General features: G+C 32.5%; 1 protein-coding gene across 1 annotated transcript; it reads left to right on the plus strand.

The window, feature by feature from the left end:
• Positions 1–6,629: 6,629 nt before the first annotated feature.
• LOC118188618 (uncharacterized) lies at positions 6,630–53,346 on the plus strand. Its single transcript, XM_085813892.1, has 5 exons — positions 6,630–6,800; positions 33,109–33,286; positions 41,601–41,866; positions 44,204–44,473; positions 52,921–53,346. The coding sequence occupies exons 1-4, from the start codon at positions 6,792–6,794 to the stop codon at positions 44,462–44,464; spliced, it is 714 nt and encodes a 237-aa protein (XP_085670018.1). The 5' UTR covers positions 6,630–6,791; the 3' UTR covers positions 44,465–44,473; positions 52,921–53,346.
• The last annotated feature ends 18,743 nt before the right edge of the window (positions 53,347–72,089 follow it).

A 72,089-nucleotide genomic window follows, 5' to 3' on the forward strand; every position in this document is an offset into this window, starting at 1 on the left:
AACAGACCACCACCGTGCAGTCTTCTGGCCACGGTAAAACGCGATATCGGTCGTCCAGTCGCCTGTGTCGTGTGTCTAGCGATTTCTCCTGCTGTCTGCCGCCTGTTTCTTCTGGCCTGTAAAGCAATATACCGGTCATCTGCGGGTGGGGTTCCTCGTGGACGACCACTACTAAACCCCCGGATAGCTGTTCCTGTAGTTTGAAATTGTCTCCAAAGTCGTGAAACGATGCTGTGAGCAATTTCGAACTCTGCAGCCACACTTGTCCCACTGCGACCTTCCTCAACTTCCCAATGATTCGACTTTGGGTAAAAGCATCCAGATGTCGTCTAACAGATTAATTATTCGCCATTTCTCGCTGAGGCAGCAACTCGGTGTGATTTTAACTGCTATACGGCGTGCAATCTCTTTGTCAGAAATACTGATCTTACACCGACAACATGCTTTATACTACTCAGACACTCCCCCATTACGTCTACCTGCATATCTGCGCATGTGCTACCGTACATCACCTTACTAAATCTCCTGATTGGTCTTTCTGTCCGCTCTGCCTCTTCGTTCAGCTGATATGCTAATTTTTCGACTTCGTCCTTAATTTTTGCACACCAGTGTATTACAACACAAGGAAACCGAAACCGATATCAATCGTTTTATTTTTATATTTATGATATTATGGTTGTTTAATCCACAAAATCTTGAGTTATCCCTGGCATAAGTTATTTTACACTTTATATTTCGTGTTTTATAATTTCAAATTTTGTTTACGCAAAATAAAGTCTAAATTCAGCGTACCTAAGGCAAAAGGAACTGTATACATGGCTTTTTACAATATGAAGCTCCAATAATATTAGCTCTTAATTCACAGGACATGAATCTAAAAACGGACTGCAAGATATTGGGGTTTTACTAAGCGCGTTGAAACTTTTGATACATCACGTAAAACCGAACAGCTGCAATTTTCACATTTAAATAAGAGAGTATCGTACCACAGAGATTATAACATCAGAGAGTATCATTAAATATAGTGTCTTTTAGCAAAAATTAAGACACACACACAAAAAAAAAGGGCGAAACTTGTTTTGTACGCATAGCAGGTCTATGAATATAATGTATATAAAGAATGCATATAAACCATTGTTGACATTGAAGTAAAGTAGAACTTTGCTTTGAATTTTCTACATCATTTTTGCATTTTTATTTATTCGTATTCTACTTTCATATAACTTGCAAAGAAATGGACTTTGCTCCCAACAAAGCGGGAATAGGACTTAAACCCATTTTATTACTCTCGACGCATTTTATAATTCTAATGTTAGCGCATTTATATACTTTGCAAACAATTTTCAAGTAACTCATTACTTTTATATATCAACAAAATGAAATTCTACTGCTTCTCATCGCAAGAATACAATTTCTGATATATAATCTACTTCATTTATGCTTATTATGCTTCAACTTTATTAATCGTAAATCATTCCAATTCTTCATTTTGATACCTTACAAGGAACTTACATTGAACTCTTATATTTACCGAAGACTTTCTTAAGATTAACTCGTTTCCCAATCTCTAAATGGAGCACTGTCATTCTGTCAATTCTGCCGTTAGCGAACGAAACTCACCAGCTCGACTTACAGCTTTCTCGCATTTTTTTCCATTATTTCCCATATAGAAAGTAACATTTTCATGTTTGTTTAACTTAGCTACTAATCTAAGTTGCGCAAAAGCGCTTATTTTTCTATTACCAGCTAAGGCTTCAGAGCATAGCGCCAACTAGACGTCAAAACTCCTAGCGGTTGATGTTTCAAGAACCACCAACGATGTCCGATGAAGTAAAGTCAATAGAGGTATTCTTAATATGCCATAAAGAAAACAATAACCTGATCAATAAATAATCAGTAAAATAATATTAATGCTATGCAAGGAAATACTCGTGAAAACGGGAATTCTGTGATGAATGCCAATATATAAATTATGTAAAACATATAAAATCCAAATTCAAATAATGAGCAGTAACTGAAACTGCAATTCTTCTGTTTATTCTCTTTCCATTACATTTATTCAAAATCAAATACTAAAATCCAAAACAATTGGCTTGGTATCTAAAAACTATTATTTTCATTTACAAATAAAAATCATTAATTCTGAGAGAAATACTATCTCTTTTTAGAAATAATAATAGATAGAAAATAACATTCATTAAAATTTAAAAAAGGAATTTAGGAACAAACTCCTATTAATACATTAAATGTATGTAATTGTTTCGTGGGTAAAATTAAATTTAAATCATTTGCTTTAAAATAAAACATGCTTGCAAATGATAATACAGATAGCTGATTTTAGTTAAACTTTAAAATATTATCTTTCCTTTCCTTTTCATATTATACATTACATAACTCATCTGAAGTTTCTAGCTATGTAAAATTATGAAGCCTCAACAAAGTTTACTGAGGCTTCATATATGAAAGCAGAAAACGATTAAATCAGAATAAATGGATTAGTGACACGGGTTAAAAAATACTTGTATTTTACTGTTATTTATTATTTTAAGTTTCAGATTTCATGGTATTGAATTTATTAAACTCAATTCTTTGGGGGAATATACTGATATTAATAGGGTACTGGAGTACAATCGCATTCATACGAACCAAAATAGCTGGCATCATTTCGAATAACATTAATTTCGAACAAGCCGTCTTCGAGCTCATCTTCACACATACACACACAAATAATAATAAATAACAAAAAAGAAATAAAATGAAAGCTTTCATATTTTATATTACATCCAAATGGGCGTTTACTTCATTTACAGACACATACATATTCGAAAGCATTATGCCTAATGCCATATTGTGCTAAAAATATGTGAAAACAGCATATCTTTAGAATTTCCGATAGACAGTTTCCCGCGCTGGAGATAAAATTTTTTATTCTATAGAGTGTAGCCATTGCTCACACTATGTTATTCAAAATTTGATGACTCTAGATACCATTGTTTTTCGCAGTGCAAAAAAACATGCATACATTCATTTAGATTCTTCATTATTTAGTTTATTTAAATATAATACAGGGCGGTAATATTTGGTGGTAACAATTTGAAAAGGGATTCGGACGTTTAAACAGATTCGACTCAAAATGCCATTTCGAGACTAATGGCCCTTCTGGGTTGATTTGGGCTAAAAAAGCATATGATTCGTTTCGTGTAGACAAATTTCAATAATAATGTTATAGTTTGACTTATATAGGGTGGTTATGATTAAAGTGACCCTATTCAGACCCCTGTAGAACCCGTTCTGCCTATCGGATTTTCATCAAACTTGATATGTACATTATATGGACTATGGAAAAAGAGTTCTGCAATAAAAAATGATTCAAATTTTGACCACCAGATGGCAATTTTCAAAACTTCCTTATGGAAATTAGTCAAACCTATAAAGAGGCTTGCAGTCAATCCTTCTGCGTGCCTTTGACATCTTTAATCATTCCCTTACAGAAGAAAGATCGAGCTTTACTGGTAAAACTGTCCCAGAAAGGCAGCAACAGCTTACTGCATTGCGTGAATATTGCTGTTTAAAGGGATTGCGAAAGGAGCCCATGTCGAAGAATGGTTTGAAGAAGATGATTATGAAACTTGAAGAGACTGGAGACTTGAGTGTGCTGCAGGAAGAGGGCGGAAACTGGTTGCAAATGGTGCAAATGCTGCAACCTCAAGACCACTAAACACGCTGTGAATCTCCTTGCCGATTTTTGCCAGAATGGATGTTGATGACTCGTGGCCTTGGAAAATTCTATGGTCCGATGAGGCGCACTTTTCTTTAGACAGCTGTGAATAATCAGAGTTGCAGCATATGGGGTGCTTCACCTCCTAATGTCCTGCACCAATAACCACTGCATTCTGATTATGTGACTGCATGCTGTGAATTTACTGCTGATTTTATCCTCGGGCCGTTTTTCTTTGAAACTCTCATTCCTCAAGGTCCTAAATTGTGCTCTGTCACGAGTGCACGGTACAGTGAATTCCTTCGACAGCAAGTTATTCTTGCTTTATAGGAACGGCAATGTTTGCAGACCACTGTCTTCGTGCAAGATGGAGCAATTCCCCACATTAGAAGTTAAGTCAAAGAACTGCTAACTTTAGCTAGACCCAGAGCTTAATACCCAGAGCTTTTCCGGATGCCTGGCATCCTCATTTACCCGACTTAAATCCCTGTGATTTCTGCTTGTGGGGATTCCTAAAAGACCTTGTTTATAGTGGAGGAATTAGGACTTTACCTGAGTTGAAAGCCAGCCATGATTACACGCCATCTTGCTGAAATTCCTCGAGAGTTACTTCGCGCTACCATTGAATGCGCTATAATGCTCTCTCAACACGTAATTGATGCCAATGGAGCACACATTGAGCACATTCTGTAATTGAATAAATTTTAATGGTTCTGACAGATTTTTCTTCCTTCTTTTGGGGCCACAATTCCCCCTGGTGGTCAAAATTTGAACTATTTTGTATTGCAAAAATCGTTTCCCAATGGTCCATATAACATATATACCAAATTTCATCAAAGTTCAATACGTAGAACAGGTTCTAGAGGGGTCTGAAAAGAGACACTTTAATTATAACAGCCTGTATTTATAAAGTAAACTTCAAAATTTCAGTTTTTTTATTTTCTTATTTTTGTTTAAATTACATAAAAGAGTAATTTTCATCCATAATTGAAGGAAATTATTTCAAACTATGAAATCAAATAAATTTGTTAAAATGGAGACACATTTTAATTGGAGGAACATTTCAGAAAAGAGAAGCATAAAAATAAAAAAGTTAAAAAAAGAACTAAGAATATCCTATAAATAACAGTTTAGTTCCCCGTATCATGAATTATATTGCGAAATACAGTTGTTATTTGTAAGAAGTTGGCTGAGAAATATCCTTATAAAATGGCTAAAACCTCGCGTAGAAATGCGCAGCAAAACTATTTACGGTTTATAGAAATCTTTTGCGTTTTCAGTTGTATTATTCAGATTTTAAATTACGCCCAAAGAAGCGTTTTTTTAACGTTTTGTGTGTTACATTTATATATTAAATATCATGTTCTTCGTACTTAAACCATAAAATTCAATTCAACAGCAATATCGCAAAATAATTTTAAAATGAGCATATCTTTAGAATTTCCGATACACAGTCTTACGCGATGAAGATAAAAATGTTTTTTCTGTACAGCATTGCCATTGCTCACTTTGAAATCCCTGAGTTTTTTAATCAGAAACTCATAAATGCTTTACAAAATAGGAAATAGATAATAAACCAAATTCCAAATTTCGGCTTCCAGATGACGTACGTTATTCAAAATTTGATGGCTCTAGATACCATTGTTTTACAACAATGTGAGAAACACACATACATTTAAGAAGATTCTTCATTATTTAATTTCTTTAAATATAATACAGGGCTCTAATATTTAGTGACAACAATTTAAAAGTGATTCGCCGTTTATAGAGAATCAACGCAAAATGCAAAAACGAAATTAATAGCACTGCCCTTTTGGGCTAATGATATGGATTTTAGCGAGTAGTTCTTAAAGTCTTACAAAGCTCTTCAAGGACTGTTGAAGCATATACAAGGAAGCTAAAGAAGCTTTTTAAGATTAGTGCACATTTACATCGTTTGAAGAAAGTTCAATGTCATCCAGACTATTTAAAGCAAATAATCCGATTTTTTTTCGTGCCGTACATTTATCTATAATGAATGAAAAGTATAATAACACTGTTTAATCCGTAAGGTTCTCCAAATCCGTAAGGTATTGTTACTTTATTTTCTTCTCAAATTCCCGTTTTTATCAACACACATTTTTCGAAACCTTTGCACTTCTTATAAATTTACGGGTATATTGAGGAACTGACGTAATTGTTTCAAGTAACTTCAATAATAACATGCCTGTTAATTTCGACTTTATTTCTAATATGGAAAACAGAAGAAAAATACGTTCGACTTTATTAAGGAAAGCAAATTGGCCTTAACATCATGTTGAAATTTCTTACGACTACTTCAGAAGTACTTTCGAATACTACAAAGATATTCGTTAATAGACTTAAAAGAATATTCCTTCCACAGTAGAAAAGAATTTTAAAAAGTATTATAAAAATTTAATTAAATCCATAAATACTCATGTGTTTACCTTACGAATACTTCAGAAGTACTTTCGAATACTACAAAGATATTCGTTAATAGACTTAAAAGAATATTCCTTCCACAGTAGAAAAGAATTTGCAAAAGTATTATAAAAATTTAATTAAATCCATAAATACCCATGTGTTTACCTTAAGTAAAAATCGTAATCTTTATGTTTCTTAATTGTTTCTAACAGTTTCAACTATTTTATCGATTACCTTAGAAACTAGGAAATAATAGTATCATTTATTAAGCACTTAGATGAGAAGCTTATAAATAAAAATATACTCAATTTCGAATAAGAAAAAAGTGGCAAAAATGATAGCTTTGATTTTGCATATTAATGGAGTATTAATTTCCTTTGGCGAAAATTTTTCAGCCTATTGCACGTGCCAAACGGCGCCAAATAGAACACCTGTTTGAAAAAGAGTTTCCTCTAACGTGGAAGCCTTTATTGCTAACTCTCTTTCTACCTTGAGTAGAAGGTTGTTTTCTCGGTCAACCACAGCTTGAGCTCTTTCTTCTTTCCCCTCTTCTCTACATATCAGTCTACTCATAGATATAAAAGGCTAGATAATTGTCAGCAATTCAGTATCTTGTGGATAACGTCACTGCGTAATCAGCAACGGCAATATGAAAGAGGTAAGAGTTTTTTTTTATTATTTTTTAGCATTCAAATTATTATTTATAGGAATCTGAAACAAAATAATTATTTCATTTGCCTAATATTACACTAATTTTTTTCGTATTATTAGCATTTAATTATAAACGAATTATTTAGTAATGAGCAATCTTCACATTTTTATCGGAAATTTTGAGTAAAATACCATAACAGATGGGGAAAAAATGGTATTACAGTGATTTGTTATATGATTTCATTTTCAAAAGTTATTAACTAATTTAGAGATAATCATATTCATTCACACTTTATGAACTAAACCTGAAGGATACAGAAAACTTTAAAAATATTGCAGTCATAGGCAAACATTATCTTTAGCTTCAAATTTCCCATTTTACTATTCATTTCAATTTAATGGAAATTTTGATTACCGAAGATCTACTGTAATTCGTGTTATGTATTTAAGAAACCTCTTAAAAGAAATTATTAAAAAGTCAAATTATGAAATTAAGAGATTTGTAATAAGATGATTAAATACTAATTCTAATTTTTATTATTTTAATCTTTCTTTACATTTTTAATGTCCTTAAAGCAATAAAATCATTTTTACCAATATCTGTTAAATCTGAACTGATAGATAAACTTTCCTTCTTGTCTTTTATATTTTGAGCTCTTTTTTAGATTTTTAACTTTAAAGCTAGCTTAACTCGTAGTTTTTTCATTTTATAAATACTTCAAGCATAAGCAAGCAGTAATTATTTTCACTTGAAATTAGAACGGCAGATATTAGTATTCTTTCTATAATATAGCTGAAAGCACCTAATATTTTTTTTCCGAAATAAAGCATAAAAAGTTATTTTAATTTAATTTTATGGATACGTTCATAGGGGTACTAAAACCTAATAACAAATTTACTAAATAGCGTTTATGTAATATTTAAGTGAAAATTTTGTACTTGGTAATATATTGCTTAATGATATTTTGACACTCTGTGTTTATATTAACTTACTTTCACCGTGAAAATGTAATTTTTTCAAAAGAATAATAATAACAGTAATACAGTAATAATAGCAACAACAATAACAACAACTATAATAATAATAATAATAATAATAACAGTAATACAGTAATAATAGCAACAACAACAACTATAATAATAATAATAATACGAAATAAATTATTGCTATAAGTTCTTTTACCGTGTAATAACTTTGCAAGGCTTTGAATTTTATTTCCAGTAGTAATTTTGAATTATTACTCTCTCACTGAAAACAGCCACTGCTAAAACGAATTTCATTACTTTGATGATGAAAAGAGGATTTTTATGACCTAATCTGTTTGTAAGAATGAGCAGCAAGAGAAAATGACAGAGATCTTCAGTTGTTGCTTGTTTCCCAATTAAATCTTAGATTATATCCTAGCGAATCAGTTTTTGAGGAGGAAATTAATGTAAGTAAACGTATTCTAAATGTCTAACACAGGGGCTCCCAATTATGGGGGAAAGGGCAATTCCCAGCTCAAAAAGACCTCGTAGTTTTAGGGGAGAATACGATCATCCTTTATTAAGTATTTAATTTTAAGTAATAGTATTTAATGTTAAGTATTTAATTTTAGTTTATGAATACAAAAGAAAAAACACATGTTTTTATTTAATTTTTGGTATTTAGACAACATTTTCTATACGTTTTGTTGTTTAAGCTATGAAGCACGTTTAAAAATAACCTAAATGTAAATAAATGTATGTGTATTTTTCGTATGTGTATTTTTTAAAGTATGGGGAAGAATGATATTCAAACAATGATAAAAGAAGTATATAGAGTAAAACAAGCTGAGAACCACTGGTCTAACAGAACGAAATCTGATAAAACTGCTAATTTATCAAGAGGGATGGTAAAATCCATGAAAATATGCAGCTGCGCGTTCCTGAAAGTTTGTGATTATTTTACACGATAAAAATATCAGAAATCGGTAACGATATCCAAAGAGGGAAAACGGTATTCTGAATCATATATTAAGAATCATGTTAAAAGGTAGAATCCATAAGAAGAATGTCTGTAAGAAGCTTCAAAATCAGAAATTAGTTTTCCGTATGTTGTATATATTCAGCGAAATAGGTTATATTTGGATAATTTTCATATCTGTACTATTAATGAAAATACAAAATATTGCTTCATCAAATTTTTAAGTATAAAGAATGTTTTCGTACTTCGTGTATGAAGTTTGTATCAGTAAAACGTAAAAACGTTTATCTGTACATACCTGAATAAACCACTTGGGAAGGAAAAAAGGAGAGAAATAAAAGAGTTTTAAATGCGGGGGAAAATTTCCTAATGTTATAGTGATATGTGCAAGTTAAAAAAAAATGCAAAGACACCGATACACACCGAATCCCTTTTTCGTTTTACTGGTTTATTCGAGAACATCATTAGGTACTAACTGATGCATTTAAGGAAAATTACTTCTCAATAAAGGTTTGTTTCATAACTTTTTGATGGTATTTTTAGACTTTACACAGATGTGAAATTAAATTTTAAAACTGTAGTTGCTTAAAATAGTTAATTTAATTTAGTTATACTAAATGTAGAAAAGCATTCGAGAACTATCTGCTTAGCGGGAGGAATGCCTCCGTGAACAGCTTTCTAAGAAAATTAGATCATATTTAGTTTACGCATGAGAAACACCACGAAAGCATACATGCCACATTTCTCGTTCTGTAGCACTCAAACCATGTTCGAACTACAAATGTTCAGTTCCACTCGGCACTGGCTGGCATGACTTTCTAAGAGAAATCGTTTGATATTTTCATTAATACACTGTGAAAGGTTCTGAAATCAGTCTGTTGAAGGGAATTGGATGGGGACTTGACTGATTACAAAACCCGATTAGTGTCGTGGTTAATTCATTATGACAAATGACTCTAGGGTTATCGGCCTTTAATAAAGCATTTCAAGAGGCTTGTATAAGTTACACTAGCTTTCGTATCCGTCCTCTCTCTCTCCGAAGTTTCGAAAGAGGAAGTGCAAAGGAGATAAAACAAAAGAGGAAGTGTAAACGAAAAAAAAAATCTGAAAGGTTTTCAGATTTTAAATTATATCCAAAGGGGCGTTTTCTTAACGTTTTGTGTATTAACTTTATTTATCAAATATCATGTTCCACGTACTTTAACTATGAAATTCAGTTCAACAGCAATATCGCAAATTAATTTTTAAATGAGCATTTCTTTAGAATTTCCAATACAGAGTCTCATGCGCTGGAGATAAATTTTGTTTTCGTACAGTGTTGCCGTTGCTCGCTTTGAAATCGTTTAGTTTTTAATCAAAAATTCATTGAAGTGTTACAAAATATGAAATCGATAATAAAAGGAATTTCAAATTCAAATTAGGGCTTCCACATGCCCATACTCTATGGAAGATTGCGTTATTCAAATTTTGATGGCTCTAGGTACCGTTGCTTAAGCACATTGTGAGAAACCTAGATAAATTTATGCAGATTCTTCTTATTTAATTTCTTTAAATATAAGACAAGGCAATAATATATGGTAGCAATTATTTTAAAAGTTATACAGCCTTTTAAAGTTTTCATTGCAAAATGCCAAAACGAAATTAATAGTCCTTCAGGGCAAATTGGTTTTTGAAAATTAAGATAAAATTAATTTACTCTTATGAAAATGTTTCAATACTTTTCATAACTACTTTCATTTTGTTTATTTTAGTAGTATTCAATGTACAGAGGAGTTATACAATAAGGATTATAAAGGAAGGAATAAGCTGTTAACTTTGTAAATGTATAAAATTGAGAATGAGATTAACAAAAGAATACCCACTTAAGTACCTGTTTGGAAATTCATAACTTGGTGTACTACTTAATAATACCTAAGATGAGATCAAGCTTATTATTGCACAATATAGTAATAAATATGTATAATTCTGATATATTCTGAGAAATTAGTTTTTAGATTATGCTATATTAATCTAGTTGGTTATAAAAATTTCTATTAGCAAATACAATTCGGAAAACAAAATCTGATCACTGGAAATGAATGACGAGATTTCGTGAGATATTTTCTACCCTCTTAGCGAATCTTGGTCAAAGCGAGTTGAATCTCCGCTTTCCTACAGTAGTTTGGCAAAAATGTACAGCAAGAAGCTTTGGTCTTAACCCACTAGCCTTCTTTCTAGGAGGCGTTGCCAAAAATTAGTTACATTGTGAAAGAATTAATAATCTTGACCACTTCTAAAAGAGGATTACTCAAGAAGTTGTAATTGTTATACCAGACTGCCTTCCCAGATCAAACCAAAATCAAATTTTACTTGATCTTTGTTCTGTTATTAATAGCGAATATATTAAAATATTACTTAGTGACAGAATTAAATTAAAGCGTTTACGATCCCTTTCACATGATGAATACTTCATAGAGACTTCAGAAAATCCTTTCATTCATTTTCGGGGTTATGTATATTTATAATACTATGCCATTTTATTGTAAATTGCTATATAATATTGCTGTAAAATAAAAGCACTCCATTTTAGTTTCAGCAGTCAACATATAAGAGCTTGATTCGAATATAAATTTGAAAATTAATCTTTTATATAGATACAAACTTGAAACAAGTACGCTTCATAAATTTAATTTGTATCCAAATATAGTCTTCTCAATATGTTATCAAACGCAAAAAAAAAAATCTAAATTTTATAATTTATGATTTCATTAGTTAGAAGTTTCAGTTTCATACACAAACGAAATTTAGAACGCGACACAAATAAAATTCTATGATGTGTATAATATTTTAAATGTTAATTCCTATCAATGAAATGTAGTTGAATTAAAAGAATAATTTATGGACTTCTGGTATTTTAAAATCATTAAGTATTAATACTTAAATAGAATAATAACTTAGATGTACATGCTTTATCATTTCTTGCTAATATTCTTTATCTGGCGTATTTATAAAGTCCATACAGAATTTATATTTTTCTTCTTAAACATTAACCTAATTTTATTTAAAAGCATATTTATTTTTATTATTACTGGAATACTATTGATTCCGCAAGAAACTGCTTTGATAATTAATTGTTTATTACATGCAGACATTTTAAAGCCTTTTAGATTTGATTTAAATTCTTCGATGTTGAAATCACAAAAAATTGAAATGAAATTCTTTTTTAATTGCATAATAACGTTCTAAAGATTTATGACTGTGCCATGAAATGTTCATTGGAATCATATTATGCGCAAGACAGACTTGGGTATTCCCAAATAAGAACATCACATGGGTCGGTAACTGGGTGTGTGTATTTAATTATGGCAAAGCACACTAGGGCTATCTGCCTAAGAGGAGGAATGCCTTTCGTGGAGGACTTTCTAAGGGAAACTGGCTCGTAAACACGTTACACATGGGGAAAACAACGAAAACACCCATGCAGCCAGCCCGTTCGCGGGATTCGAACCTCGGACCGAACTACCAGTGTTCAGCGACTTTACCGCTCGGCCGTTGGTGGGCGGTCGGTAACTGGAAAAAAGTAAAAACGAAAATTACGTGAAACTGAATTTAATGATTAAATAATTTAATCTTTCGCATTTTACAAATATTTACTCACCATCAGTTAATAATATATGAAATGTATAACATATACCAGTGAAATTTAATATGCTTTAAGTCAAAAATTCGCCATTTTTAATCAAATAACATTTGAAACTAACGCAGCTGTATAGAGGAAAAATATCCTTAACAATCTAGGACATCAATTCTATAAACGTTAATCGATGAATCTTATCTATAATCATAATTCTTACAGAGGATTAAAAGAGATTAAGTAAAGTTTACAACATTACCATCTATGTGGTCAGAATTAATTCAACTTCTTATTGCAGTGAAGGGATTTCATGTAATGCATTATTTCATCATTCACATTTTTTCCCTTTCATTTTCTAACTGTGGCAACTTTGAAACGTGCATGAATAAATTAACTATCTGTGTTCTCTGTATTCACATAATGAGTTAATATAACTCTTTGCTTCAATGTCCTCAACTACTATTTTTGGTGGATGCTTATTTTGAAACCAGTTCTCTTTGCCCTAAATCATAAAGGCGAGTATTTATTTGCATCCCACCCTTCTTTCTTGTTTACAGAAATGATCCACCGAAAATGTCTAAGCTGCATAGCTAAATTGTTGTCAGACACTCGGTGAATAATTATTTCTGCCGTATATAATTAGAAATTGGTCTCATCTATTATTATGAGATAAATGTATGTTTTTCTTTCTTTATTGAGTAAAACTTTGCTTCTTAAAATAAATGAAAAGCTGCCCTCATTCCACTGAAGGCACATTATGAACAAAACATGAATATAAATATAAATATATTTCAAGCACGATTATTGAATATATAAATTATATTGATCAGTATAAGAGGAAAGAAATTTGAATAAATACGATCGCATACCTAGTTATATTATTCAAGTTATTAAATATATTTGATCATGAACCATTTGTTAAAAAAAAAAGATAAACTCTTTCCCTCAGTTTCAATAATTATACAAAATACGATACATGATTTTGATTTCCTTTCGTAAGCGAATTAATATGAAGCACATTTATAACTGATTTCATTACTTTAAAAAATTAAGAATCTTTCCCCCCCTATGTATAGATAGATACCATTTCATATGTATATGTAGTTTCATTACTTAAAAATTTCAGAATCTCTCTCTATATATATATACAGGGTGATTATAATTAAAGTTTAAGTTTCAAAACGCTATAAAAAAAGAACCACTCATGGAAATGACGTCAAATTTGAAAGGAATGTTATTGAAGAAGGCGGAAAGCGTATGGCAGAAGAAAAAATTTAGTTTCAAAAGTTAGCAACAGATGGCACTGCAAGCGGAAGAAGACGTAAATTAAAATTTTAGTTAAATTTCAGTGTTATAAAGCCGCCAGGTACTAGGCTGTTCCTCATTTCGCGTCTCAGACGTTCGCCATGGGTGTTTCACTGCAGGATCGCGTCTGCTGGTAAAGCTGTATTACAAGAATGATGATTGTGCAAGAGTAGCTCTGCAAAAATTCAGGACACTGAAGGGTATAAAAGAAGGCGTTGGTCCAATGAGTGTCGTAGGTCTAAAGAAAATGATGCAAAAATTCGAAACGACAGGTTCGTTTGATGTGCAATCTGGTAGAGGGAGAAAACGAGTGCATTCGACGGTAGTTGAAGAAGTGGCCACAGCATTACAAGAGGGGTCGGCCGGTGGTGTGCAACCGTGCAGTGCACGAGAAATTGCCTGAACATTGGACAGGCCTACGAGCGCGGTGCTGAAGATTGTACGAAACATCCTGCAATGCTATCCGTACAAAATTGGCCATGTGCAGGAGTTGCTTCCGTCTGACTTGACAGCTAGGGAGACTTTTGCGTTAGAATTCCTGGCTCGCATGGAAGTGGATAATGAATGGCCGTGGAAAATTGTGTGGACAGATGAAGCCCATTTCCATCTGATAGGATACGTGAATACCCAGAATTGTCGAATATGGGCAACAGAAAATCCACTGGCAACGCACCCCGTACCACTTCATCCTGAAAAGGTCACGGTATGGTGTGGCTTTACGGCATCATTCATCCTACAACCATATTTTTTCGAGCAGACGGGTGCTTCCGGTCCTGTTATCGCAACCGTCACTGGTCAGAGGTATGCATCGATTTTGCGCAACCACGTGATTCCAGCTCTGCAACAGCGTAGACGTGTGGATGAAATCATTTTATGCAAGATGGCGCTCCTCCGCACATTGCACATCCCGTGAAGCAGCTGCTGAGGCGCCATTTCGGAAATGCTCGAATTATCAGCCGTCATTTCCCTACAGCCTGGCCGTCCCGATCGCCTGATCTTACTCCGTGTGATTTCTGGCTGAGAGGATATCTGAAGGATGTTGTGTTCCGTGCTCCAACTGCAAATTTAGCGGAATTAAAGGCACGCATTTCGCAACACATTCCGAACTGCTTTGATGAATGGTTCTTATGCGGTATGTCGCCGCAAAACTCTTGAAACCGATTTGTCCCTTTCGATGTGATATGTACAGTCATGCAAATAAAATTATTCAACAATTCTAATTTGTCAATGCGTTTTAATGTGTAACTTCCACCTTAACCCGTTGTTTTACGAATCATTTCTCGTTTCTCGTCGTGATTCTCCCGCTTACAGCGCCATCTGTTGCTAACTTTTGAAACTAAATTTTTTCTTCTGCCATACGCTTTCCGCCTTCTTCAATAACATTCCTTTCAAATTTCACATCATTTTCATCAGTGGTTCTTTTTTTATAGCGTTTTGAAACTTAAACTTTAATTATAATCACCCTGTATATATATGTATAGATATATAGATAGATAGACAGATAGATACAGATATATATATAGAGAGAGAGAAAGAAAGAGATTACAAATATGTATAAATACTCAGGATTTTGGGAAAATGCTTAGATTTGGTGCTAATGCTGTTGAACACCAAATCCGATGCTTGGATGTTAAAAATTTAGTATTCTTTTAAAACTTCCTTAACGATAAGATCTTTTCTACGAGATATCTTTATATTTTCTTATGCGTATCTATGTATAGCTGTGCATGTTCACATACTGGGTAATCCAAAAGAGTGTAAACTAATGACATTTCACTAAATTTAAAACGTACAGTTGAACATTCAACAAGGAAATATAATAATTCCATATATATAATTCCATATTCCACATTCCATATAATTTCCGTAATAATTCCATATTCTTCTGTAAACAGTCGTTACCTTCACATTTTGGGGGAAAATGAGTTTTAAGCCGTTATTTTCATTGTGAATTACCATTCACTATCCAGACGTGAAATCCAGTAACCTTTGTTTGCGGGAAACCTAAAGTGACAGGTATACAAAGATCACTCAGAATCGCTGTGTTAAAATACGCTTTTCCAGCGCCATAGTTCAGCGATACCTAATGAAATGCTATTTTAACTGGTATGATTGAACTGACCTCCTTTTATTTATTTTGAATACTAAATACCTGTTTGCTTTCACTGAAAAAAAAAAGAATAAAAAGATTTGTATTACCAAATTAAAGGAAATCCAAGCCAAAGGAACCAAAGGAAGGATTTCATTCATAAAGAAATTACCAAATTAAAGGAACCTAAAGAAATTCGGAAGTTTTATGTTCTCAAAAGGGAGTAACAAAATTATTGATAGTTTAAAACACGTGAGTTTATACTTTAATCAAAGCAAAAATCAAATTTTATTGATAAATAAATAAAAGAATTTATAAAAGTTATAAAGTATGTATCAATACTTTTATAGGGTTTTTTTTCTTTATCTTTTTGAAACACTGTAGAGTTATTAGGTTTATTTTGAAGCAGGAGTTCATGAAAAATGAGCAATGACCTCTCTGGGACTCGAACCTGCGTTGAGTGTATTACCATTTCACGAAGGTGTGCTGAAAGGGGGAAGAATATATCTTATTTACTTCCCCCTTTTAAAGGCAACTAGGGATTAGGGTAACCCAATCGTGGTGACGCATTATCGTCCCCCGCCTTTTAGTTCGGGAGCCACTTGGAATCATTAGGTTTATTTTGAACCACGAATGCATGATAAATGAGCAATGCTCTCGCAGGGACTCGAACCTGGTCTCTCGAACACGCGTCGAGTGTGCTACTGTTACACCACGAAGGCATGCTGGAAGGACGGAGAAAATACCATATAACGTAATTTGGTAATAACGTACCTTATAACGCAAATCAGTCACGATCACATTAGAAGTGATTTAGTTCGTAAATGATTTTTAAATTAATTCCTGCGTCAAAATAATGCTTATAATTAAATGTTAAAGCAGTTTTCAATAAAGTCTTCCATTAAAATTGTTTTAACATAACTAACAATACAAATTTTCAGAGACATTTGGCCGTTAAAATTTTTAGCCAGGCCACCCTGTTTCCATAACCATAATTCAATTTGTTTCTGTAATTTGAACAACCTTTTTGAAGAGATAGAGAACATAATACGATGTTTACTAACTCTGTCATTTTTCGATTTCTTCTTATATCCATACGTAGGAATTCACCTCATGCTGTTCTTGTATTGCTGACATTTTTGAGTTGTTCTAGAAACGTATTCAGTACCCAATTAAAGAGCAGGTAAAACATTATTACTAAATTATAGCAAGACCAATTAGTAAATATGCAGCTGTTGTAGGAAAGAAAATCAATCACCAATGCACTACCAACTTGATTAAGTAATGGCATTTAATTTTTATATATGTACCGCTATATAAAATTTGCTGATTAATGTATATTCATTAAAAGTGGAAAGCAGAATATATGTATTTCCGTAACAAAACTTTGGAAAGGTTGAGGGAATGCGCTACGACATGCCCTCAACCTTTCCCTTACCAATGCGACTTTTTACACAGATAGCATGTCAGTGCTACACGCACTCAGGGATCATCACCACACTTCACCCATCATCATAGATATACAGCAACTTTTACGCAATAATCATCAAGCCCGCTTTAACATGGTATGGGTAAAAGGACACTCCGACAACGAAGGGAATGACGTCGCAGACCGACTGGCTAATGAGGCTGCCAACAACATCCACGCTCAAACTATAAGTGCCCCTACCCCCGTCTCACACCTCAAGAAAACTCTGCGTAACATCTGTAAAGAAAAGTGGCAAGAAGAATGGAATAATGGCGACACAGGGAGAAGGACGTATAACTTCCTACCAAAGGTAGACACGGAACGTCTTATAACAATAGCCCCACTGACACAGTACATAACGGGTCATGGCCCATTTCCATCTTATTTTATGCGTCATGGCATCTCAGCATCTGACAATTGTGTCTGTGGCATGCTAGGTTCTCCCGAGCACTATCTATTTGACTGCAGTCTAACAACAAACCACCACTTACCACATCCAACGAATGATAGAACACTTTACTATCGTTTCATAATCAAACACCCGCCAGCTATAAGGAGCATCTGCGCAGTTGTACAGCAAATCAACGCCCTAGGGCAAGACATTTGCGAGCCACAGTAGCATGGTACTGCAGACAATGTACTCAACTATTAGATATTCGCAGTATGTACACATTCTGTAATACACATTCCACATTCAATTTCGAGCCTCGTGTTAACATCTGCTTTCAATAGCCACCAACTTGCAGATATAATGTTACTGACATGTTTATCAGTGTGAAGCACTGGGCACCCAATGGAATGATGTGTTATCGTAAATCGAAATATATAATATCCGTACAATGCACGAATGTAGTGTATGCAACGAAATATGTAATTCATGCAACAGAAGCCCCTAATGAAAGTATGTACACTGCTCAAAAAAAAAAATGGGACAGTGCTATATCTCCCGTTCTACTGGGCCGATTGACAAAATTCAAACTACGTTTTTCATGTCTCGAAGGCGCGACTTAGGATATATATTAGATTTATATATAGTACTATTCTAACATAGGTATTTTGACACAAAATCGGACTTTTTCTGAAATAACATACCAATTTTTTTACATATTTCGATTCTACGACTCAAATTATGCCACAATACCAAGTTTTGTAAAAATCGTACGAATAGTTTTTAAAATATTAGCTCTCAAAATTTTAGCTCTTCAATGTTAATTGAATTTGGCAAATATTTATTAATATCTCTTTTTTTACTAAACCTTTTTGATTTTTTCTCTCACATTTCAAAATTTTGGTTCATTCCAAATAAAATTTACCCATTTTTTGCGTTTTATTTTTTAAATTTCTATTTTTAAATAATTTTTATAAATTTTTCGAAAAAAATTTTGAATTATAACCTATAAAATTTTTGCCATCATCTTAAAGTAGGTGTATTTTTAAGCATATCTGCAAAAAATTAGACTTTTTTATTCAAAATTTTCTAAGATATACACGAATTTACATAATTTCGCGTTTTGAAATTTGGCACCTTTTTTTTGAGCGATAATAACGCCAAATGTGGTCTATGGATTTTTGTTACACTGAATTGCCACAGCTATTTTTAACCTTAAACTTCAAGTAAAATTTTACGGAGAATTAATTATATGACATTTTTTCCCTCAATGATGCTTAATAAATATTTATTAATACTATATGAAAGGCTATTTTTTTTAAATTATAGATGATATTATTCAAATTTTTAACTATTTTTTTTAAATTTCTCTCGTATCTTTTCTTTTTTTAAAAAATTTAAGAGTAAGTTTTTGAAAGAGTAAATTTTTACCTTCGGGGTTTTATCGTCTGCTACTTTACTTCGTTTAAATCGAATTGTCTAAAACTGAGAATTTTCGTTTGATATTTATTTGAATTTTATGACATTAACTGCATAATTTATTTCTAAACAAACTGTTGCTTTTGAAGTGGCTGAAAGAGCGGCTGATACTATTATCCATATTTTTAAAGCACAATATATTTTTATAGAAACATAATATTTAGAATAATCATTTTTTATAAAAGTCAAATTATGATATAAACATACAACCCTCTAGAGACTGAATTAATGGAAGTTCAATGGTTATGTAGAAATGATCTGCAGCTACTTAATGGCTGGATAAGTCAGCAGATTCTGTGGACAAGTAAGAATAATTATATAAACGACACCAACATTCTGGATTCAATAAACAACGAGGATACGATGTTTACTAAATGAATTTAAGAAGTTTTAAAACCTAAAAAAGCAACTCATTTTTTTTCCGAAAATGTATTTTTGTGCGTAGCGTATTTTCATTATATCCTTAAAATTCTAATTTAGAATGTAATTGTCAAGAACTGAATCCTAATCATCAGTAATATAATAAGTAATTATTGCGGTTATTAATAAATCCTTCTTATAAAGTAATTGCAAATATTTCAAAAAACTTTCTGTCTGAATGCAAACATTTTTCTATGCAAATATTTTTAATTTTATATTAATCAAGATTGCACACCATATTACTTATTTCCACTTCAATTCTTACCGTCAGTTTTAGTAGAATTTACAAATCAATTATATTTAATTAAGGATTGGATTGGATTATTTAATTATGGCAAAGCACACGAGGGCTATCTGCCTAAAGGGAGGGATGCCTTCGTGGAGGACTTTCTAAGAGAAACTGGCCCGTATACACGTTACACATGGGGAAAACCACGAAACCACCCATGCGGCCAGCCCGTTCGTGGGATTCGAAACTCGAACTGAACTACCAGTGTTCAGCGTCTTTACCGCTCGGCCGTTGGTGGGCTATTTAATTAAGGAATGACCATCTAAGTTAAGAAACAGCGTAACGTAACAACATTTCAATTATTGGTTCCGTATCTTTCATGTTACTCCCGATTGGCTAGCTACATGATTTTTAATGAGTATTCGGATTTTACTAGTAACTTCACCTGGAAATCGAGCTTAAACTAGGTTAGTTGGTTAGTTGAACATAGAAAGAACATGGGAGCTATTTGATTAAGATGCTTTCATAGAGAATCTTTGTAAAGAGAACCTAAAAAACTACGAAAACCAACCATGCAGCCTGGGTTAGACTGAGCAGCAAACAATTAGTATTTAACAATCTTTTCTTTTTCAAATGCTAGGCGACGGATGAAGCTCCAATTAAATCTCCAATTTAATATTTTATTTGTAAATATTTAAAATGTTGTTGTATTCTTTGACACAAAAAGCAGAATTTAAGTTTTGTTAACTCGTTAGTAAACTACCAAGCCGTAGTGCAAATGAATATTCAATTTCTTTGGCAATAATTGTATTTACTTAATATTCTTGGAATATGAGCTAAAGAAGGAACATTCTCGGAAGATTAAAGAAGTGTTTAAATCCAGTGATATTAGGTTTGTCTTACAAGCTCAGGATCAAAACGATTCTGCAATTGCCCGAGTAGTTGACTTGTAAATGGATGTGAATTAAGCAGATGACTTTTAATCTTACAATATTCAGCCAGAAAATGTATTCCAGATGTTTTGTATTGCATGACAATGCATCTTTTCATTATTCAATAACCAGTCGGAGAACCGCTTGTGTTCGCAAAATAAGTATGTATATTCAATCGTCCTGCATGTTCTTCAAATTTGTCTTCTTGTGAATTTTTTTTTCTTTCTCAAAAACTAAAGTTGCCTCTCAAAGGAAAGTTTTTTGACATTGAAGAGACAAAATTAATATGACATCTACTTTTAGAGGCATGTCAAAAACAGATCTCTACAAACCCTCTCTTCCATTACATGCTGTGCAGTCAGACAGAAAGTTACATCAGCGTAAATTCTATAATCTATTTTTATTACACTCTGATTACTTTATTAACATACAGTGAATATATACTAAATCTTTTACTTTAGCTTAAGTAATTCGGAATTTTTGACGGAATTGTTGTCGGAACTAGGACTTAGAAGATAAGTCAAATTGAATATTTCGATAACCCAGTAAATTCAAGTTCGAAATTTCAATATTTTATTTTCGGAGGGAGGGGAAATGTTTTCAGTTTTGGTCCATTATACTAAGTATATTTGCTTCGATTTTTTATTTTTCCATAAAAGCGAAAATTTTACGCATGGTATACATATAACGCATAGCTTCAAATTAAAATTTAATAATATACAGAGTGGTTATAATTAAAGTTCCACATTGAAACGGTCATAAAAGGAAAACTACTGGATCAAATGTTATCAAACTTGGAAATCGTGTAAAGGAGGTCATGGGAATTTATTTTCCGCGAAAAAAAGGAAGTTCGAAACCTCACCACCAGGGGGGAAATGGCGCTGTATGCAATATTGTTAAACGAAATATGGGTCGGAATCTAACTTAACCTTTTGTTAAACGGGTTTAATATGTTGTATACCCTTAAGAAACTTTGAAGTAGGCAAATTACCATTTAAAGACGTTAAATTCGATAAATGTCGAGTGCGCCATCCCTGTAAGTGAGAATTTCGTCCGTGAAAACCACGAATTAGCGATTAGAAAATGTGAGATCGCAAATCACTCTCACAAGTGCGTACAATCTGGAAATCGTTTTCTTACAGATCGCCAATTTGTAATTTTTTAAGCCTGAATTCGGTACTAAAACATGAAGATACTGATTCAAAACGCTTTTAATCGATTTGGGCCAAAAACATCTTTCATGTTATCTATCTAGTTCCATTGCATTCTCCTACTGCATTCGATTGCATAACAGTCATTTCACACCGTTTACTGTTGAATGACAGCTAGTTTTATAACTGAACCATTTTTTCTGAAGAGCAGTCGACAGCTGGACCACTGCGATTGCAGCTCACTTAGAGCCAATATTAAAATGTTTCGTGATACATGAACTGCAGTAACGTGGCATTTTAGATACTACGATTTTTATGCAGGGCTGGGCACCACCTGAAGAGCGTCGCATAGTTACTTAGGCAACATTTCACGAATGAACGTCTTATAGGCCAACACTTCCCCTCTTCCCACCAGACATCAACCTCTGTGACTTTTGTCTCAAAAGCACTGTTTATGGTGATAATCTAAACAATTTGGCAGAAATGAAAAATGTGATACACTGTAACATTCCTCCTGATATGCTATGTGTAACGTGTATACGAGCCAGTTTCCCTTAAAAAGTCCTCCACGAAAGCATCCCTTCCTTGAGGCAGATAGCCCTCGAGTGCTTTGCCGTAATCTAATAAACCAAACCAAAACCAAACCTGATATGCTAAGAGCTGCTGTTGAGAATGCAGTAACATGATTTAACTTGCTTTCGGAAAATGCTGGACGCTACATTGAACATGCTTTGTAAGACGTTTCCGAAAATATTAAACACATTTTAAACAGATGTTTTCGTGTCTTATTTCATTTAACAATATTGTATACAGCGCCATTTTTCCCCTGATGGTGAGTTTTTGAACTCTTTTTTTCCGCCGAAAATAAATTCTCATAACCTCCTTTACACGATTCCCAAGTTTGATAACATTTGATCCAGTAGTTTTCCTTTTATGACCATTTCAAAGTGGAACTTTAATAATAACCACCATGTAAAATAAGCTTTAAAAGTCTGACAGTTTGGTTCAAGTCCCAACTTTAAAAAATATATATAAAAATATAAATTTTTATATTAATTCTCTTAGAAAGCATGTTTTAAGAAGCTAATTTTTCTCTCGCGTTATAGATTGTATAAAAAAACATGATCTTTAATATGATTTAGATTGTTTCAGCCGATATAAGAATCGGGTCACTCTGTGGTACAGAATAAACCCTGCTGGACTGTTTTATTTCTTTGTCATTTAGCAAAAATCTTTTAATTAAAACATTTATCCTTTGGACTTCGCTTTAAACTTTATTTATAGCTAAAATGACTAGAAAATGAAAAGCTGTCTTTAGCTGAAACGCAATTCATATAATTGATATTTTAAAAAATTGACAAGAATGCAAAATGTATGGAAGTCTAGCAGTCGAAAAATCTTAATTTTCTTGTGTGAGCACTGAAAATAACTATAGAAGGAAAGAAGAAAATTAGGGAGAAAAGTAAGCAAAAATTTGCAGGGAAATTTGGCTGTCAGACGTACCAAGATGTTCAAAAAGTTGGACGCTTTCGAATATACTTTCAGGATACTTCAAAGAATTTAAGTGTTCAAAGAGAAAACACTTGGACGAGTACACCAGCAAATACCATCAATTGAGCTTGTGTTAACAGAAAAGACAAAACGATAAAACGATATCATTGCAGATTAAAGTGAAGAGCGACTGGTTTTAAACTATATGGTTGTGTAAATTACATTATAGAACATCATATCGTATCATAAATGGTGAATCCCATGATTTACTCAGTCGAATTATTTGAAGATTCAGGAGTTTATCCAGTGATGTATGTGGATGTCACCTAAAGATGTTTTTTTTCCCTTCCTGATGAAACAGCGGCCGAGTGGTAAAGTCGCGGAACACTGGTAGTTCGGTCCGAGGTTCAAATCCCGCGAACAGGCTGGCTGCATGGGCGTTTTCGTGGTTTTCCCCATGTGTAACGTGTATGCGAGCCAGTTTCCCTTAGAAAGTCCTCCAGGAAGGCATCCCTCCCCTTAGGCAGATAGCCGTAGTGTGCTTTTTCATAATAAAATAAACCAAAACCTTTTGATGAAACCAGTCTTTTCTTTCATCTCATACCTTCAAAATGTTTAGCCTCTAAAGACTGATAAAGGCTCTGACGAAATACTTCGTGAAGAACTTTCTAAGGGAAACCAGCTGTCATACGCGTTACACATGAGAAAATCCACGAAAACGCCCATGCAACCAGCCCGTTTACCGGGGTTCGAACCCCGGAGTGAACTACCAGTGTTCAGCAACTTTACCGCTCGGCCGTTTGTGGGCGTTTATGAAATGGAAGGCGATAACTTTATTTAAAATGATTGTCTGAAATACCAAAATGTTTCGAAAAGTTGGATACTTTTCAATATACTTTCAGAATGCTTAAAGAAACAGAGAAGAAAAATAAATATTTTCGTAAAATTTAGTATTCGTATTTTTTTAAATTTAAAACTTTTCAATCTTATGATATTTGATTCTTGCGATTTCAAAAATAAAATATTTGACTAAAATATGAATAACATTTTAAGAAACCAAATGTAGGATAAAATTGTGTAAAGCAATGGGCACAATGATAAAACTGTTTAAAGCAGTGTATGCAAGTCATCCCAAGTTAAAATATCGGTTATACATGTCTCTTATTTATATATATTTTTTCTGAACGGAACATTGAAAGGCGTGTAAAACTGTGCTTTACTGTATTTTCTCTTTTAATATAGTATGCAGTTTTCAAACGCATCGTAGTCTGGGTTACAAAGTATTCTTCCGAAAAAAACGTAGTTCAAATAAATAAAATCAAATTCTGGAAAATTGATATTAATAAATATATTTAAAATGCTCAGTTCGAAGGAATAAATAGAAAATTTTAAAACAATTATCTGAAGAGACAATGCAACACAAACAATTAAAATAAAAGTATAAAAATTTAAAAATGACCTAAAATAATAGCTATGACGAAAATATATATATAAAGAAAACTATTTGAAAAAAAATAAATAAATAAATAAATAAACGCTGCACCTTTATTTACGCAGTTCGAATAGGTAAATAGAAATTTTTAAAACAGTTATTCGAAAAAAAAAAAAGTGCAACTTAAACAATTAATATGAAATTCGAAAAAGAAAAAAATTACTTAAAAAAATAAGTTATAATTAAAAATATAATATAAAGAATATTATTTGGAAAAAAGGAACGATGGTGACTTTTTTTCCTAAGGAAACTGGGTTGCCATATATTAAGAAGTTAGCCAAGTGAAGTATTCTTGGCGCAAACTGACAAAAAAGTGCCAACATAAATTTGTGAATTTCTCCGTAAATTTCGCTCCAAATTTTACAAAATTTCATATTTAGGCGTAATTTGAGTCGTAGAATCGAAATATGTAAAAAAATTGGTATGTTATTTCAGAAAAAGTCCGATTTTGTGTCAAAATACCTATGTTAGAATAGTGCTATATATAAATCTAATATATATCCTAAGTCGCGCTTTCGAGACATGAAGAACGCAATTTGAATTTTTTCAATCGGCCCAGTAGATCGGGAGATATAGGACTGTCCCATTTTTTTTTTTGAGCAGTGTACATTATGTATTATGGGAACTGAGCATATTTCCGCACAGCACTACTGCTTTACGCACACCTTACTATGTCTTATATGTTTCCTCTGAGTGTAATATTTGCATTTATGCGCTCTACGTGTTTCCATATGTATTCTATGTGTCATGATATGTATTTTCGTGTGTGTTTCTATGTCTTTATGTTACGTAATTACGAGTGTGTTTTTATGCTTTTACGTTTAATTTTGTATATCTATGTGTTTCAGCTTATATGAGTGTTTTAGTGTTTTAATGCTATCCTTTATATTCTTTCTAAGTTACTTTGTGTTATTAACAACGTCCTATGTAAAAACTACCCGACATCTAGCCCCTGTATGGCCATGTAAACTCCTGGTGCAGCCTCACGGGGCTCCAGCGAGTTGCTTCTTCGAGATAGTGGAGGACGTGGGACATATGCCTGTTTACCTATGTTATACGTCAGGCGTCCCCGTCCTCCGTCACCTGTCACCTGCCATTAATATAAGGAAAAATTCCATTAATAGCTACGTAAAACAGGAAAATGATTTTAAAAAAAGGGTTGAAAGTTACAAATAGTAGATGTTATGTACTGGCTGCGTGCCTCATACAGAGAGGAAAAATTGACAATAACTTCTGTGGTAAAGCAGTGAAACACTTCAACCTAGCGAATAAATGGATAAAAAATGTTTTCTCAGATTTAAGTAAGTACTAATTTATGTTTAGTAATGTATTGGAGATGTAAAAATCAAGATTTAAATTATTGACTATTAATTCTGTATATATATGTAATCAAAATATTTAATTTTATTTAATTACACTCAAACATGTAAAAGTCATAATTTTATCCCCCCCTCGAAAAAAGTTGTGTTTCATATATTTACGTAAGGAGTACCGCCCAGACGGTATAGTTGTTAGAGAAGCATACTTGGCAATGCGATACTGCGGTACCGAAGGGCCCAGGACTGGATCCTGGAGATCATGGATGCTTGTAAATGTAGAGTGTCCATTCGGCATTATGGCACTCTACGTATGAGACGAGCTTAAAGTCCTCTAGAGAGGTTTGTGGTAGGAGAAGGAGAGGGTTTAAAACCTGTTAATATTATGCATTAATAGTATCGAATTTTTTCAGTTTGAAAATTTAATGCAACTTTTTCAGGAATGTTAGGCTGACTTTTCCGAGATTTTCGCATAACTCAAATTATTAGTTCTATAAATTGTGAACTAATATCTATTGTTCCAAATTACCATGAGTGAAAATAAAAACTTATCAGAAGAGTTACATAATGATATATATAGCCTGAAGTATTGAATTCATACACGTATGCATTGTACATTCTGTCCAATAATTAATAAAAGCTGAGACACGGTTCTAACTACACTGCTGTCCATTAAAATTGCAGCACAATTGCAGCACCAGGAAGAAATGATCTGACGAACGTCAAAAATCTCAAGAAAGGAAGAAGAAGTTGGGATATGCAAATTATTAGTATTTCAGCGCATTTAAGCTATGCAGGAGGGAGAAACGACATCTGAAGCACTGCATAAAAGAAAAGTTTTGTAGTGAACTTCTCATTCGGAAAATGCTTTGTAAGGTTAGAGTTTGCTCAGAATGTTTTATGCCTCAAATAAGAAGAGAAAATTCTTATCAGCAAGTTTCGAAATTAGATAGAGGGAGGATCGTTGCTTATCGAAAGTTTAGGCTATTATTCAGTGATATCGCCCGTCGCACTGGTCCACATCCAACCACTGTCATTCGAATATGAAATCACTGGATTGTTGAGGGTCATATTGAACGACATGCAAGATCTCAACTCCCTCCCATGACTAATACCAGAGAAGACAGATATATTATGAGGTCAGCCCTGCAAAACCGTACGACCACATCACGGACCATTAGTCAGGAAATGGGCATGTTTGCAGTACGCCCAGTATCAGCTCTTAAGGTGCGTCGACGTTTGCAGCAGGGTGGACTATCAGCAGGGTGACCATTACTTCGGCTTCTCTTGACATTAGAGCATAGAGATAGACGGCTACTCTGGTTCTCCAAATTAAAACGTTGGGTACAGGACTGACACAATGTCGCCTTTTCAAACGAGTCCGGGTTCTACGTGCAATATTCTGATGGCCGTATATGTGTCTGGAGTGTCCGAGGAGACCGCACGTCGCCTGCTTGCATTCGATATCGGCATAGGAGCCCTGCACCTGATGTGCTTGTTTGAGCAGCCATTGGGTACACGACACACACATCTGTAGTTCGGACCGATGGTAATTTGAACGCAGATGGGCACATTTCTGACATATTACGTCCTGTGGTTGTACCCTAAACACCACCAAACGTCATGGTACAACAAGATAATGCAAGATCACATGTTGCGCAGCGTGTTCTGACCTTCTTCGATACACAGAGTATTCGATTGCTACCCTGGCCTGCACGGTCTCCAGATCTAAGGCCCATTGAACATATCTGGTCATTGGTTGCTAAGAGACTAGCCCGCAATTTCTCTCTAGCTAATACGGTTGATGAAGTGTAGCAAAGACTTGAAGCAGCATGGAAGGAGTTGTCCATTTCTGTCATCCAAGCCGTTTGACTCCATACCTAATGTGGTAAGGGACGTTTTAGCCGTTCAACCAGGGGTAGCAGCTGTTTTTACTATTTTCGCACCGCAGTAAACCTCCAAACTGCTTACAAATTTAATCTTTCTGTCTTCATGCTATACTGTTTATGTTCAATAAATGTATTTTTTTGGTATTTGCTTTCCTTCATGGTGTTGCAATTTTAATGGCAAGCAGTGTGTATAAAACACCAATCATTTTTTGTGGCAGTTGCAACTGTTCCATTAAAATATTAAATATATCTAGACAAATGCATTTATTCAAAACTTACAACCTGATTGCAGCCAAGGATCCGATTTGGAAATAAAGACGAACTATGTTACATTCAACATTTCAAGGCGGAAAGGAAAACGTTTCTTTCATGTATCACTTTTACTTCTTTTAAGAAAGTTTTCTCATGACACAGCATTAGCAATTTATCTTTGTATACATCTAACATAAACTGAAAAGAAGAAGCAAGACACTGTGCTTTTTTTTCTATAAAGAGTTAAAAAGAAGTTTGTAATTTTTGCTCTTGCGTGACTCTAAAATTCATCTGAAAAACATTTTAATATTTAAAATTACATTTCCTTTAAAATGCATCGACACTGTACGAAACGAAACACACCAAAATAATATCAAATTATATGAATGAAACAAAAAACAAAACAAACAATTTTAAAAACAAAAAACTGAAAAAAAAGAGCAAAAATAAACAAACAAACATTTTTTAAACAAAAAACAAAAGTGTGCAAAGAAGCTTGTAATCTACTATTACTACATTAAATTCATTGTAATCATTAGACTTAATTTTAACGCAGAAAATACTAAACACAAAAAAATAAAATTAGAAATTTTTGTATTTGTTCGATTTTAGATCGTCAGAAATCTTATTTATGACCTTCATGGTATAAAATAATACTTTTTCTAAAACATTGTTATGAAATACAGTTTTAGTAAATGATAAGTTTTACGATGTATTCAGCAATGCATTTTTGTAATGGCAATTTAAATAACAGATCGTATTTTCCTTTGAATGGCAACAAGGTTAATTAATGTGGACGATGCTCTATCGAAATTGAAAACAAAAACGAGAAAAGTAAGGCCTGTATGGAATGTTTTGCACTAGTGTTCATATTCGGATTTAGATTTCATAGTTTGACTAGACTCAGATCGCTTATTCTTAAAATCAGAGTTTTATAAAATAATGATTGAGCGTTTCTTAAATTTTGTAAATTATTAAAATTTCACTCCAATTTAATAATTAAATCATTATGTAGGATGCAAGAAGTATTTACGAAATTTAGAAAGGGAGTGAAGGTTTTAGAAACTTTATGAAGAAGGGAAAAAATGCATTATTTCTAAAAATGTAAGAATTTGTTAAAAAAGTCAACTTAAAAAAAAATTAAAAATCTTGATGTTATAACCGATATAGAGCTGATTGGTTTTTTTCTAAATATATATATATACATATACAAAGTTGTCAGTTATCCTAAAGTTTTACATGCTCAGCAAACAGGAACGGCAACTTTATGACGTTCTATTGAAGGAAATGCTATTAAAAGGTTCATCAAGGTTTATCGTTCTGACCCATTTGCCACTTCTAAATGCATTTAAAGAAAGGTAAATGACGATAAATTCTTTGCAAGAATCATTTTACCTGCATCAGACGTTTGATAAAGTATCAGATTCCTACAATGTATCTTATCAATGTAATCTTAAGTACTATTTTAACTCGTAGCGATTTTGGCATTAAATCAAGCCTTGATAATTGCCCTTTTAACAGAAGAAAAAAAAGTATTTCAGGCCTACAAAAGTTCCTTCCTTGTTTAATTTTTACGCTTCGCAGCGATTTATTGAAAGTGAAAACCATAATCCTATGTCAATGTCTAATATGTCATTCTAAGGAAGAAATGAAAAGTCATTTGGACATAGCCAACTCTCTCGAGTCTTTGGTTTCGGTTCAGTTATTTTCTTCCCTTGCTTCAGAACTAATTTGGAATTCAAGGCAGTTTTCATCCCTGTATCATTATGTCTTAGCCATAGCGCTGATATTTAGGAAGTGTATTAAACGAAGAAATAAAAATTTAGCACAATTCTTCCTCTTTTACTTCTGCAATTATTTCTAAATAAAATTAACTGTCATTTTCGAATACTGTCTTTTCCACATTTGGAGAATTTTATGTGCTGAGAGATTCCTCAGAGGAGTCTAATGCAGGTTTCTCGTGTCCATAGTGAAACATGGAGATGTACTTGTAATGCTGGAGTAAATGGAAATGCGTGGGCAATATGGATCAGAACTAGCTTAAGCCGCAGTGTCGTGGAAGTGTCTAGGAGCACTAATTGTTCTTTAAGATCACACGACTGTCAGGGACTGTACTATTGAACCAAGGCTGGCTGCCCATGTGCTCATCGTAATGCAATGCATTGCATAAGGGTGACACTACACATACAGTTCACACAGTAAAACTTAGAACAAAGTGGTTTGAGGAACACAAAAGTGAGAACAAATATTTTTCGTATCCTGCAGAGTCCACTGATCTCAATACTATTGAGGCTGCCTGGAGTTAGAAAAAATTGTCCTTCTCCACCATTCTGATGCGAAATAATTATTTGTTTTCAACAGGAACGGCTAAAAACATCTTTAATAATCAACAACACATTTGTCAGTTAACTCCAACATGAAGTGCTGCAAAACTGACCCAAAAAGAAACCTGCTCAATATTAAATATAATTACATTTTAAATGAGATGCTTTAGTTTCATTATCCGGCAATTCCTTTTTTATTACCATAGATATTATGACCACTGACAACACATTTAATGAAAGTTATAAATAAAGCTAAATCTCAATAAAGCACGTAGAGGTACATTTTTCTGATTCAGAGACCATAAAAAACCTAATGTGGACACCACAAGACTTCCTAGTACGGCCTATTAAGTTTATGCACATTTTTTCTGCATTTCACTTAAACTTATTTCCCCGAATTCTATTAGAGATATATTTCTCATTCAAACAATTCAATTCTCACTTCCCGGGAAGGAAAAAATGCATAAAAACTCAAAACATCTTCATTAAAAATTGTAAAATACAGAAAAACCTAAAAGACCAGAGTTAAAAAACAATTTTAAATATAAAATTAGAACTTAAATTAATTAAAATTAACCGAAAGACTGATTTTTCGGTGCACAAAAAGTTTGGCTTCCCTCGCCAAAACAGCTCTGAAATTGGTGCAGAAACTGACTTAGTTGATTATGCTATTAAGTTTCAAATGTAAACAAATGGTGGCGTCATTAGGCTTAGTGGAACTTAAACAACTTTTAAATTGTTGAAATTTCTACAACTATTGGATGCAGATTAACTAAAGGCATAAAACCCTTAACCGGAACATAAAAACAATATAAGTCAATCACTTTTAAAGAAAAATCCGCAATTAACCAACATATTAGAATAAACAAACTTAGCTCACCGAACCGGGAACATATATGCATATATTTATATACTTTTGGTGCGGCCGATTACAACCAAAAAGAGAGGTGCACATTGACATGTTATAGCAGTCCCATATACAAAATTTCAACTTTCTGAGGCTACTCGTTTTTGAGTTATCAGAGATACATGCATACGAACGTACTAACGCACGTATGTACAGACGTCACGAAACAAAAAACATCTCCTGAATCCATTTTAAATCCATTTTACAATCCGTTTTGAGAAAAGAGTCCTTTGTTCTGTCCGTGCTTAAAAATGTAACCCAAATACATCCTTCAAATAGAATCAAGAGCGGTCAGAATGGATATTTTCGCTAAAATACGATACTCGAATTTGTTTGCGATTACAATATTTTCTGTACTTCATACAAGGAAGTAAAAAGACAGTTTGAAGTCTGAAATTTTGATTGTTATATTTGAATAAATTTCAGTCTGCTGAAATAATTAGATTTTTCCAGAGAATCTTGCATTCACATTAAATCTGTTTATTCAATTTTAACACTATCGGATACATCTAAAACTTCAGTTTTGGGAATTTGTAGCTAAGAATATGTTAAATACGATATATTATGTTATATTTGTTATATTATGTTATATTTGTTAATAATTAAGATGCAAATAATGAATCAGGAAATGATACATTTTCGATAAAGTGGCACTTACCCGCGGTTTCATTACAGATGATATGGATTGCTGATATGTTTAGTTTACTCATATTGTCGTTTTAAACCATTACTTTGAATTAGTGCAACTAAGACACTATTTGTATACCTTCAGAGCAATTGCACTTATATTTTTCATTTGGTGTCAAAAGGAAGCATTCATTTGCCTAATTTAAACGAACGTTTTTACATATGTGTTTGAAAATTTAAATGTCGTATGCTGTTTATAAATACTGTAACTGTAACTCACAGTATATTTATACTATTATACAAGAGAGTAAAGAATATCCATATAATATATTTGTAAAATCTGTGCTGTAAATATTTAAGGAAAACACTTTCAAGTTTATGTACCTTACGGCGACGTTTTTTTCAATTCATACTTTTAATGAAAGACTTTTATCCGTTTAAAATTACACAGAATCATTAATATAAAAACGAGGTAGTCTAATTATTGATATTCTTGCACTAGACATCTTTGATTACATCGAATCAAGATAAACTGCTACGTCATCACACCTTAAATACGCTTTGCCAAAGAAAGGCTAATATGAGTCGAGGATAAGGTTTAGATTTGTTTCATCTCACTGGATAATCTGGAATTTAGGACATCATATACTCTGCGAAATCTTTAATTTAAATTTTAGGGAAGACAGCATTATGGAAACTATATATTTTTTTAATTTAAAAAATGTTAAGAACTCTTCGTAAAAAGAAAAGCAAAACAGTTCTCCGTTGGCAATTATCAAGAACTTAAAGCAAAATGTGAATTTTTATTGTTCTGATATAGCGATTAGCCTTTTTTAAACTGCATATAAAGTCTGAAACCATGCAGTAAGAGACGTTTCAAAACCAAGATGGTACAGTTCAAAACTTTATAACTGCTTATGGCGTTTCTTAGGATCAACCTTTTTAAAATACTATAGAATACATATTTGTTTATTTATTTATTACTCTTCTTTCTGTAGTTTCTCTTGTTGCTGATTCTGTCTGTTTCTCTGGTTATTGCCGCTCCTCTTTATGGAGAAGATGGCGGATATACTGGCCACGCATCATACGTCCCACTGAAAAAAAGTCTTGAAAAATTTCTCAGTCGAACAGAGTCACATTCGGATGACAGTATACACACATCTGCTGGAAGCCCAGGTAAGAAATTTTATTATTTTCAAGAATTCATTCAAAGATAATTTTTTCTGATATTTGAATACAGCAAATTTATAAAATATGGTACAAAATGGAAATACTTACCCAATCCAAATTGAAAATGTCGGAAATAGTCTCAGATATTTGAAAGGGGTGGATAATCTCTTATAATAAGATATTTACTTGTAAAACAAGTGTTCAGGGGGCTCTCAACCGGTGGCACGCAAGAGAAAAATGTTGTACGCAAAGAAGCAAAGTATTTTTAACTATTAAATTCAAACCCCAACATCCTTACTGAGTTTTTTCCCCTAACACTTGTAAATTTATGAGATCTGAGCTTTGTTCAAGAGTGGTGGGGGTAGTAGTACTTTGTAGTGATGGTACTAAAGGTTTTCAGTTTTTGTTTAGATGGTACGCGTTAGTCAAAAGGTTGAGAATCGCTGATGTAGAAGCATTATACAAGACGGAAGCAATTCAAGAGAAAATACTTTCTTATCGAGATAGAAAGAAGAGCAGTCAGAAAAATCTCGAAATCTTAAAACATCAACTAAAGCCTATCATGGCAGAAAAACAAACTGCAACAAAACTTCCCACTTTTTAAATTTAATTCTGAAAAGCGAAACAGCAACTATGAAATATAGCTGGGCAAAAGCAATTAACGTATTTCCTCGCATGTGTTTCCCCTAGGTTTTTCGCTCCAGGTTCTGAAAATTTTAAAAATATTTCGGTAAATTTTCGCTTCCTCAATATCTTTACAGAACAGACTTCCCTAAATTTTAAAATCGATTCGCATACGTAGTGATTGCTTTCGTCTCACTGACAAAGAAAAAACCTCGCAAACTATTTTTCAAAGGTCACGAACCTTTTTCCTTCTAATTGAACTTTACGCTATGCTGATGCAAGAACGACTAGTCACAGAGAAACAAACATCAACTGCACTTTATGATTTCGCTCGATTAGCTGCACATTCACCTTCTCTAATTATTTTTGGATGATTTGATGTCTAAAGAGTAGGCACAGACAACAATAAGGACGGTCGAAATTCAAATTACAGGAAAATAGAAATGTAGATATCCTATTATGTATTGTAATGTTGATACTACTATGTATTCTTTTTTAATGTAGATTTTTTTAAAAATAATATTGTGATAGTTACCTATTGTTTATTTATGACTAATTTTCATTTGTTATGTTCCTATTGTATCTGCGTCCTTTGTAAATGAAATTACTCACATAATTTTCCCCTCTGAATTCGCGGATGTTAAAATTAGTAAACAAAGGTGGGGATACTCGAGGAAAGATGGCATGTATCTAAGAATCTCGAAAATGTGCACCAACTTTCTTTTTAATAGATTAGTCTCTTCGCTGAAGAAATATTAAAATCAATTTTGATATTATTTTTCTTTCGAATTTAGGATTTTGCTGAAATTTAAATTTTTATAAATTATAAAATTTCGTTCAAACTCAAAGTGTTTTCCTCAGAATGTAGAATAAGCAGAATGAAAAAATGAATTTGTGAACAATGTAACTGTTACATATTACTGGTTAATTTAAAACTTTTGAAAGATATATTTAATAATATTCTTCAATATCATATCGCGTTAACGAATCATTACATACTGCAATACCGCGTTAGCGAATCGTTATATACTACAATATCGCGTTCACGCATCATTACAAACTACAGTGTCAAACAAATGTCTGTAATTTTTAAAAGCTGAGAACGCATGCATACAACATATTTGCTATGCTGTATTTTACAACTGCCTTTTCTTTACCTATTTCTCCCTTCCCTCCAATCCCGTTTTGAGATTTCTAAGTTTTATTCTTGATATGTTTATGTCCTGAAATTTATAAACTTCGAAATTCAGTCGTTATGCTTTTCTGTACAATGATTATTTGCGTGACTGTTTTGCTTTCGCTGTTATTTTGAGTGCAATGATTTATATACGTTAATTTTGGCTTACACTCCGTTGAAGATATTCTTAAAGCTTGTTAATTACTTTATATTTCTTATTCTTAGTCAGTATTGGTCTTTCACATATTACGTTTTTAGTGACTAAAACACATACATCCGATTTCTTAAGCTAATTTCTATAACACCATAATTATCTGGTAATTTCTTTTCATATCATTTTATACCATACTATGCGTTGTATATTATGTATCAGTTTCATTAAATTTTGCATGTAACGAATAATCGTAATTTTTGTGATTTTTCCTTAATTTATGATAATTAGTGTAAATAAGACAAAGAATTTTTTAACACAGGAAGAATATCGCAAGCAAAATCGCTCTCAAAAGTCTAGAAACATTTTTTTGAGCAATATGTTGCAGAGCAAAATAATCATAGACTTTAAAGTAAATTATTAGCTCTCGACCTCCTATATTTAAGGCAAGATGGAGGGAAACACATCTAGAAGCTTCGAAAACAATCCCCCCTAGATCTTCAAAACTTCAAAAACTTATTTTATGGAACCTTCCAGACTGTCACCTAGTTAGTTAATGAGACGTTGTCAATTTTTCTGCAAATATTTTTACCAAGGCCTGGTGGAAAGAGTTTTTGTTTGTATCTCTCGTTCTACTAATCTTGTAATTCAAATGCTAATTAACCGAAAATTAAAAGCTCCACAATATAATATACAATACTTATTTTTCTAAATCAAAAAACATGAGACACGCATGGAAAGAATGCCTTAATTCCTAACAATATTTACACGATGTTTTCTTAGGCTAAACGTAGGAAAATGCTACGTAAGTGCGCATATTTGGGATTTATATTAATTTAGTATCCAAGCTACGATATAGGGAAAACTAAATAAACATGCTTTAAATATTATGTGCGTTATTAAAATGGACTAATCTGATCGTAAACGTTTTTAATTTTATTTTTTTAAAGGCTAACATTGTCGAATTTTGCTACATTCATTTACGTTGATATGAGCACATTACACATGAACAACACTTGTAAGTGGTAGGCTTGTTTAGCATCTTAATGCGTACTTACTTAACTGCATGAAAATAAAACATGAGTTTTATCACCGTAGATCTGACCTTAGAATTCCTCTTTTTGACCAATGATGAATGGACTAGTGCTCGCCATTAGAATTTCTTGAAGATTAATACGTTTTAAAAAGCATTTAATTAATTAAAATTTTCCTGTTAGTATTCTAACCTTATATAATTTTCTAAAGTATGTTAAGATAGTTAACGACGATTGAACTAGCTAGTGAAATTTACGAGGAAATACGTTTTCGAGTTAATGAAATCGCGCAGAATGTTATTTGTTTCTTTTCATCTTCTCTAACATGTAAATAGATTTTACGAAATACAGAAGGATGTTTATAAGTTATATTTATCGCTATCTGAGATAAATTTACGTAGTCTAGACAGGCGATTAATTTTCATTAACTGTGTTGAAATGGTCGAAAAGGAAAATCTAAATATAGAATTCTTTTTTAAATTTTCAAGAAAAGCGGTATGTTTTCGTTTTAGAAGCCTGAATACTAGTGCTAAAGAAGGGAAAGATTTATATTTGCGAGATCATCCCACAAATATAAATCTTTCTCTTTCTTGTTTAGGCTAAAAAAACTAAAAGAGACTTAGTATATGAGATTTCGTCTGTTGAAATAAGACATTTGTGACATAAGTACTCTCTTAGTGTCTTTTCAGGTACTGATTAAACGAGGCATATGATGCACAAAAAAAAAAAAAAAAAAAAAAGAAGCTGTTAACAGTTCGCTTAAAGTATACTATCAAAGTAGATAAGTATGCTTTAAGCGAACTGTTAACAGACCCAGAAATTAGAAATGAACGTTCAACTTCAAGTATTTCTAATATTTATTTTTATTTTTAAACTATAAGTACGTGTCGAAACTTTCCATATAGAAAATAGTGGCTTGAATATATATGTAAAGAAAGATTACATCAGTCTAAACAAGAATCACTGTGACATACGTTTACTCTGGTAGTTACCATAAAAGCATAATTTGAAATTAATTTAATTATACTGTAGGGTTTCCCTTATTTTACGTAACAAATTATTTTAAGTAATGAACCATTCATTCTCCCCTAGTATTTCCTCACCAGGATGCAAATTTAAAGTCAGGTGGAAAGAGTATTTATGCAGACGAATCTGCTGTTACGCTGAGTTTCTGATAAGCCCTTTTGGTCATTTAATAAGTATATGACCTGGTAGGTTGTTGAATCAGCCTAGTTAGCCTTAATTTAAATTGTTAGTCCAGCACTCCTCTTTATTTTTTAATTTATTATGAAAATATTCTTATATTCTACCGCAAATCGTCGGTGTTATTGTAAGTACGAAGTACGTGCATTTGTGTTAAGAGTTGGATTAATAATAAAGGGTGTACTTTTCCCTTCTTCTGTGCTAGTATTATTCACGCCTGTGCGAGAAGTCGCCAGGTTTCATTAGTAAGGTTCATTTTAGGATTGCAAAGAGGAAAAGGTCCTACAACACTGTTAATCATTGCTTTGATTAAATTATGTTTCATATGAAAACCTGAAAACTTAAAATAGAACAAGTATTAAAAAACAATTTATTTAGATTTCGATTATTTTATTAGCATCTCCATCACTTCAGCTTCTGTGTGATCATTTACCGATTTGCTGTGTAGGAATTCCCTTGGCAAAACTTAGAACTGCCCGGTTAAATACAAAGGTACGCGTAAAGTATTATACATTTCCAACTTCTACTTGTCAAAGCTAGAATTATATGGGCATTTCTCAAAGGAACAAGACTCTTAGTTTTGACTAGTCTCACAGCGTTTTGCTCGATATGAATAATATTTATTTATTTAATTTTTTTTCAATTATACCTCTCTCTCTCTCTGTATTAAAGATAAGTGTAGTAAAGACGTCAGAATGGCTAAAGTTGAAATATATACTGGCAGAGCTGGATGATAGAACGTAGACTGTATATGTCACTATCAAGAGCTCTATGGCTGAATCGCTTCAATCAATTATTATTAACTGATCGGAAACTGTTTTATTCCCCTTGTAAAATCAACTAATTTCAGTTTAATAGCAATAATTGATTCATTCGTTTTTCTCAAATTTTTTTTCCATTTTCATAAATTTACTTTTCATTAAAAAAGATAGTTTACTTGTTCTAAACATAACAAAAAAAAAAAAACTGCACAAGCATTTAAGTTCACAGTTTTTTTTTTTAAGTTCCTTATTTTCTTTTCTATTCCTAGCAGATAGTATAAGTACTGTTCCATTATATATATAAACATATATGTAATATTTTAAGGTGTATTGTAAATTATATGTTTTAGTATTTCATAATCTATATATGAGAAAGGTCATGAACAATGACGGGGCATAGGAAAACCTGCAAGCTAAGTCCTTGATGTTTCCTGATGTCTTTCTTCATATGATAAACTTTCTCTACTTTGGTAATACATTAATGCTTTTTCTTCCACCATGCTCTCTTGACCATTTTGAAGAGGAGAATAGTCTGAATATGAGATTTCGTCTGTCTTTAGTATAACAAAATACGATGGCTGCGCTAACAAACTACTGGCGACCTCAAAATTAACTTTTCTAAATTTAGTGTTCTCTCCCTAAATTCATCTGTTCTCCCAAATTGAATATAAAATTTACCAATAGCAGATTAGATATACTTATGCATCTACTTGGTATAAGTATTGCTTTGCAAAACAACTATGTCATTCCTTTTCGTAACTTCTACCCTGCAAAGAACTCTTCGCGGCTTATGCTGTTCTGTCTAGAATGCTTACGTACTTTTTAAAACCAGTGTACATAAAATTATTGTATTCAACTATGATTGGATAAATGCCTTGTCTATTAAGAGTGAGCTGATGCAAATTATCATGGAATAAAGTTGTGTTTAGAAACGGTCACGTCTGGAAGTTATTGGTTTTTGCATCTGTCTCTCCAACTACGTACCTAAAGTGTCATATATATATATATATATATATCCAAGAGAGCATCCCTTCCTCCAAATATATATATATATATTTGGAGGAAGGGATGCATGTGTCACTATAGATCAGAGATTCCCATCCAGGGAGGAGGGATTTCATAGCCCCCAGGTTGATAAAAAATGACAATTGTGACAGGAAAGAAAGTTTCTGCTTGTTTCCGTGTCAACAAAAATTTATATTATATCCCAGCGAATCAGTTTTTGATAAGGAAATTCGTTTAAGTAAGGGGTTCTCAACCCTGTGGAAATTCCCACTGGAGGGTAAATTTATAGTTTTAAGGAAGAATAGGGTCAGCTTTATATTTGTTGTTAAGTATTTAGTTTTAGTTTGTGAATTACAAAAGCAAAAACAAGAACAAAAAAAATTTAAATTTTTTTTTTTTTTTTATTTTTAGCATTTATCAGTATTTTCTATACTTTTTTTGTTTAATTAAAACACGTGAAAAAGTAATCTAAATCTAAATATGTATGTATTTTTCGAGTTTGGGGAAGAAGAGAGGGAATTATCTTCTAACGATGGTAAAAGGAGTGTATGGAACAAAACAGGTTGAGAGTCGCAGGTACGGACCGACAGACAGACAAACATATACAGTAATTAAGAAAATAAAAAGGGTACAGAAATCTCCTGCCAAGAGAGCTATCATCACACTTTAAACATAAACTGAAGTGATTGCTTTCTGTTAGATCATTTGTTATTACTCACATTTTTTGAGTTTTGTCTTTTAGGTGAACTGCAAAGATGAATGGCAAAAACAGTAATTTTAAGATGCAGGATAGCAACAAAAAGGGAAGTGCTAACCTGCACAAGACATAGAGAAACGTTTCTTCATATATGACAGTATTCAAAGACGAAAGAATGATAAGTGTGGAAAACAGGAGTGCCTTATAACCAGATGTAGAAACGTTTAGTGCGCTTCCGCTGCGAAATGATTAACAGCTATCGTATAATTAATATGTAACATAGATTATTTTCATAACTGTTACATATAACAGTGTACGTAATTGTAACGTAACATGTATTCCTAACAGTGAAAAAGAAAATAAGATTATTCCCTAACAGTGAAAATGAAAGTAAAATTATTTATCTAAGAATGTTCAAGCCAAAATACTTCATTAGCCAATATTAGCGATATTATATCTTTATATTCAAAACTTCACCAGTTCTTATGAATCGATTTTAGAAATGCATTTCTCTGTCTGTGTTAATGTTTATCTTCACATTATGAGTATGTATTTTTATAATTTATGACATGGTGTAATTCTGCAAAGTTTTATGTATAAAAGCATTAAATAGTATTATGCTACCTCTAAATTTTTATTATATATATGCAGTTGAGTGTTATCTCTTGAAGTTGTAGGGTTTATATTTATTTTAACTAACATTTATTTTAAGCTATCTTTCCTGTCAAGCCTTTACTTTCCCCTAGAATTGCCAATGCCAGAGTATGTAAATCGTAGTAGAACGCGCAAAGTAGTCAAAATTGTCAGCGGAAGTATTCTGAGTTAAATAGAAGGGAAACGAGTTCGAAAGTGTGCTTTCTTGCTTCACGAGCGTGGAGGTGGCTAGTTAGGAATTGAAGAACCATGCGTTTCGGCCTGTGTGCTTGCCTCAGTAGATAGTTAAATCTTTCAACGTAATATTCAGAAGTTTGCTGAATCTCAGCTGTATCTTAGAACGCGGTTAAGTTAGTTACGATTATAGAGCCTCGTAGGTAGTGACCTCGTTATTTATTCATCCTGTCATTTATTTTTAGTTGTATTTTTCTATTTTGTTACACCGCCGGGTCGGCGTAGTTTGTGAGCGTCAAGTGAACGCATCTGTGATTTCTAAAGTGGAATAAAAAGGAATTTAAACCCTTCTTACGAGTTTGTGTAATTTACAGTTCATAGCAGTCACTACTACTGTTCCTGACAAGTTGGAGCCACGCAACATTATAAAGTAAAAGGTGGATTTATATATTAGCGAAAATCAGACTAGTGGCTGCAGTTTGTTCCTGAAATAGCCCTAGGCTTATATTCTTTGTAATAAAAAATATTATCGTAAAGTTTGAAATCAAGATATATAATTAATAAAGATGTATAGGTATATTTTATTAATTATGTAATGGGAAATTTTATTTTTTATTATTATAATATCTATATAATAATAAACATAAAAATTTCAATTTTATGATAATTAATTATTTCTTTATTACATTACATTAATTACATAAAATTATATGCAATTCCAAGTATCTAATTTCGTTATCTTATTTATATAATTCCAAATATCTTATTTTGTTAAAGAGATGCATGTCAATTAATTTGTTTTCTAATAGATTTTTGATTTGTTCTTTTCCGCTTTTGCAGAGTTGACAAAAAGGCCCTCCAAACAAATCGCCCCATTGCTGCACGAAGACAAAGTAGTCCCGAAAGTTTATGACGTAGCACAATATGCTCCTACTTATCAACATGGATACGGTAACAACAAAATAACCGCGGAAGTACCTTCAGCACCGTACGCTAAAGCTACTCTTTACGGCCCTAGTAGTGGAGGACACAAAATTGCTGACGCTTACCAAAATCAGTACATCGATTCACCTTCAGATAAGGAACATGACTATAAGGAAGATTATGTAAGTTTCTTCTGTGAATAATAATATTATTTGTTGACCCTCGTATTTAGGAGTAGTATCCAAAACAAAATTAAAATTAATGAATTTCTTTATATCTATATATTTATATTAATTTTCATATACGCTATAAATACAAAAGACTCTGTATGATAAGCGCCTGTGCTTATGTGTCCATACTGTCAGTGTGATTAGCTTTTGAATTTAATAGTTCATCTATGAGCGAGCTGCTAAGCGAAGTATTTAATCCAGAATGACAGAGAAATATATGTAGAGTTTTAAGCAATCTTACGATCTTTATTAACCTTTAACATAAACCTTTGTGAACCATTTTTTTTTTCATGAACTAAGTACACTATCATTCTCTCTTTATTCCTTTTGTTACAATACCTCAAAACACCAGGAGATTCTGATTATATCTATAAAAAATCTAATGTGGACACTACATGTCTTCCTTGTGTGGCCTGTTAAATTATACACATTTTATGCTGCATTTCCTTTAAGCTTGTTTTCTCGAATTTGATTAGAGATATATTTTTCATTCAATTAATTCAGCTCTCACTTCGCGGTAAGGCAAAAATACATAAAAATTCAAAACATCTTCATCAAAAACTGTATAATACAAGAAAGCCTAAAATACCAAATACGGTTAAAAACAGTTAAAAAAATTTTTTACGATTAAAATTAGAGCTTTTGCGCAAAAACAAGCAATTTGGCTAGCGGACAGGTTTAGTACCACTTAAACAACTTTAAAATTGTTGCTAATTTCACAACTAACTACATGCAGATTAACTAAACGCATAAAATCCTTAACCGGAAATTAAGATCAATATAATTCAATCATTTTTAAAACGAAAAATTCACTAGTTACCAATATATACAAATAAAAAGAGCGAGCTCTCCGAGCCGGGTAACAAAATAAATATGTATATGTATAAATATATATATATATATATTGGTGTAGCCGACTGCAACAGAAGAAAGGAGGCTAACATGTCCCATGCACGAAATTTCAACCATCTGAGGCTACTCGTTCTGGGGTTATGCGAACGTACAGTATGTATTACGTATGTATGCGAGATACATACATACGTAATACATACTGTACGTACGTAGAGACGTCATGAAAAAAATCTCTTCTAAATACATTTTAACTCCATTTTACAATCCGTTTGGAGGAAAAGAATTCTTTATTCTGTTCGTACGTACAGATGTCAAGCGGAATCATCATTCAAATGGATTCAAAAACTGTCAAAATGGTTATTTTCGTTGAAATATGATACCCGAAATTTTTCGCGATTACCATTCTTCATTTACTATGAACAGAAAGTAAAAGCGCATTGTTTAATATGTGAAAATCCAAAATATGTTATCATCAAGATAACACGCAATTAGATCCATATAATTAAAGAAAGTACTTTACATGTAACACAGTAAGAGAATTTTAATTTTCTTATAGCTCTGTTTGTTTTGCCGTAGGAAATGCAATAAAGAAATCACAAAGTCAGAAGTATCTGCTTACAATTTGTAAAACTTCCGTGTGGTTCTGTTTCGCGAAACTTCCGTCATATAACTAATGCAATTTTTTTTTTAATTTTTTCAAATTAAGAAATTTCCGAAGACAAATTTTTAATGAATTTTACTAAAAAAATTGCAGGCAAATTAGATTTATCTTACAATGTAAAATTAGTGGTCCTGAGCACATATTTAAACAGAGTTTGAAATTTAAAAACTTTCTGAGTGTGAAAGTTTTTAATATGACATATTTGGATTTTTTCCTTAATGTTTACTCAAGGGGGAAAAACCAATTAACTGAAAGCTTAAAAGAGTTATTAGAATTTTAAAATTTGCTTGTGTATCTATTGCAAAAAACACTGTAGTTGCTAATTACATTGACCATTTATTGTTAATTGTTTATCAATGTGTTGATAAAAATGACACTTCTGTCTTTTTATCACAAAATATGTTTCAAACTTAGTAGTTCTCTTCTTTAAATAATATTATTTTGTGTTATGGTATTCAGTTCACAAAACAGTAGATCAAATTTGAAGTTGTTCCTTCTATTGAGTACAATACGTTTCTACTGATGTAGCAGGTGCAGTTTATCCCTATTTTAAAATGAATAAAGAAATAGAAAATTTAGGTTATAAACAGTGTGAGTAAAAGTTTTATGTAACTTACAACGTAAGTTACATAAAACTTGCTCTGTATAACGTAAACTTATTTTAGTTGAAGGTTATAAATATAAGACAATAAATAAACTTTATATTATAACGTACAGTATTTAAATGTTTTTAATGAATTATTCCTTTTTAATAAAGTCTGTTGTCCTTTTTATAGTTGTCTTATCCCCAACCGTATGAATACGGGTACGCTTTAAAAGATGAACATGGCAACGTACAGCACAAAAAAGAGAGTAGTGACGGTCATGGTAATGTACGCGGCACGTACGGGTTTACGGACGAGCACGGATTGTACAGGAGTGTGGAATATGTGGCGGATAAAGGGGGATTTCGAGCTTCTATCAAAACCAACGAACCTGGCACAGAGAATCAAGATCCCGCAGACGTACATTTAGAAGTTGAACATCCAAAATACTGAGTCATCCAGGTGAGAATTACAAAGAATAGCGATTTTACTTTTTGTAGCATCTTAAATTGTTTTTCAAATCTTTCACGTCAATCACGGCAAATAATAAACCTCGACTTTCAACATCGAGCTCATTAGGTGTAGGAGACTTCGTAAACATTACTGATCAGCTGTCTTGTCGTTTCCGATCAACTTTGATGTTCTTTATAATATTTGTATCACCTGTCATTATACGATGTTATATTCTTTATTTATATTTTGTGCCATCTGTCATCACCTTCTATCCAATGACTAAATTAGAATGAATCTTTAATGTGTAATCATTATCTTCCCTTTCTCCCTGGAAAGTAAAACTGCAGATTATATACATTATGTCTACTTTATATATGATATGCATTTTAATCTTGTACTCTGAGAAAAAACCTGTACAGGTCATTCACATAAAACGAACACGGTAAGAATTCCCAGGGTTCAGTTGTCTTATCTACTTGGTACTGGTAGTAACTCATATGATATTTATATAACATATTTAAATATATTTTTTAATGTTATAGTAATATTAATTTAGGTTTTAAGTGTTATATGGAGGAGATTTATTTCATTTTATTTTAAATCACGTTAAATATTTCCTACCTATTCTCAACTATTTTCCACATGTATTCAGACACTAAGTCTTGATGACAGGAATAATAAGTTTTCAATTAACTGTTTGCATACAAAAATAAGTATTTGAATATCATTATTAATACATTATCTTCACTTTGCCGGGTTTTACTCACACATTTGCCTCCTAAGTAAAGCTCACCAAAGTGCTTCTCAGTTATGTTCAACAGTACTTTTCTCAGTCATTCTATCTCTCGCTGGATATATCTAATCAAATGCTTAACATGTAATTTTTCAAACCACACCTCGTCAATCATTTTTGCTCTCCACATTTTTTATTTGTTCAGAAAAGTTATCGGAAGGATAGTTTACGAAGAATAACATCTTTAGTAACATTTAGAAAGGGATTGAATTCCGAAATTTACTTTATTTTAAAGCAAGTGTAAAAAAAAATACATTACATCAAATGCTTTAGAAATTCACGAAATTAAACACTCGAGCATTATATCAGCTTCAGGAAAATCTTGTAATATCTATTCAAAGAATGTTTTCTTAAATACGCTTTCCTACGAGAACTTAAACGTACCACAAATGAATATTTCTTCCATGTAAGGAAAAAAAGCAGAGAATGAATCTCTTCATTAAAACAAAACTATGACTTTAAAACGTTCTTTCCGGGAGTAAAGAAGTGCTACCACATGCCCTAGATTTATGGCATTATTTTCTAATTACAGAGCAATGGTTGCAGTTTACGAGAGAACGGAAATTCTGAGGTTGAAAAACCTCATAATTTCTGAAAACATTCGAACTGAAATCAATGTGTGAATTGCTGTGCAGTTTAGTATATGTCGAATCTAGTAGTTACAGACAGACTCGGAAAATAGTAACTGCAAAGTAACTGTTATGCAAAGAAAGCGCCGATTTGCTAGCCGCCTGGAAGAGAGGTGTGTGTGTATTTAATTATGGCAAAGCACACTAGGGCTATCTGCCCTAGGGAAGGGATGCCTTCGTGGAGGACTTTCTAAGGGAAACTGGCTCGTATACACGTTACACATGGGGAAAACCACGAAAACGCCCATGCAGCCAGCCCGTTCGCGGGATTCGAACGTCGGACCGAACTACCAGTGTTCAGTGACTTTACCGCTCGGCCGCTGGTGGGCTCTGGAAGAGAGGAATTACGAGAAATATTGCTTTTGTCGTAAATGAAGATTGTCATAATATATACATGAATTGAAAGAGTCCAAAATTTGATGTAATTTCCTTACATCAAATTTTTTCAAAACAAATTTTCCTTATCATTGGATGTCATGTCCCTAGAATCTCTAGACTTCAGTTGCCAGATTACAAGCTATTCATAATTTTGTGAAACATTTTCAAAACCTATAATAAATCAGCCTATTCAGATACCAGATTTATTGCACTGAAAGAGAAAAATAGAAGAAAACGCAGCAATTTTTTCCCTTTCCTTTTCTTTTTCTTTTTTTTTTTTTTTTTCCATATGCCACAAATGTCCAAAGGCTCAATCGTTGATGATGAGCATACAACTATGCAATAATCCCTTTCATTCAGACATGGCAGTAAATCATGATCGATGACGGCCACTTTGATGATACGATTTCGAAGATTCGGGAGATAAGCGGGGAGTGGAGGTATAAGGACTGTTTCCTTGAAAACTCCCAGAACAAAAATTCACTTGGAATTAAATCGTCCTATACATGCCATCCACAAATAAGGCAACTTTGATTAAGTTACGTTCTTAAACAGCATTTGTTAAAAATATTGATTATGATGTTGTGACAGTCTCGACGACAGTTTTCGCAGTTGTGAAGTGAATAATTATCTTATTGAAACCATAATCGTGACTCTTTGCTTTTTCCACTATACTGTTTCACTATACTGTTTTACAATATCCAATCTAAATCTTCAAAAAGACGCACAGATCCTGCCTCGTCACAGAGGTGGGCACATTGGACATTTTGCAAAATTTGCAAAAAGAAATTAATAAGTTTTCTCTATTATAGTGTAATAAAATCTGGTGTCGGCTGTTCATTGAAAGAATTCATGAAAAATTTTAAACACATTTTGCGAAATTATGAATAACCCCGTGTTCATAAAATTATATGGAATTAGAGTTTTTCTTTTCCTTTTTCCCCCCTCCACATAATCACATCCACATATTCAAGGTTTAAAACCAGTTTTACATTGAGGGGAAGAACATCTAATACTAGACAAAAATAGAAATTTAGGAAATTAAATTCAAAATGAGAGTTAAAATTGCTGCACATTTGGAAAAGAAGATCAGGTAGGATATAATTATGGGATTGTTTATATTCAGATTCATATTTTTATCAGAAAAAGGACTTCCTATGGTAATGTATATCAAGGTAAAAGAACAGATTTTTATATACGGGATGTTTTAAAACTATTAAACTTCTAAATACCTCTTCGAAGTTTGGTCGTAGTCCTGTATTTGTCCTTCAAAAATGAATTAAACAAGGTAGATAGTGACGTAGTACATTATAATGAAAATATATTCAACTTAAAATTTTATATAGACCCTCCCTATAATGAATATTATTTTTATTCTAGTTAATTTACTGTTTGATTTCAGTATGCAGACAGATTAGATCTCCGAATTTTAACGTAGCCGGCAGCCAAGGATTTAAGCGGTCTTTAACTTAGGCCTTGGGTACATTGTAGGTGACAGTACAAATATACCCAGCTCTGTTCCAATGTTTAACGAAAATCCCGCTAGGAATGGATCCGAGGGTCTCTCAAAACTCTTGGCCTATCGGTAAACTCGAGAGAAAACTTTCGGCTCAACAATATTTTCATTCCATGCTGCAAAAACACTAAAAAAAATCCATACCTTCCCTGGGATCCGAAATTGGGACTGACACTATGGTAGCCAGCTCCCTCACCAGCACATCAACAAGACACAACACAGATTATTATTAATAAAAGCAAAATTTGAGTCGAAGAAAGGAAAATTGAATTGTAACATTAATATGAACAGTCTTTTGAAACCAGTTTTTTTTAATTACTTTTTTTCGTATGTAAAAGGTAAAAGAAATAAAGATAGTTATGCATGCAATGTTTTCAAATGAAAATATTTTTTTCGGAAATTTCAATGTAACAAGCCTACCTTTCTTTTTTAGTATTTGCAGAAAGTGTGTAAATATTTAAATATCTTGGATATTGTAGATGGTATAAAGATAGTTTTCTCTTCTGGCCTTGATCTACAATGTTGGCTATGAAATGCAATTTTGTCCCTGACATTTTTCTAAAAATTCTGTTTATAAATTCAAGTTGTAGATTTTTACTAAGAGTCATCACATGATAAAAATGATCGCAGTCTGAATGTTTAGCCTAGTTCATTGAACTAGAATCGAAGAATCATTGAATTGGTATACGAAGAATTATTCAACAGATATTTAATTGTACAACCTTTAAAACACCGTTTATAACACTATGAAAAATATTCAATGAATTTTATTTGAGTTTCTCTTGGGATTAATTCCTCACTCCTGATAATAAGAATAACAGTAGTGATGACGTTTCAGGTACCTTCTACAGTGCAGTATTATCACTCAAGAGATTATAATTCGATTAAGTGATTATTACAGAAACGGTATAATGGCTACTCAACTATTAAACTGTAGCACTGACATTAGTTGTCATTTTAGAGAAGATTTGTAAACAGTTAGCATTTAATGTGATAGCTATCTGAAAAAAAAAAAGTATTTATGTTACACCTAGTTCTGGGGGGGGGGCGTTTTCTCTCCATAATGATAAATTATTTATAATATAGACCAATTTTATGTAATAATCATGATTTTATAATCATGATATCGGAATTCGACTTCAAAAAGCAAGCAGTTTCAAATTTTCTGCTACTGTATTGAATAAATTAAAAAAACAGCATCGCTTTTATACCTCGTGTTTCGATGCCATTGGAGCCAAAATATTTCTTTAATTGCAGTCCTAAACTTACAGCTTCAATTAGGACAATTTTGTTTGCATAACACATTTAAGCATATATTTTTAATAGGGCCCGAAAGATGAAAAGTAATCAGTGAGGAAAAAAATAATCTTTCTTTTTCTGAATTAAGCAAACTAAAAAATTCCATAGTCAAGCGATCGAGATTGCTTGATACGACAGCAGCTTTATACAAATATTACTAAATTGAAATATCCATATAAGTTCTGGAATGCAAATTTCTGAAAGATGCCTTTTATATCAGACAACATGAATAACGAGTATGAATATGACAGAAATATTGCAGACATATTGAAATTTCAACTCTTAAAAAACCTAAAATTCGAAAACTTTTAAACATAGTTCACTTTTTACAAGGATCTCTCGATATTCCTTTTCTTCTCAATGGAAATCCATACTTCCTACAAAATTTAAAGAGTAATTTTTAGTATTGGAGAATTATTTTTTGGAGAAACATAATAAAGAGCGATGAACTGAAACTTCCCCAGTAAAGCTGTAAAGAGCATGTATAAGTATTTAAATTTTGCGTACACTTACTGAAAGGTGTTATATGACTTAAGCTTTATATTTATACTTATATTTTTACTTGCATTTGATTTATTCCTTAAATTGAGGGAATTGGTTTATGAAAATTTATTACAGAAATATTTAACATGCAATCTTTTCAAAACATCTCGTATAACAATTCTTTTATTTTCCATCCCTACTGTAACAGCATTGTAAGATAATTTTTGTTTTAACTTATTTTACGAATCAGGTCTTACAAATCAGCTTCTTAATTGTCTTTCTCATGTTATGAACAAGCATTATATGTTATACATATAACATTTATCAAAGTTAAAAAAGAATGTAATTTAAGTTAGGGTTAATTAAAAAAATCCCCAAATGCGAGCTTTTATAGTAATTGTCTATAACGTTTGTATCTAACTATCATTGAATAAGGCTTCGCTTACACAAGTAGTACGCATAGCTCTTAAAAGTAATTTAAATCCTGCACGTACAGAAATTTTAAGATTTTACTTCTCTTCCAGGTTTTATTTCTTCATTAAATAGACCTTCCTCGACCAAAATCCATGTCCTCTTCGACCAAAATAGGAAGTCTTAATCATTTAAACTTCAAATGATCTTGCTATGAATTGGACGAAATTACTGTTTTAGACTGTTTTACCACTGCGCATGATGGACTCATTTTATGTGGGTCACACAAGAAATAATTATATAGTTGCTTAATTGGAAGTTAGCTTAGTCTATTAGTCTGTTGTGGTGTTCGCTTAAAGAAATTTACTTTCGTTTCCACTGCTTTTAAATATCAAATGTTCAAGTCAAATGCGGTAAATCATTTCTTTTAAGTTAATTGTGAGTAATTTCACATAGTAACCTAAAAACAAATTACTGAATGCAATTAATTGTTAAACGTGGAAATATATAACTCAATTGGCTTTCTTTGATTTTTAGTATTGACCTTAATAGAAAAGAACGGCATTAAAATTATAAATTTCTAACACTGAATTATCCCTGTGGTTGACCTAGATTCACACTTTCAACTGTTTCGCTGTAATTTCATTAAATGGCATTTTGACTTTAAACATATGAGGCTCTGCTTGATCTGGAATTGTTGCTCAGTCCAATAACCCCAACAGACGTAAAGCAAATTATCGCTATGTTTGGAAAAACTACAAAGTCGAAAGAAAGATTTAAACAACCTGTAGAGTATCATTTAATTTTTTTAACCTGCTATTTTAAGTACCTTTACAATCAAATCTTATTGCGTTTCCCTTCCAGAATACAAATTTCTATCTAGCCCGCTCGATATTCAAATTAGGTAGAAAGAAGGAAATATTTAAAGAAAGTTTTGGAAGGTGAAATAAGAGCGCGTTGTCCATGATTGAAGGCCACGATGCTAACTTGATTCTCTAGCGATTAGGGTTCTGCAAAGTTAATTTATTCTTGACATTAGACTTGTTTACGCCGGCTTCGTGTCAAAGCCAACTTGCACGGTAGTTAAACTGTGAAGCCGTTAAGCTATACTTACTTCAGCAATTTTTAAATATTTCATTCCTTTTGATTTCAGCCAAAAGTCTTGGCATTTTAAACACGAGTTAGTGCAAACTGTTAAACTTTATTTTAGTTAATAAAGGGTTCTATACACCCTTCTTCTGACTTTGAAGGACTTTTTAAAGACTTGGTGATATTTCACTAAATAGTCTTCAGTGTCGCGTATATTTTATTATAGCTAAGAAAACGTTAAAAATCTTTTTATTTAAGCAGAAATTCAGAACATAAATAGTAAATATTATACGAAGCTGCACAGTAATTCTAAACGGAGTGTCAAAATCAGTTTGTGTCGGCAGAGAATAATGCAAAGCCGAAATTTATAACTATCAAACTTTCAAGAGCTAAGCATAGCGTGCATGCGCCGGCCAGAAACGCACTCGGTCTTGAAACTCCAAACACCTCAGTTTAAATACTATCTAACTCATTTACATGCTGGTGAGGAAACGGAGAAGACAGCTTACAGTAAAGTCTGAAATTATAAATAAATGGTTAATTTAAATAATAAAACTATCTATTACTAGGTATCTCGGTCTTTAATTCGGCTAGAGTTATTACTTTTTAAGCACTAATGAAGCTCACATTTATTATCATATGGGTGCATTTAGGTATATTTTTTTTTAATTTATTTAGCTATAAATAAAAAATCGTTATTTTAAAGTATTTTTTTCATTTATTTTATCTTTTGTTTGTTTGGATCAGATCCTGAAATAAATTTTGACCGCCCTCCCTCTTATACTCTTCCTGAAAGATTTAAAGATTATTTTTCTTGAAGCATTTCATATTTGCTATAACAATATAATATTTTAGAGTAATTCGATCCACCAAAAGTCTAGAGCATAAAGATGCTGAATATCTGTAATTCAACCGTGTTGTAATACTGCGAGCGGGCTAATTGCGCGGGAAAATGTATTCAAAGGAAATCTATTGTCATTTCCCGAAATAAAATATTTTTATCTTCCATTGTGTTGCCATTTGGTAAAGGGTAAGATATTCAATTTTCTTTTAAATTCAGTGTCTCTTGTCCATTATTAAAGCCCACCAGTGGCCGAGTGGTAAAATCGCTAAACACTGGTAGTTCGGTCCAAGGTTCGAATCCCGCGAACGAGCTGGCTGCACGGGCGTTTTCGTGATTTTTTTATGTGTAACATGTATACGAGCCAGTTTCCCTTAAAACGTCCTCCACGAAGGCATTCCTCTCCTTAGGCGGATAGCCTTCGAGTGCTTTACCATAATCAAATAAACCAAACTATTAACAAATTGAGCAATTTAAAAGAAATAAACGCAGTTTGTCATTTTATTTAATTTTTACAACAAGGTAAACATATGAAATTACAGTAACTAGACTCATTATAAGGGTTATATATTTTTCTTTCTCGTAATAACTATTTTAGGCGACTAGTCATTAGAAAAAAAGGCGTCTCGCAGGGACTAGTCCGGAACAAGTTTATTTGATTTACTACTCGGTGGTCTCGCTAATTACTCGCTAAATATTTCTCGTCTGCAGAAAAGAAAATTATCTGAAAGAACTCGTAGTAGCACTGACACTGCAACATCTCTAGTGACTGGAGGCATCGAAAAGAGAATAAGTTGAGTTTAAAAGAGTGAGTTTTAAAGAGTAAATTGAATCTATAGTATTGTGTGTTGCTCTTCGATCTGAAAAATTGACTTTTCAACAGCTTTATCTTATTTCCTCTTCCAATAATACTGTCATTACATGAGGAAATCAAACACATCTAACTCATTTTGTAGTTGCTGTTCACTAGTTATTTTGTAAATTAATTGCATTATTTCTTTTTATTTTCAAATGCAGGCAAATGGACTATTTACTAATCACGTGTTAAGATAAGCTGGCCAAGTATGGAAAGTGTACTTGTGTTTCGCCATATCCAATGGAAACTCTGAAGAGTTATTATTCTAACAGGAAAAGTACAATAATTGTAAATATTCAACAGGAATGTTCAACAGCTTTGTTACTTTGTGAATTTTCATTTTTAAACAATTGTACGAGAAATATATTACAAATACAACCCATATCCTATGAAATGTTGCGAAACATCGAGTTTAGCTACTCATCATGATGTTATAATCATTTAACATAAAGTAGCATCATTTTCTTGAATGCGAATGCTTATCATTCACTGCCAATGTAGAATAATTTTGTTCTTATATATTTGTTATATAGATAAATGTATGTATTTGTTGTCTATTTATTGAAATAAAGTCTTTTGTAACATGATCTCGAAGCTATTTATTTGAAATTACACTTGCCATGGAAAATTACTAATGATTCCTTGTAAGAAAATTTTTCTTAAAATGCTTTCCTCGAGTGCATAATACGTAAGCACTGACAATTATAAGTTAAATTTAACTTTAATTTTTCTTGGGTTACATAATTACGTGGGTTAAGATGGTCTTAAATATCATAACTGACAATAAAAGTAAAAGGATATTTTTAACAAAACGATGTCTTACAGAATAAATATACTTTGGGAAAAATTGAAAAACGAAATATCGAAATACCAATAATGCTTTAAAGTAAACTCAATGCAGTTCGTATTACACTATTTAAAACCTTTCCAATCTCTTCATTGCGGCCGATTTTTATACAGAGCACGTGTGACAGGTTCGCCTCCAACCGATGAGAATTTTTCAATGAATTCCTTATATTATAAAAATTCTATGTGCTGCTAAATGGTTAGGGAAGCCTATTGAGGTGATGAAGGGCCAGGGTTCGAATACCGGAGAAGGTATAGATGTTTATTCTCTCGAGTGGTTTAGTGGAAGGTGAGAGGGATGAGAAAACACCTCGGGGCGCTTTCCCTCAAAACCTAAGGTGGAAATAGAAGTCCAATCTTCTTGAGGCTCTGACAACCATTCTCCCATGATGTACATAGACAAGAACAGCAACTAGCTTGATGTGCCCAGCGTTTCTTGAGCTTTTGTGTAATTGCACTTGCCTAGGTTTGCTAGCGCTTTAAGTTCGCAGGATGACGGCGCTAATAGGGAAATAATTATGAAACAATGATCTTGGTAATTAGAAGTCACAGTTATTGACCTGAGTATTTACAATAACAAAGCTGCAATGTGAAATTACACGATTTTATCAAAAATCGTCTTCATTATTCCACATCAAACAAAAATGAAAAATAGTTAGCATAAGCTATCCTGGAACGGATAACTAGAGGGAGATTCTATAAAAATAACTGTGCATTTACAGCCCGTCCTTAGGTTATGTTAATTATCAGTGCGATGTCAATCTGATAGAAAATTTAAGCTTGTAAAGCTGAATGGCATATTTCTTGGTGTTAATGGTACAGAACGGCATAAAACCAATATCTTCTACTTTGCCAATCGTTGTTTTCTTTTCAGTAACACAGGATAAGACTTTTTTAATGCGTAATCTTCTTCCAATATACGGTTATGCTGGCGTACGTTTCCGGAAAAATCGTTACTGTAATTTTTAATTTTAAATAATACGGTGGTGTCTTAGTGGCGGTCAGCCAGATGAGAAACTTTGTTGTAGGATAAATCGCATCCTCATGATTATAAAGGTGTCTGTTGACTTGCAGGGAAACCTGGAAACTGTTCCTGAATCTGGTTATTTATTCCATCCAGACAATCGTTTCTAGTAAACTAGGATGTCTCATTCCCTTAATCATTTAGGATTTTTGCAATTTTTCCTCATTTATCAGGGCCAACTGGAAGAATATTTTCAACAATAAATAAAAATTTTAAAAAATAATACAGATATAAAGAAAAGTCTGAAAGCTTTCACGTTTTACATCAGAACCTTTTTTTAAAACTTTTTTTAAGAGAGGCTTTTCTCAACGTTTTGTGTGATACTTTATTTATTAAATATCATGTTCTTTGCACTTAAACCATAAAATTCAATTCAACAGCAATGTCGCAAAAACATTTTTAAATGAGCGAAGCTTTAGACTTAGACAATACACAGTCTTGCGCGCTGGAGATAAAAATGTTTTTCTTTTCCGTACAGTGTTGCCATTGCTCGCCTTAAAATCGTTTAGTTCCTTAACCAAAAACTCATAAATGCTTTTCAAAATATGAAATAGGTAGTAAAACAAATTCCTAAATCCAAATTTGGGCTTCCAGATGCCCATATTCAGGTAGAGACGTGCATTATTCAAAATTTGATGGCTCTAGGTACCATCGTTTTATCACAGTGCAAGAAACATACATACATTTATACAGATTCTTCATTATTTAATTTCTTTAAATATAAGACAGGGCGATAATATTTGGTGACAGCAATTTTAAAAGTGATTCGCCGTTTATAGTGAATCGACGCAAAATACCAAAACAAAATTAATAGCCCTTCTGAGCTAACGCTCCTTTGGACTAAAAATAAGAAATCAACTTCAAAATACTACTGAAGAATAACTCCTTTAAAGCATCCATCAGTAGTAGGTTTTCCATATGTTAAGAGATAATAAAATAAATCTGCTTTAAATAAAGAATTAATACTTTCAGTATTTTACTTGAATATACTGACATGTATGCAATTAGCATGCAAAAATATATAAAACAGAAACGCTAAGAGCTGCGTGTAAATAATTAAGAATGTACATTTCATCTATGACCGTACTGAGAGAAGTCAACGTTTTTCTTCTGAATTTTTTCCAAACATATACTATTTGCCAGTTTTATACTGAATTCATGTATTATAGTAAGATAATAATATCGTAAAATATTATCTGAAGCAAAAATAAGTATAAATTAAATTATATCTGAAGCAAAAATAAATATAATTTTCTCTTTTTCCTGCAACTGTTTTTTTGGGGGTGCTGGCACAAGTTTGTTAGATGTTAATCCTATTTCTATGTACTCTGTTAGTATTTTGTAGGAATCGAGACAAATCATAAATATTTTACACAATGTAAAGGCCTTTCACGCTATTTTAAACCGTTTGCAATGTTGAGATTGATTGGAATTCACGATGATTTATTACGATTTTACAACGAATAAGGACAGCCAGGAGTTACTTCTGTTTCCTATAGCTGCGATGGCGAAATTCAAAAGTAAAACTACGATTAGGCTTCATCATCTAACTGTACAGCATTGTGTTTTAATTTAAAATACTTTTAATGATGTTTTTGATGCCTTTTAGTGATTATACTAAGTAAATGTACAATCAGTCTTCTCGGCATTACAGCTCAGGTAATAACTTTTGCAGAATTACGTTTGTAAATAAATGAAGTAGCTTTATTAAAATAAATTACCAACACTCATAAAAAACTGTCTGAACAGACAGAAATTGTTAAAACAATAATAAATAACCTAGAAACATTGCACATCATATTAGCCATGAACACTGTACATTATAATTGTCATGAACATTGTACACTATATTAGCTATGAAGAATGCATACTGTTACTCATAGTAATACAAATTCTAGTTACCTAATTAACTGCCATAAAATTGATAAATATATTTTGTTAACTGCTTCAGTATGACTTCTATTCTGAGAAAGTCTGAAATACCGAAAACAGCGACCTTATGAAGAGTTGGCAACCGACTTATTTAATATACTATTTAATTATACTATTTAATACCGATAGATGGCACCACAAGTTCAGATTTCTTTTTCTTTACCATAAATGATAAAAGACTTTTAAGATAACCGATTAGAAAAGAAAAACTCATTCTTTTTACAAACAAATGGGGTTTTCATCCGCAGAGAACCCGTTAGCGCTTCGGGAAAGAACCTATTGGCGCCGTTGCATTTTTACTCGCCAAGCTCGCGGTTCATCGGCGATGAGCCGAGCCGCAAACGTGATATTTTGTAAACGTGATTTTTAGTGCATGTAAATTCAAGTTAGCAGACAAAACAATATATTAAGCATATGGTAGTAAAAATTCACAGGTAATAAGCATGTAGATGTAAAACTAACTTGTTAAACGTGATATACGAAAATTATATTAAATTCAAGTTAGCACAGAAAAGAATATATTAAGTATAAGACAATATATAAGCATTTATAACGGAAATAAAAATTCATTTGAAAAATATAAATTAGTATTAATGTACTGAAATTAACCTGTTAAACGTGATAAACAAAAAAAAAAAAAAAAAAAAAAAATTGTCTAAAATTCCAGTTAACACAGAATACAATATATTCCTTACACCAGCAGTGGTTTGCTAATTTTGATGACCATGGTGATGCATCAAACTATTCTGTCATGTTAGATAATCAATAATCTTTTTTATTTCAACTTAATCATCTATTTATGTCACACCTGCCATCCTCTGAAAGGTTATTGTTAGAAAAGCATTAACAATATATTATCTTGTTAAAATTTTGCGCCAGAAAATTGATTTATTCTCATAATTTTAGATGACAATAACCAATAATAAAAATAAAAGCATTACTTAGTTATTTAAATTGCTGGTTCTTAGAGCTGTTAATAATTAAGAACACAACGTGAACAGCCGTGTTACAAATTAGCATTCACCCCTCCCGCCGTATTTTCTTCCTTTCATCCCGAACCGAGAACCGGCATCTATCTACGAAAATATTTCTATCTATTCGTTGTTAAAAAATTCAGAAAAAATAATAATAAATAAGAGAAGACTAATATAAATCTGCAAATGCGAACAACGACAGTGATAATTCAACAAAATGAACGCAAGAGGAATGGTTGCAAACTTCGAACAAGCGAATAGGATAAATCCGCTGGGTTACCGGGTTTGAACTATTATCGCCAAAGTTGGCGATGTTTACATTTACCGGGTTCTCTGCGGAAGTGCTTCCAACAAATGGCTTGCTCGTTTCCTTTCGCTTAGAAAAATATTATTGCATCGAAGCGTTTACTGTCTACATCAACGTTTCTTAAACTGTATACCATGGAATCCTGGGACTTTGTAACATTCAAGAAAGTAACTTAAAAAAAAGTAATAAAAATTAATGCCTTTACCAAATTTTAAAAATAGAATAAAATCAATCCTCGCTTCCACATACTAATTTCCATTGTCGATGCAAATACGACGGTCCTGATGTCACAAACTATGACTGTGTCATCAGGAAATTTTTGCTCGAAGAACTTCCAACGAGTTTTTATTAGCTGATCGTTCACTTATCTGGGGTTGAAATATAAGTAATGGCCGTTTTTCTAATTTAAAAATTTGTATTTTAACAAAACAAAAAACAATAAATTAGTGAATTATATCCGAGTTTTTTGGAACTCCCCATAGACTCGGCGCCTCGATTAAACGCAAAAAGAAGATGTCGAAAATGCCTATTTTTGTCGACTTGACACTCCATTTTAATGAGCTGAAAAATAACAAAAATTACCTCAGACAAAAGAACCAAATACGCCATCTTGTAGAGGGAAAGATTCACTTTCGAATAACACAAAACATTATGCCAATACATTTTATTTTACACAACTTTTAATTTTAAACACAACATAAACGGCTATTACTTATATTTCAACCCAATATATGTAAAGCTTGTAAAAGCTCTGGCAATTTATTGCTGAATTTCATACGACATTGATTTTTTAATAATAATAACAATTGTATTTATGTTATATAATTTTTATGTATTTTGACACAATAAATCAGCAAGTGACTCAAATATTTCAGATGAAGACTTAATATCTCTAATATATATAGATACTGGATCTATAATTTTATTGCGAATTTATTCCGAACTATCATGCGATTTTATGGTACACAAACAATTTTAATAAATAATCCAAACTGCGCAGGATTCAGTGAAATTAGTAATACAGAAAGTAAAAGAAATATTTATCGTCTAAATTTAAAAAAAAATTGACATTGAAAACATATAGTATAAGTATAGTACAGATTACGACAATTCATTAAGTTCTGTTATCTCTAAAAACGTTTTTATTTTTAGAATAATTCAATATATTAAGACACAATAACAGGCCGAATAAATACTAATTCAGAAGTCAAACAACAAAAATCAGCGTTATATTTACAAAATTTTCACAGGACTAGTTTCGATGGTTTTACCGAACCACCATCTTCAGCTGCAAAACCGCAAATGAACCAGATAGGAAATAATGATTAGATAAGATAAGAAGGCCTGGACAAGAATAAGCAAGTGGCGCCATCTGTTGGTGAAACCAGAACTAAAACATAATTTCTTTAAAGGCCGAAGGCAAATTTGGATTGGAATTAGGATCATTAACTAGAACAGAAAGATTTTTATGAATGTGAAATGCCTCTAGAAAATCCAGTTCTCCAATGGAAGATGTTTTTTGAATAATTTTGGCAGCAGAAAAACTGAAAGTGTGGTTTTCGGACCAACAATGTTGAGCAACAGAAGACTTCTGTGTTTCCTTTTTTCTAACATATGCCTCATGTTCCTTGACGCGAAATTTTAAGGCTCTCTTAGTTTGGCCAATGTAAATTAAACCACACTGGCAAGGAATCCTATAAATACCCCAGGAATTCATATCCGGAATGGGGTACTTGAGTATGGAGCTCGGAATTTTATTGATGGGAGAATAAACGATCCGAAAGTTAAATTTCTGCAAAATATGTGCAACTTTATAGCTAATTGATGGAAAGAAGGGAATGGCAACAGAATTTTTATAATCTCCTAAAACAAGAGTGTGCCTTTTAGTGTGTTGAGATGAGAATTTTTTAACTGCTTGATTAATAATGTTGGGTGGAAAGCCCCTGTCAATAGCTATTGCTTTTAAATAATTTAGTTCTTCATCAAGGGCTAGTTTGGAGGAGCAAACTTGAAGAGCACGGAAAACATAGGAATAAAATGAAGCTAACTTTTGTTTAGTCGGATAACATGATTTAAAGTGTGGTGGAAGGCAAACCGAAGAAGGTTTACGGTAAACCGTAGTACTGAAGTTGGATGTGTTACGTGTGACCAGAATGTCGAGAAACGGAAGAGAATTGCAAGTCTCAAGATTAGGCATCTTATCGCTCATAATGTGAAATTCAATAATAAACCTTTGAAACCAAATCTAACTGCGAGAGAAAGAATTACATTGCGTGAAATTCATTCTAACCCGGATATTATTATTTCAAAGGCCGACAAAGGTGGCCAGATAGTCGTCATGGATAGGAACACTTACATCGATGGTGTCACTAAACTCTTAAACGAAGGACCATATAATCCGATCCCTAAAGATCCTTCACCTTCGGACTTGTCAAAAATAAAAACTGCGATCAAATCTTCGCAAATCATTTCAGGCAACTTAAAACATTCACTTATCCCATCTGTTGCGAATTGTGCCAGATTACATGCTCTTCCCAAAATTCATAAAAGTGGTATTCCTTTCCGCCGTATTGTATCAAATTTAGGTACTGCCTCGTATCCATTAGCTAAATATTTAGTTCCTAGATTTTCAACTCTATTAGACAATAACATTTACACCATAAAAAATTCAATAGAGTTTGTAAAAAAAGTTAAAAACATTTCTCCTAGTAATTTACTCATGGTTTCTTTTGATGTAAAATCATTATTCACCAATGTCCCAGTGAAGGGTGCATTAAGATGTCTAGAAACCAGACTTCGCGAATTTCATTTCTCTTGCATCGAAAGTAAATATTACAAGCAAACTGAGGGATTAGCCATGGGAAGCCCCCTCAGTCCCATCCTGGCTGATATCTACATGCATTATTATGAATCAAAATTGTTTGAAACTTTAAACTTCCCGGCATGGTTCCGCTACATAGACGATACTTTTACCCTGTTTGAAGGTAATAAAGATGATTTAAATAAAGTTCTTTCAACAATGAATTCTATTGATCCTGCTATTCAGTTCACTTTTGAACTTGAGACTTGCAATTCTCTTCCGTTTCTCGACATTCTGGTCACACGTAACACATCCAACTTGAGTACTACGGTTTACCGTAAACCTTCTTCGGTTTGCCTTCCACCACACTTTAAATTATGTCATCCGACTAAACAAAAGTTAGCTTCATTTTATTCCTATGTTTTCCAAGCTCTTCAAGTTTGCTCCTCCAAACTAGCCCTTGATGAAGAACTAAATCATTTAAAAGCAATAGCTATTGACAGGGGCTTTCCACCCAACATTATTAATCAAGCAGTTAAAAAATTCTCATCTCAACACACTAAAAGGCACACTCTTGTTTTAGGAGATTATAAAAATTCTGTTGCCATTCCCTTCTTTCCATCAATTAGCTATAAAGTTGCACATATTTTGCAGAAATTTAACTTTCGGGTTGTTTATTCTCCCATCAATAAAATTCCGAGTTCCATACTCAAGGACCCCATTCCGGATATGAATTCCTGGGGTATTTATAGGATTCCTTGCCAGTGTGGTTTAATTTACATTGGCCAAACTAAGAGAGCCTTAAAATTTCGCGTCAAGGAACATGAGGCATATGTTAGAAAAAAGGAAACACAGAAGTCTTCTGTTGCTCAACATTGTTGGTCCGAAAACCACACTTTCAGTTTTTCTGCTGCCAAAATTATTCAAAAAACATCTTCCATTGGAGAACTGGATTTTCTAGAGGCATTTCACATTCATAAAAATCTTTCTGTTCTAGTTAATGATCCTAATTCCAATCCAAATTTGCCTTCGGCCTTTAAAGAAATTATGTTTTAGTTCTGGTTTCACCAACAGATGGCGCCACTTGCTTATTCTTGTCCAGGCCTTCTTATCTTATCTAATCATTATTTCCTATCTGGTTCATTTGCGGTTTTGCAGCTGAAGATGGTGGTTCGGTAAAACCATCGAAACTAGTCCTGTGAAAATTTTGTAAATATAACGCTGATTTTTGTTGTTTGACTTCTGAATTAGAATTCAATATATTGTTATAAAAATGATTTTTATGTAACTATAGGCATAATTTTAGATACTTACACAAATTTCTAGATTTGCTTTTTTTTCATACTTCTTAAAAAACTGTTGAACTGTCAATGAACTAAACTATTTAAAATTTAAATTTCCCTTGATGCAGTATATATGCCTTTAAAAAAATTAATTAAATTTCGCCGAATGTAAGGGAAAAGAAGATGAATTCTTTGTAACAATCTATGCTGTTTCACTATATGAAAATTTTGAAAAAGTAAAATAATATAATCTAAGCATGTCAAGCCGTCTCTTCTTATTTTCGTTTCACATTCAGAGTACACATTCACATTCAGGGTATATTCAGAGACTTGATTTTATAACTTTACAGTCTGCAAAAATCTGAAACTCATGTTTGAGTAAAAGAAAAGGAAAGCGTAGACTTTCAGGCAATTTATAGTCTCAACTGTAGAGTAGACCTCAGCAATCTATTACTCTGGTCACCGAGTGACAGTTTCATAATTTTAAGTAACTCACTTGGGTTTCGAAAACAAAATTTAATATATAAAAATAAAAATAAAAATTTGAAAGCTTTCAGGTTTTACATTACGCCCAAAGGAGCGTTTTTTTAATGATTTATGTATTAGCTTTATTTATTAAATATCATGTTCTTCGCACTTAAACCATAAAATTCAATTCGATAGCAAAATCACAAAATAATTTTAAATTGAGCATATCTTTAGAATTTTCGATACACAGTCTCACGCGTTGGAGATTACTTTTTTTTTTTCTTTCAGTATAGTGTTTCCATTCTTCGCTTTGAAATCGTTGAGTTTGTTAATCAAAAATTCTTTAATGTCTGAGAAAATACGGCATCGATAATAAAACAAATTCCGAATTCCAAATTAGGGCTTTCTGATGCCCATATTAGGTGGAGGATTACCTTTCTCAAACTTTGATGGCTCCAGGTACCGTTGTTTTATCACAATACGAGAAACATTATGCAGATTCTTTATTATATAATTTCTTTAAATATAATACAGGGCTGTAATAATTGGTGGCAACAGTTTGAAAAGTGAATCAACGCAAAATGCCAAAACGCAATGTCCAAAAGGAGTTAGCCCTTCTGGGCTAACCCCTTTGGACTAAAAGTAAGTTATAAAACATAAATATGAAACAAACACTTGAAGAAGAAAATAAAATAATTAGCTGAAAATAATTAATAACGATAACGTTTCAGTTTGATTACAAGTAGCAGTAATGGAAATGTATTTTGTTTTAAAAAAATTGTAACGTTATTTCAAATGATAGATTTGGCAACTCCGATCCATAACTGCTTGGCAGACTATCTGGCAACTGTAATATCGTTATCTCAGTTGTACTACGTATTCAGTAGCTCAAGAATAAAGTTAGTAGCCTAAAAAATGTCTTTAGTATTTTGTCAGCATCCTGTTCAACTTATAATATCGAGCAAATATTTTCACATATGAAATTTAAAGTAAGAACAGGAGCTGCAGTAATTACCGAAAAGCTAGATGTTTCGATTCGTCTTAAGCCTGCTAACTATAGGCCAGAATTGACTAAATATTCACAATTCAAGTTCGGCAACAGGAAAGCCACTGATATCGAAGAAAAAAATAAAAGTTCATTCAGTTACTTTTGTTTTCATAATAACTAGAATTATAATTTTAAATTTTACGTTTAAAGTTTAAAGTGTATTGTAATTATTTTCATAACAAAATTTATCTTATTACTCAAGAAAAACTGATCTAAAATGAATATACCATTGACCTGCAGCCAAAGAAGTTTGCTGATTGCCTGCTCTAAAGTGGCTCTACACTGACTGTTGTGATCCTTGCATTCGTAAGAATACATTCATGTTCGCAACCGAGAAAAAAATCATACATTTTGCCTGCAACTTGAGAAATACAGTGCAGAAGATGTTTTTTTGCCCCCCTCCTCAAAGTCGTGTTCTTTGATTGTAGTATTTAAAATTTATTTCTGTCATGATTTATTGATATCAGTATTTAGAAAACGTCAGATTAATGTTTCTTAAGACATAACCTGCTTATTAGATTTTGCATCAAATAAAATGTGCAGTCCTCTTATAAATTAAACATTACTCTCTACTAAAGTTTCCGATAATTTTCAGAATGAGTCGAATAGCGCTCGTATCCTTTGACTGGATACTAAGGTTTATTCATTAGATTGCCTTTGTTGGCATTTTCTTGCGTTAAAACCTCAGTGGTTTCAATTTCGTTTTTTCAATTATTTGTGGCGCCATCTACAAGTCGAAGTTTCAGTTTCTTTTTAACAGCTGATGGCGCCATCTATGAGCTAAAGAAAGAAACACAAAAGTAAACGTACAATTTTAATGTTTTGAAACTAAACATATGTTACGGTGAAACACCGAAATCTGAAGAATGTCGACTTTGACCGGTGAATGTCAACATTCACATAGTCTCTTGGTGTATGTTCGAAATATTTTCCAAATACACTTATTTCTGACTTACACCGGTCAATGTCGACATTCACCATGTACTAATGGTGAATGTTGAACATATAACAATATTATATTTTCTTCTCCGTAATTCAGTCGCAAATAAACGCATTTGAGACTTGAAATAAAAACTTAAGAACATGAGAACCTAAAACACACAATACATTCAAAATGAGAACGGAAAATAATAGAAGTTAAAAACTTACTTAATTATACAGTACGTTCTAAATGAGAAAATAAAATAACAGTAATAAAAAACTTACTAAATTATGTGATTCAAATCTTATTTATTGCAACAACTTAAACTATTATAGCACTTTATGACCTCTCTTTTCGACTTTTCTTTTTTAACTCATAAGGTGCTATATTAAATAAAGAGGCTATATTAAATTTATATGGCTTAAATGCGAAGAACATAATATTTAATAAAAATTAAAATTAATACGTTTAAAGTTTATAATAAAAAGATAAAAAATGGTTTTTGTTAGCCATCTTACTAAGAAAACTGAATAGTGATATGATGAACTGAGAAAAGTTTGACAAATATATTGAAATGCATGCCAGCACTTAATACTATATCGGAAGTTTTAAACATGTACTGCTATGCAGCATTTAAAAATTTTGGTTACTCTCGTAATATCGGGACTGAATTCAGAAATGCAATGTATATATGCCAGCGTGTATGTATGTATGTGCGTATAATGTACGTGGGTTATCGGGACCGGGATCCAGAAATGTATGCATGTTTGCATATGTGTATGTATGTATGTACATATATATATATATATATATATATATATACTAAAGAAATATTGATTATATTATCTCCTAATATTAATTTTAGTAGAAGTATCTAAAAAGAGTGAACCCATAGGTAGGAAGTTTAATTCCGAAAATTGTTTTAAAGTAACTTGAATGTAAATTGTTAAAAATGTTTTACGGGGACTTGAATTAAATCATGAATAACAAAATTTCAATTGGAAAAAGAAATTAAATTAAAAGCAAGTAATCATTGCCATTGATGGGAAATTAGTTGACTTTTCAAGGGGAACAAACCAACTCCCGTTCAATGAACAATAATTAATAAATAAATACGAAACACCTTCGTACCTTTTAATTTAATTTCTTTTTCCAATTGAAATTTTGTTATTTATGATTTAATTCAAGTCCCCGTAAAACATTTTTAACAATTTACATTCAAGTTACTTTAAAACAGTTTTCGGAATAATATTAGGAGATAATATAATCAATATTTCTTTAGTAAATAAATTATTATTATCTTACTTTGCAGCTATTGCTCAAGTATTAGAATAACTTGTTTTCGAACTAAGCGAATTTAAGATCATACAGCGTTGTATATATGCATGTATGTACACCCACATCCATATTTACATGCATGCATGCATACATACATTTCTGAATTCGGTCCCGATAACAGAAGAGCACCCGTTATACACACGCAGATACATGCGTACACACACATATGCTTGTATACATGAACACGTACATTTACACATAGATGCATACATACATTTATGAATCCGGTACCAATAACAGAAGAATGCCAAATTTTGTGATTTTATTGTTGAACTGCGGTGGCGTAAGTGCGAAGAAAACTATGCGTAAAAGCTAGGTAAAGCTATAAAGCTTAAAAGCTAAAAAGCTAAAACTAAAAAAAAAAAAAAAAAAGGAAAAGGAAAAAAAAAAAAAAAAAAAGAGGGGAAGGAGGACTGCGAGTAGGTACCAGAAGCACAGCGAATTCAGCGATGCATTAAAAAATTACCTCAACAAACAACCTCTTTTGGGAGACCGTTAACATATGAAAACTTCGGATTATTTTTCAATTATCATTTCAGTTTTTAAGAAATATATCCAAATATTACATTACTGTTCAAAGTGTAACTCAGCTAAAAAAAGAGGTAGAAAAATATCAGAAATATTTAAAACACTATTTTAAGATGATTTGTTGGAAGCTAAAATGGCTAAATTAATTTAAAACTTGGTACATTTAAGGACCGTTTAATCTTGTTTGGTAAAAATACGCCCGTAAAATAAGTTCTGAAAGAATTCACTAACTGTAGGAATTATTAAATACATTTAAAAACGTTCATTCATGAACATTTAATACAATTTATCCTGATAATCGGTATTACTTTTTGCATTCAAATTAAATTAACTGAAGACCTTCTTAAAATGGCAGCTTAGACTTCTTCGGATATCTTTGAATTAACAGCGGCCAAGGGGTCTATTCGTTTCTCTGCTACGCATGATTTATAAATGTTTATTAGCTTCTAAAACACTTGCGAAAAAGACACAACTATTTTCAGAATTGTGTTTCTTTTAGCAGTTGGAATTTACTTAATTTATATTTGAAGATATATATCAAACAATGTGAAAGACATTAAATAGCTTAATGAACACGAGTTTAAATAAAAGCCAAAATTCGATGGTTTAAATGCTTTCCGCTTTCATCATTATCATTACAAAATAGTACTTTCTGAAACTAGCGTTTATTTTTTCGTTCCGAAAAGTGTTTGCTTCAAATTAAGATTAAAAAAAAAAAAAATAAATAAAATAAAAAAAATAAATAAATAAATAAACTTTGTAACATTATATGTTGCATTTTTGAGAGGACGAAAAGTAACTGGAACACTGGCATACATGTTAGAACAGTTTTCTGTAACTGACTATTCTTGTGAATTATTTTTAAAAAATTGACTTACTTTGAGGTGTTACCAATATTTAAACCAATAGTTAAATTTGGATGCAGTATTGAATGAAGATGTTATCTATTTCATATGATATTTTTTGGAAACGAGTCTTCGGATATGTTAAAAAACAGTGGCAGTATCCCCCCAGCTTAATTTTGTCGAGTTAACTTTCTTAAAACCGGATTGCTGATTAACTGAGGCCTATTAATATAATTATATAAAATAAAGAGGTTGAATTTGTTTATTGATGAAGAATAAAAACATTGCTATCAAAAGTCACCAGCCATCAGTATAAAATACAATTGTTTGCAGAAAATGTAACAAGCAAAAAATGAAAAGTGCTCGTGATGACAGCAGATGATGTCATAATTTTTGGGATCTGTTTTTATTCACAACAGTTTGTAATTTAAACATTTATGACAATAAAAATTAATAACACGAAATAGCATAACGTGAGTGAGTTTACAGGACTAGAATTTCGAATGCTTAATCAAATCTTCTTCGAGAGTGAAAATGACAAAGATGAAATATGGACTCTCGTTGTAAGAATTAAAAAAAGAAACAAAAACAATAACAGTAAACAGTAATGATTAAAAAATTTAACGTTCTACATTAGGAAGCCACTGGCGCCATCTATTGACAAAACAATTCGTGAAAAGGAGAAACACGCTATAATAGTAAAAATAAAAACAAAAACAATAATAGTAAACAGTAATAATAAAAAGTTCAATAAAGTTCTACATTAGGAAGCCACTGGCGCCGTCTATTGACAAAACAATAAAGCAAGTATGAAATAAATTCTTGAAAAGCTGGGGATTAAACGAGGGATTAGTAACCAGAACTTTTAACAAACTTTAATGAATGTGTAATACCTCTAGGAAATCTTACGTACGTAACGCTGACGGTTGTTAACTAAGTTTTTTACGCAGAAGACTGATAGCTTTTAAATACGTAGTTTAATTGTAAGAAATACGGAATATACAAAAACAGTTAAATTATTCTTTAGAAGTAAATTGTTCAGTCGTAAAAATAAGACAACTTTTGAATCTTCTTTTTTATATTCACTTCCGTTGCAGTACGAGAATAAAGTAAACCCAAAACCATTGGTGTTTTTGTTTTTAATGCTAATTTTGTTTTTGTTGTTGCTTTTTCTCCGATTTTTGACGAAGTCAGACAAGGTCCAAAAGATCGTTGACACAATGTCGAGAACAAAGAAGGAACTGGAGTAAATATCCTTTCTAGAGAGGCGAAAGCAGCCTAATAATGTGCTCGGCATACTTCTGATGTTCTCGGCATTTGGTTGCATGTGGCAAAGATTTTTATGCCCTCCTTGAAAGAGTGGCTCATAATATGACCGCTGGCAATACGTGAGAGATCACTTCGGGACAGAGTCGTAGCTAGGGTTTTCAGCGCCCAGGAACAACTGAAGATTTCGCCCCCCCCTACTGCTTGCCAAGAATGGAAAACATTTAATTCTAAAATGTCGTAACATCAGTTTGGCGCCCCTCGGATTCTGCGCTCGGATGCCCCCTCTTGCCTCCCTCTAGCTACGCCCCTGCTTCGGGAGCTCCTGTCACACTAAGAGTTCAACCAGGCTTGCTGCCCAGGTACTAGAAATGTTGAGGGGCAACAACGATAGAGGAGAGGACATCTTACAAATGATGGAAAGCTGATTTTGATGAAACCAATCGAATTTATTCTTCAGATTAGATAGTTTTAAAACGCAGTTAAGTTGTTAATATTATTTTTTCAACCATATATTATTTACCTTTACTGTATTATATATATCGAACACAAATTAATTATGATGTTGTCCCTGGTACAGATAAACATCGGTTCTCTAACAAATTATCTGAACAAAAAAAAGTTTCCGATGACAGATGTTGTCTTGAGATATGAAGTCGGCAAAAAATGATTTTCAAAAGTGTTTTGCTGTAACTTCTGACTAACAAAGCACAGTAGCATGTGATTTACAAATCCAATTTGGGCTGGAATAAATTAAAGCAGACTGTGTTGTAGGACACATTTTGAAAAGCTTTTACATTGTGGAACTTATTTAGGGGGATATCGATGATTTTCTTACTCTAGTCAAAGTCATGATCTCGGAAATATACAATAAAGATGACAGGAAGTTACCTCGGGACCATAAAAATGGGTTCAACAAGCATTAAAACAACTCCCAAAGCTTCAACAAAATGTAATTGTTGAGAAGGCATCTTCAGACAAAGAAGGACAACTCAGATTTACGATTCATACATTAAATGCAAAAGCCTGAATTTTAGTTAAAAATCGCTGAACGAAATGAATTAAATTCTTCAAAGAAATATGCAGTTATCCAATATCCCATTTTACTTCATAGGCAACATGGTTTATATACAACATACGAAGTTATTAGATGAATTGTAATGCTATATTATGTACTGTAATATGTTATTTAATAATAAGTCTGCTATTTTTTATATATATTTATTCTGAAAAATAAGATTAATAAAAATCAAACACAAGATTAATAAAAATCAAATATTAGTTTCAAAACTTCTTATATTACTGCTTTGCGTAAATGCAAATCTAAAGAATGGCTTCAACAGAAAAATTAAAGTTTATTTTTCAAACTGAAGCGATAATTAAACAAATTATAGAATTATTAGATTATATTGATCATGAACACGTAAAAAATGAGCAGCGCCCTCGCCGGGACTCGAACCTGGACCTTCCAACTACGCACCGAGTGTGCAACCGTTATACCACGAAGGCATGCAAAAATGAGGGAGAAAATACCTTATAAACTTTCTTCTGCAAAACAGATTTTGTGCAATCTGCTTTCTTAAAATTGAATTTTTCACACAGCTAACATATGAAATGTGACTTATTGGCATATAAGCCGAATAACATATCATTTATTTCCAACCGAAATTTTAACTGCACATTTAAAATGCTCAGAACGAGTTGGAATCATTTTGATTTACCAAAAAGAGCTCCGTAACTTATCGTCTAAGTTTAAAGCAGTTATATTTTATAAAACGTTGTTGGAGCAATTGCTCATATTCATTCGGAACGCGTAGACCAATTCGAAAGACCAGACACCCATATAGAACCATTGGTGTCAAACGGAATCTTTTCCTATTTTGTGATCTGACATAGATCCGTTATCTAATGATTCGTTATCTGAAAGAGAATAGTTGACATAATCGTTTGCATTTGCATAAATTATGACAGTAATTATCAGTATCGCAATTTATTAAACACTTATTTATTTAAATTACTTCTTTCGTAGTTAATAAATGTAACATCAAGCTACTGAGATTAAAGGATAATTAATTTCACTTGCACCCATTTGTATGCTTACCTGAAAAGATACAGGTGAGAAACTTAATAAGGTATCTAATAAATCATTGCATTGTCAAATTGAAGGAAATAGTTATTACTAAAATAAATATAAACCAGAAAGGCTGTGGTCTACCATGGTGATGAAGCAGCATTTCAAAATATTCGAAAAGAAAAATTCTTTCATATCCTAACTCGTAATACGTATATTGCAAACTATTTCTGTTGCAGATAATTTCAGATGAGTTACACACAACTGTTTTCTTTCCGGGAGGAAATTGGGTACTTTTAGAAGGAGCAAAAATTTAAAAACTGGAGAGAGGTTATTCAAAACTGTAGCTACTTTTAAATTTCTGGTGGGAGAGAAAGTACTTAAATGTTTATATCTACCTAATCCATGAGTTCAAAATTCTTACGATTACGTGCGGATTTCCGCTGATACAGCTCTTATTGGGAGTACAAATACGTTTCCACCGTTTTTTTAATGAAAAATTGGGCATTTATCGTGAAAGAACGGTATGTTACGTTTTATTCAAAAAGTACTGTCGATCGCTAGCCACTCCATTTTCCCATTTTCTGGCAGCATACGGATACCTCCTCGCAGTTCAGCGGTTTTATAAGCCATTCTAACGCATCAAAATTTTCGGTGTCCTAGAATGGACATTAAAATATTTTTTTTTAAATTTTTCAAGTGGCTTGTCACTACATCTCAACTCTTAGGATATTCTCAAACTCTTAGGCTCAAACTCTTAGGATATTCATGTTAACTATTTAGTCGACTCGCATAAATCACTATTTTTTACGAAGAACATAGATTCTATATTGTGTAAGCGAATGAACATTTTCCGATGATTAAAGCTGTTAATAAAATCCTTAGCTGCAGATATTGTTATGAAATGTCCAGTTGCGGTAAGATAGCTTCCCCGAAAAGCGGGTTCAGGTTTGCCAGAAAATAGAAAGGGAGGGTATTTGGTGCGAAATCGTTCATTTGGTGACAAAATTGCAGATATGCCGTAGACAAATGGAAAACCGTCTAGAACCAATTCTTACCGGTTTGGACCAGAATGTTCTCGAAGGCAGCCCAAAAGCTATATAAACCCTGCCTGCAAGCTGAGTAGCAGTCAGTTAATAGTCAGTCAGTCAGTGCCTCATCTAGCGAGTTTATCGAGTCAATCGTGAGTCTATCGAGTTGATTGTCAGTCTAATGTCGAGTTGGTAGTCGAGTGTATCGCGAGTTGGTGCATTGTGAGTGTGCATCGTTGAGGCTGTCGAGCGTCTCGGGGAGTGCATCGCGACTTGCAGCGTGGAGAGGCTAAAGAGTAGGTGGAGTTCCAAGAATGACCAAACCGAATCTTGAGCTGTAACCTATCTAGTGGTTTGCCGTGAAGCTGTCTTCACCATTATAGCCTGATAGCCTGAAGACTGTGTAACTGATTGTTTCAGCATGTTTATCGTAGGTTTTCGACGACTGTAAACTGAGTAATACTGAGTAATACACTGAGTAAATACTGGCTAAATAAATTTTGTTTTCACACTTCATCAAGTGTCCTCGTCATTCACGCCAAATCCGAAAACCCGTAGAGAAACGCAACAATATTCTCTGAATTGTGACTACAGTTTACCATCTCAATCATTCTGCTTTTTTCTCGTTTTTTGAATATTAGATGTTA

The sequence above is a fragment of the Stegodyphus dumicola genome, chromosome 3, assembly GCF_044657685.1.
Source record: "Stegodyphus dumicola isolate Sdum_Otavi_A_Nest chromosome 3, ASM4465768v1".
Lineage (NCBI taxonomy): Eukaryota > Metazoa > Arthropoda > Arachnida > Araneae > Eresidae > Stegodyphus > Stegodyphus dumicola.

Coding starts and splice junctions, on each gene's coding strand:
- LOC118188618 (XM_085813892.1), top strand. Junction 33,287..41,600: donor CACATCTGCTGGAAGCCCAG/GTAAGAAATTTT, acceptor CCGCTTTTGCAG/AGTTGACAAAAAGGCCCTCC. Junction 41,867..44,203: donor ATGACTATAAGGAAGATTAT/GTAAGTTTCTTC, acceptor TCCTTTTTATAG/TTGTCTTATCCCCAACCGTA.